The following is a 71,571-nucleotide window of genomic DNA, read 5'->3' on the forward strand; positions in this document are numbered from 1 at the left end:
TTACTACCCGGTTCTTTCAAAGAGAGGAGTATTGTGTCCGATGTCACACAGCTGAGAATTTTAGAACCAGGCAGTCTGGTCCCAGAGTCTTTGAGTCTGACCACCATACTTAGTATCTGAAAACACACACACACACACACACACACACATCCCACAATGCATTTGGGGAAATGAGCTCGTGGTGCAGGATTCTGACTCAACTTGGTTTTACCCACAGGTTTGAATTCTCTTGTCCTCTTGATAAATATGGCCCAGCATAATGAGAAGGAGCCTGGGAAACTACCCAGCCAGGACAGTCTGTGCCCAGAGAGCATGAGGCTGTACATGACACACACAATGTTCTGGCTACCCTCTATCCTGTGAGACCTCAAACGAGTCACCTTCCTCCCCCAGCCTCCCTTTCTGCCTCCCTATAGTGGAGACAATGATGCCATTCGTGGGAACTCTCATGGGAGCTCCATGAGAATCTTCACAGTGTCCATCCATAATTTCTGTCTTCTTTATGTTAGTGGGGACCTGATCCACTACCATTCACTGAAGGAAACTCCTTCATGGTCTGGGATCACCATCTCAAGTATCTATTGATGACTGACTGACTGAACTCTGGGACATTCCTTGGCATCTCAGAGATGCTGGGAAAAGAGGGTAAGCACGAGGTTGAGGGGTGGGTCTTGACTGCTTTGCACCCCAACCTAACCACCATCACTAGGGAGATGCCAGGCCACAGAGATTTTCCACTGTCACAGACATAGGAGATAAAACCCCTGTTAGGACCTGTGCAGGGCTGGGCAGCCCCACCTTCCCCCTGCCAGTGTTCACACATCTCTTCCGTTTGTATCCAGGCCAGAAAGCAGCCGGATGCTGGGCTCAGCCCATCCTCTAGAAGTCTCGCTCTCACTGCCTCTAGCCCTGCAGGCCCCCGGAAAGACAGCAGGATAAGGGAAGCTTCCTCCAGGAAGGAGGTATGTTACAAAGCTGTCTCCTCCAGCGGAGCCCCTGCCTCCTCCCACAGCATCAGGTATCCATAGACACCTGCATCTCCTAGGGAAAGACATAGCAGACATCTGGGAGGAATGGAGAGACAGCAGCGTGGCATCCCCTGCCTCCGGCTAGTTATGCTTAGATTTATTTTTATAAATTTTCCCCCACTGGAAATGAACTGCTCTCAAATCACAAGAAAAGAAGCTCCTAACTTTATTTATTTGGGGGTTGTTTTTGTTCTTCTGTTTTGTTATATTGAGGTTGGATTTCACTTTGTAGCCCTGGCTGGCCAGGAACTCACTCACTAAGTAGACCAAGCTGGCCTTGAACTTAAAAGTCTTGCCTTCTTCTGCCTCCTGAGTGCTAGAATTAAAGGTGTGTATCCCAACACCTGACCTCAAAATACCTTAGTTTTCACATTGAAAAGCAAAAGTAATTACATAACTTTACGTGTGCACGTGATCTAGGTGGGACAGAACATGACTTGTGACTAAGAATCACACATGCGTGTGCAGCACCTATATTCAAATAAGAAATCATGAGTAAGCCAGAATGACACAGTCAAACTCCCTAGCTGTCCCTGATGCGTCCAAAGATAAGGTTCCGCTGATTCTTTCAGTGGACTGTCCTGGGACACTGTGAGCCCCTGTGTCCCTGTCTGAAGAGTTGGCATTTGGTAGAAGACACAAATGTTTCTGAACGGGTACATTAACAGTGCTTCTAAAGCTGAAGATGCCACTGCATCTGTGAGCAGAGAGCATGCTGGGAGTGGCTGAGGGACGTGCTCCACATCTGTGCCAACACACGCTGCATTCTCATACAGGCCCCCAGGGAGGCTCCGGCACCCATAGCACCCCGCCCTGAGCTGCAGGTGGCCCCGAGCTGCCCACCAGGTCAAGGTGGATAAAACAAATTTTTTCATCTCTGAACTCTGGGCTCTCAGCTCTAGAGACTTGGGCAGAACTCAGGAGGACTGTGGGACTATGGGAAGTAGATCAGAGAGAAAGGGCAGTGGACACAGGGCTTTTATTCTAGAAGTGAGTCCTCAATATATAAAAGAGGGGAGAAGGAAACCTTTAGGACAGGCCTTGAAGGGACCCTCGAGGTCCTCCTGCAGACACAATCTCTTCCCTCTTCTGTCCTGGGGATGAGCAGCAATCACATATGAGGTCTTCTGAGAGGAAAATGCCCAGGACAGGGGAAGGGACGTCATTGCTCCCTCCTGTGTCACAACGCAAGGGTTTTATGTCTGTTTTCCCCTCTAGCCTGAGTTCCTGGTATGTGGGGTGAGTGGTCCATCTGCGTCTGTGTCTAGGACAGCCAAACAGCATCCAAGAATCTGCAATAGACTACTGCACCTATTGGATGAGTGAGTGAGTGAGTGAGTGAGTGAGGGAGGGAGGGAGGGAGGGAGGGAGGGAATGAATGAATGAATGAATGAATGAATGAGTGAATGTGATTTGCTGTCACCACATTTCCACCCCTGTACCTTTTCAGTGAGGACACGAGAATGAGAAAGAATTTGGGCCTTTGTTCTCTGAACTTCTAGCATGTTCCAGGTCCAGCTGTTGTCGTCAAGGTCATGTGTTCAGGCATAACTATGTTGGCATGTTAATCCACTCTGCATGGTGCATACTTTGACTTGGGGGCTTCGGTTTTCCTTTTTAAAGAAATATGAATGTTGATTCTCCTCCTAAGGGTGCAGCCAAGAGAAACAAGAACACGAAACCACACGAAGTCTTGAGCATGAATGGTCACGGCAGCGTGAATCACCACAGCCCGAATGGAAACAACCCACGGGCGTCACCAGTCAGAGAATGAACAGAGAATGTGGCATAGCCATGTAGCCATGAAATAGAATAGTATTTGGCTACGAAAGCGAATGCAGTCCTGGCACATGCTACACCATGTATGAACCTTGAACACACGTGTGAGATATGAGAAACCCGCCCCAAAGGCCACATACTATGAGATTCTGTTTCTGTGAAATGTCCAGGATAGGCAAGCCGCAGAGGTGGAGGGTAGCTTCCCACTGCCTAGGCCCAGGAGAGGGATGTGGGTAGGAGTCGGGTGGGGGAGTGCAGTGATCAGTAACAGACGGGTATGGACAGCTGTAAATATATGGAAAACCACTGAATCTTGCATTCTACAAGGGCAAGTCATGTGTCATGTGAATTTTTCAATGAAGCTGTTATAAAACCCAAAAAAACGAAATTAGAGAACTCCCCCTTTCAAGCAAGCACACTCAGAGAAGCCAGTTTCACAATCCTGTGGCGGCTCTGGTTTGCCAATGGCATTTCTATTTTTCAACAATCTTCAGCCCATTCTGCCAGGCGACTTTTCTCAAGACCTATATTGCCCCCACAAGCCCCATGTTGCTGGTTGCTGCCCGTCCCCAGTCTGGGTAACCCCATCTGTTGCCCTTGGCCCCCTTGCTCATGCCCACGATGCCCCTCCCTCCGTTTCTCTCTGCTCAGGAAAGCCAGTTCCCAATGCCAGGGCTGCCTCAGGAACCTGGTGACGCGGCCTGTTGTGGTGTGTTTGGGCACAGAGGCCTTTGCTGCCAGCGTTGCCAGGCACAGAGGGTGACTAAGCCATCCACGCTCAGGTTTCAGTGCCGACCAGGAGCAGGGGGGAGCTGAGGCCGTTCAGCTGCTTGGGGAGGGACATTCTCATTTCTGTCCAGTTATGCATGCTGTACTCCGGCTGCCCTTACACACGCTTGTGCCCAGCGAGCATCTTCAGCCACCTGCTGTGAGATGGACAACCAATGACAAAGAGATGCTAAGAAAGAATTCTTGGGGAGATAGAATTTTAAAAAATCAAACAAAAATTGTCAGGGCTCCAGACAGATAAACATGGAAGCGATTGCCACAGCCCACTGGCTGTGCCCATGGATTCCACACGCACAGGCCTAGCCAACAGCAGATCAAAAATAGAGCATTTTAAAATTGTGTCTGAGTCAAGCATGGTGGCACATGCCTGCACTACCAGCTCTGAGGAGCAGAGGCAGGTAGATGACAAGTTAGAGGCTAGCCTGGGCTACAAGAATAAGAGAGGCTGCCTCCAAAATTAATTGTGTCTATTCTGTCTATTCTATTCTGCACATGCGGTTTTCTAACCATCATTCCACAAGCAATACAGTATGGGAGCTGATCCACGTGTGTGCAGTGTGTGAGGTGTGAGGTGTCATGCAGAGCTGGTATTCAGGAGGGGGTGTGTACTCCAGCTCTGTGCAGACCTGTGCTGTATGGGTGGACTTGATCTCTGCAGCCCTGGAACGATTCTCCTGCTCCCATCCCAGGACATCTGAACTCAGAACTTCTGGCCTAGCTAGGGACTAGGGAGAGGGGCAGTTTCTGGGAAGGGCTTGGAAAATAACATTTGTCAGTAAGGCTGATCAGCTAGAAGCAAGGAGGACCACCAGAGCAGAGCAGGCTGGCCCTCAGCCTTGGGGAAGCATCTGCAGGACAGGCTGGGTCCTTGTGAACTTCTGGGTAACAGAAGCCTGTAACAGGGCTCACACTGGGGTAGCAGGATCTGGCCTAGCTTCTAGTTCTCAAAGACTGCTGGATGGGGAATGGACAAGTTGAGGGGACCAAGAAAGGCTGCTATCCTATTTCTGCAAGAGGCCATGGACTGGCAGCAAAGTCCATCTCATAGCATAGGACAGCCAACACAGTCGCTGTCGGCACTTGAAACGGGAATTTAAATCAAGCACTAATCATTTCGGTAAATTTTACCTATGTAATTTAAAGCTTAAGAAATGAAACCCAGGGGCTGGAGAGATGGTTCCGCTGTGACTTGCTTCTTCGTCTGGTGGATTGGGCACACTCCTCTAGCTCCTGTTGGCACCAGGCACCCAGGTGATGCATACACATGCTTGCAGACAAAACGTTCAAACACATCAAATCAAATAAATAAATCTTTTAAGTAAGAAAAGGAAGATGACCTCAGCCAAGGGCCACGGTTTCATTAACAATTCCTTAGTTCCTTTTGCTTTTTTTTTTTTAGTTTATATTAGTTAAAACATAACTAATGTAAAAAACTTGAGCCAGATTAGTGGTGCATGCCTTTAGTCTGGAGGCAGAGGCAGACAGATCTCTGAGTTTAAAGCCAGCCTGATCTACATAGAGAGTTCCAGGCCAGCCAGAACCACATAGTGAGACCTTGTCTCAAAACACCAAAAATAAATAAAATAATAATTGTAATAAAAGTTTTTTAAATGAATGAATGAACAGACTTAAGACTGAAGAGGAACAGTGGTGTACAAATTGTAAAAATTTACCAGGAACACATGGGCTTGTTGTGGCTTGGTTGTCTTTTGTTTTTTAGTAAGTACTCAATTTTTAAAGTATTACCGCCCCCCCCCACAAACCAGTTCAAACCCTCCAGAAAGCAGCCGTCCAGGTCACTGACCACACTGCCTGGCTGTGAACTTGGACAAGCTTTCACCTCTTCTCCTAGTTTGGTGTCTGTGGCTGTGACAAACTCCATGACCAAAAGCAGCTTTGGGGAGGAGGAGGTTTATTGCCTCCTACAGTCAATCAAGGCAGGAACCTGGAGCAGAAACTGAAGCAGAAGAGGCAGGGGGGCGCTCCCTTGCTGGCTTGCTCCTCCGGGTTTGCTCAGCCCGCTTTCTTATACAACCAGGACCAACTGCCCAGGAGTGGGAGCACCCACAGTGGGCTGGACCCTCCCACATCAATTATTAATCAAGAAAAAGCCCCCACAGACTTTTCTCCATCACGGTTTCATCTTCCCAGATGACCCTGGCTTGTGTCCAGTTGACAACACAGTAACCAACACACCTCTGAAAGTTTCAGTTGCTTTAGTGAGGTTGGAGTAAAGCCAGCACAGAAAACAAATACTTAAAGCAGCCTCCACAAGGGTCATGTAGCTATGCCAATCAAACAGCCTGGGGTTTAACTCCTCTAGGATCTGAGCACCTACTCTGTGCTGTATCTGAATAAAGGCTGCAGTTCCAGGGATAGACATAGACAGACGAGCTTCCACAAAACACAACTTGGTGTAAAGGGGCCCAATAGGAGATTGTGGCCCAGAGGGAGGGTGACTAGTTCTGCTTAGGGCAAAGTCATGAACAGCTTCTAGAGAAGGTGCTGTTGAATCTTGGTTTCAGTGGATGCATGAGTTTTCCAGGTAGACTGACAAAACTTAGAACGCCCAAGATGAAGGAACAGTATAGGCGGAAGCGTGGAGGCCTGGACTGGCAGCAGTCAGAACATCCAGTGCAAGGTCGACCAGAAGGAGCTTTCTCTAGGCATTGCCTTTACTTCAACCATAGAAGGTGCTTAAGCCAATGGGGCAGTAAGGCCGGGCCCCATCTCCTCATTCTCAGGAGCCGATTATAGATACTACAGAGAAAGAACACTGACTTCTGCAGTCAGTCCAGACAATTGAGCTTGCCTGAAAACTGGGCCCACCCTTCTCCTATCTGTAGCACATCCGCCGCAGGTAAAGGGGATAAGGGGATGTTGGCCAGATACAGACTAGCAAGAGGTACTCAATACCCACCTCCATGGCTCTGCCCCACCCAACTGGTCTGTGGGAAGGAGCAGACCAGCCAGGCCGGTGTGTCCGCACCCACCCGCTTCATGCCCCATGCACACCCAGCAAGCTCTTCTAGGCAGACTTGCTGAGCCTGACTTGCTCTGAGTGGAGGAGGTGTAGTGCCCAGGGTTCCGTGTTCGTCCTTGGCCTGGACCTTCTGTTAGCTCTTATCACTCAGCCAGTTGAGATACCCACAGGCAGGCCCCTAGACTCCCATCCTTCCTGCTGTCCACTGGGGTGTATTCTGTGGGTGTGTGCGTATTATGGGTTTGAGAGTCTCCAGTGTCCCCAACTTGCTAGCCACCAACCAACCCTCATATCCCCTAAACTTCTTATATCCCCCTTAGGGGACTCCTGCTGTTCCTGGAGACCTGGTCTATGTCACCCTCCTCTATGCTGGGAAGCCTCTCCTTAATATTCTTCCACCCACCTGACCCCTGTCCAGTAAACGCTTACTGAGTCGGTTACGCCCTGCCAAGCTGCCTCCTCTTCAGAGAAGGCTTCTCTGATTTTCAACCCAGCAGCCAGCCCTGAACCACAGGCCTCTAAGTCACAGTGACTGAGAACCACACAGACTCAACTCCGATGTCGCTAGGGCCTCTGGGTAAATAATACGTGAAAGAAGGAAAAATGGATCAACCAACCGCTTTACTGCCCTGCTCTAGAGAGCGGTGGGCAAGAGTGGAGAAGACTCTCGGCTGATACCACAGTAATCTCACACATTGCGTTGTCTAGAAGAGGGCACAGACCCATCTGGGCCCTCAGTGCAGGTGCTGGAGCTTGGGGACGCAGGCTTCGGCCTCCGACTCACTCCGCTCAAATGTTAGTTTTGCAACTACCAGCTATGTACCTTGAAGGAAGTAACTTAACCTCTCTGATCTTCTGTCCTGAGATGAGAACAAGTCCCCACCCCCTAGCACTGAGGCAATAGGAAATGCCTAGCATAGCACAGGCTTAAATAACTCCAGCCACTTCCCTGGACATCAGGAACCCTTGTTGCTCTCCCTAACATCCAGCTGTGTTCGCGTCGGCACTTCTACCAAGAGCCTAGGCCAAGGTCTCTCCCGACTGGCTGTGAACCCTTGTTGTCCTAGCTCCCAGGACCAGTGCCAACCAATTTACTGTGATACTGAGCCTGTAGAATCTCCCTCATGGGCACCTACAAACTCGTGTGAGAATCCGCACGGAAGCGAGGCAGGTGGAGCCAAGCCCATTAGAAGAAGCAGGGCAGGCACGGCTGAGCCCCAGCAGCACCCAGCCGCTCTAGATCAGGGACACACTCGGTGTCCCCACAGCAGGTGGGCGTTGTTTATGCCTGTTCCCAGGCAGCAGAATCCAGCAGCCTTGGCCAAGAGTTCTAATTTTAAACACTGGCTCTGGGCAGGCAGAATTAAAGGTCAGATTCTGGAAGGCTATCCAAATGATGCACACACTAAAAAAAGATGACCCTCCCTGCAAAAAGATGTCCTGCCTCAGTCCCACTGTCTACATTGCCTAACGTGACAAGGACAGACCTGTCAGGACCACCTGGGGGAGACTTCAGGAGGTATTATCATGACCGGTCCCCTCCTACCCCAAGCCGGTAGTCTCCAAACTGCTGGACTCCAAGAATTCCATCTGGAAACCCCAGGGACCCCCCCCCACAGGAGATTCTTGGGGCTCCGTCCAGGTGTCCTAATGTTTTTCGTTTATTGGGCTTGTTTCTATGAAAGTCCTAATCGCGACCCTTGCAGTGAATTCATAGCACACGCTAGCCCCTTGCAGTAGGCCCCCATCTGATATCTGGTCTGATGACAGCGGCACATCTTTATGGTGCCATTTACCAAGGTCCTTTGTCTGGTGGCTCTTGCCTAGTGTTGGGAAATGGAAGGGTCTGGCGGATTCAGGGATGATACGGTAAACCCCCACCTTGTGGGTAGTATCTTGGTCTTCCAGCCAAGGCTCAGGTGACCTGCTGCTGAAGTTTTTCCACATGAGATGCCATGGCCGCCCAATGTCCCCTTCAAGTCATGGGCTAGTAGAACAATGGGCCTTGCACTTACCGCCCTTTTATATTGCTAAGCAGGGTTAAGTCTAACAGAGCGCCCCGCGCTCGCCATCCAATCGCGTGCAAGTACAGTTTACACAATTGAAGAGGCACAATGACTTAGCATCCCCTTTATTTGGTGGCACACTCCTGTCCCTTGGCAGAGCTCCCTTGTGCCTAGGCACAAGCTTTCCAACTCACAGACCAGGGCCACAGATCTGTCTTGGACCCCGCCCTCGCCCGGGCCACAGTCCTTCAACACAGCCCCCACCTTCCGCGGTGACTCTATTGTTCAGCTGCTTCCTACCCCAAGGCTGGTGGGAACTGGAGGCGCCGGCTCTTCCTGCCCCAGGCAGGGCCCTCGGGAGGAGCCGCGTTCCAGCGCCAGGCTGCACATCCGGCTGCTGAGCCGCCACTGTATGAGGCCAATAGGGGGCTCTGGGCTCGGGGTACCGCCAGTCCCGATTTGCCCTCAGCAGCTCAGGAGTCTGAAAGCCACCTGATAGACTCACCTCAGCACAACTCCAGGGTCTGGATCTCACGGTCAAGTGCTCGCTGGCTATCCCCAAAGATGCAGGCATGACACCTTTTAGCGACAAGCTGGTCAAATGGTCACCTGACCTTGGTACAAAGTCATTGAATCCAGACTTCCCAAGGATGGAGAGCTTTATTTTTCCATAGAGCAAAATGTCGCCCAGTGCCAGAACAGCCCAGCAAACTGCAAGCTTGCCCACTGTACAGCCATGGGTAAGCTGCGGCTCCTTTCTTTGCCAGTTTCCTTGTTGTAAGAAGGCGATTATAACAGCACCCACTACAGCCATTGTTGTGAACACTGGAGAGATCACACACATCGTTCAGTCGTTGCTTTTCTAAAAGTAAAGAGAGCCAGGGTGACTAGCTATCCCTACCCCCTTCCTGGATGTGGATCTTTGGTGCTAAACTCAGGACAGCCCTGGCACATGGTGAGATGGTTTCCATCACCAAGCTGATCTGGTAAAGTCCAGACAGCTCTCAGCAGGGCGGGAGGAGGCCCCAATTTTATGCTAAGGGCAATGTTTCTTCCAGAAACCCTTGGGTCCTTGGTCCTGGTCTCTGCATCATGTCCTTGCTTAGCCACAGGAAGACCAGACGTTAACATTAAAAAATTTTCCACATCCTTCAGGGCAATCATTTGATGCCAGAAATAGTTGTCAGGATTTGGGAGTTAGCCCAGGCCACTAAAAGTAGCTCCATTGCCCCCTGGAAGGCCTGTCCATGTGGGCCCCGGATGCCCTAAACCTAATGAGGTGCCTGTCCCCAACCAGCACCTTAAATGAACAAGAGCACTGCTGGGCTGGCTAGCTGGCTGAATACACACGGGAGGTCATCTCCACTCAGCTTCCTCAGACCCTGGCACACCCTTCTCTCCACCCAGAAGAGCAGGGCACAGTCACTGGAGTTCTCGCCTGGACAGTCACAGGGCAGCCTTACCCTCCTTGCTTAGTCGCACCGCCACAGACCTTAACACAGTTCCAGACATACAGAACAGCACAGAGGCACACCCATGCTGAGTATCTGAGAGCCCAGCTTTCCTATCTCCATTCCCAAGGTGGTGTCTCTGCTTTGTTCTTCCCCAGTTTCCCTGGCCTTGGAGAAGATGGACTGTTATTAATTTTTTATGTGTATAAGTGAGAGCCTTGTGAGTTTATGTAGACCATATGCGTGTAGGTGTGCGCCCTCCGATTCCAGATGAAGGCATGTATCCTCTAGGCAAGTACAAGTAGTTGTGAGCTACCTAATGTGGGTGCTGGGAATCCATCCCAGGTCTTCCGCAAGAGCAGTAAATGCTCTTAACGGCTGAGTCATCTCTCCAGCCCCATAGTCTGTGCTGTGTGTGTGTATGTGTGTGTGTGTGTGTGTGTCTGTGTGTGTGTGTGTCTGTGTGTGTGTTTTCTGGCATCCAGGATTGAGCCTAGAACCTCAAGTGTGCTAACCAAGCACTTTACTACCAACCTATGTCCTCAACCCTTTCTTTACAGTTTATTTGGAGACAGAGTCTCACTGATTTACCCCAGACTGCCCAGAGCTGCGACTGTGGGGCTCTGGGTCACTCTGTGCTCTCCCTGGTCACGAGGGACTCTGTCACTGGAGGGGCGAAAGATAAGCAGCTCTCCCTGTGGCCGCCCTTTAGAGCTGGAGTCAGAGTCCTCCCAGGGCAGCCTGGTCTTTGAGAAGGAAAAGGGGCTAGCTCTGGAAAGAAGCCAGCTAGGAACCAGGACAGAGGACGTGTGTCTGTTGTACATTTGTCTCAGTTCACAGAGTTGGCCACTAACATGAACTGTGGCCATTGCCTCTCAGCCCCCAGCAGATTCTCGGCTCTGCCAGATGCTGAGGGTGGAAGGCTCTTTGGGCTTGGGACAGAGGGAAACCCTCCGCACACTCTTTAGTTTTGGTCTGAACCTAAAAACACTTTAAAAATTAACTCCATGAAATTGATTTTAGAGATCTATTAATACAAAGTAGATCAATCAAAACAGTTGCATTGACTAAAAGAGTCAACCATGGTAGGAAGAATGCTGCATGATTGCCTTAACAGAAAACTCTAGAAAACACTGGTTAGCTAAGATGGGAAGGAAGGGTACAGAGAAAAAATATATATGGTCTGTATTTAAAACATGTTGGCAGGAATAATACATTCTATTTTTTTCAAACTTTAAAAATTTGTAAAACTAATGACTGGAAAGATGGCTCAGTGGTTAAGAGCACTTACTGCTCTTGCAGAGGTATTCTGCATTCTGCTCCCACATCCTCGGGACTCCTGTGACTCCAGATCCAGTGAGATATGACATCTGTGAACACCTGCATTTTCATATACACATGCACATACAAACACACACACAGCTATGAGTCGTTTTTATTAAAAAGTAATAAAGGCATGTGTGGAGGCGCACACCTTTAATCCCAGCACTCAGGAGGCAGAGGCAGGTGGATCTCTGAGTTAGAGGCCAGCCTGGTCTACAAAGTGAGTTCCAAGACAGCCAGGGCTACACAGAGAAATCCTGTCTCAAAAAAAAAAAAACCCAAAAAAACAAAAAAAACTAAAACCAAAAATATCCAAAATAAAATAATAAAAAGCTATGTTAAACTGTATAAATTTGTCAACACTCATTAAACTGCAAAACTAACACTAGATGTGTTTGTTGAGATCAATTTTATTTCTCTAGGTTACAGAGGGGCTCACCAGGACTAATGACAGGACTCTACTTCATGGGGTCCTTGTCAGAAACATGGCCGCTAACATGCTTTTCCCTCCTTGCAAACTGGCCCCTGAGCCTGCCTTGGTTCCCTGCTCTGGTAGAAGACACAGTGCCCAGAAAGCAAACGACTTGATCATGCACCAATTTTGTACAGGCCCTCTAGAAACCAGTCTCCATGGGGCCAGTGCAGACAGCCAGATGGATGCGGCTTAGTCTGTGCTGGAGCCAAGGTAGAGACCCCTCATCTGCGGCTGCATCAGTCCAGGGCATCCCCACTGGCTATAGCATCCACCCGCTAGTTATTTTGTAGCTGTCGTGGCTGCGAATGCCATTCTTGGAGGACAGCCATGCTAAGTGACTGCAGTGTCGGGACAGACAGACTGCGGGCAGGTGGAGCCTGGGGTTGCCTCTGAGCCGTTATCTCATCTAAGCGTTAACCATAACAAGCCCCAGCTGTGACCTTAGCGTGCCGTGGTCCTGCCGCAGAGTTCCACATTTCAGTGAGCAGACCGAACCAGCCGTCATATCCTCCCTACGTAGCCGGTCCCAAGGAGAAACAACTCACATTTCAAAACTTAGTCCTCAAGAAAGTGACGTGGTATCAGTGAGCTACTTTGAAAAAGCTTGTCTGCCTTCCTGCTGGTAGCCTGCGCCCTTATCTGGGTGGTTCTTAACCTCTGCTTTCTAATTCTTAGTAAACTCTTTTGAACCTCCCACTTTCCAGTTTTTCACGTGCTTTCTTGCATGGTTCAGGCCGGCGGCTGTGGTGGCCCCGGACTTGAGTTAAGAACATCCCGATCTGAGCTCAGCAATGCTGCCAGTTCACACATGTCAGCGACACTGTCATGGGTTTCTTGTAAGTGGAAAGGTGGACACTTAAAGGTCATAAGAAAGAGACAGTTCAGAGCCAGAGAGATGATTCTGTGGTTAAGGGCACTTGCTGCTCAATCATGAGGCTTGGAGTTTAGACCCCAGAACCCACATCAAGAGGCTCATAGAGGCCAGGCTGTGGTGGCGCACACCTTTAATCCCAGCACTCAGGAGGCAGAGGCAGGCGGATCTCTGTGAGTTCGAGGCCAGCCTGGTCTACAAGAGCTAGTTCCAGGACAGGCTCCAAAGCTACAATGAAGCCCACTCTTGAAAAAAGAAAGAAAACCAACAACAACAACAACAACAACAACAACAAAAAGAGGCTTATAGCAGATCCAGCACCTTCCTCTGGCCTCCACAGGCACCCACAAACTCTCACACGTAGACACCCACACATACACACACACTCATAGGATAATTTTTTATATTTAGTTCTTATAGTACTTATATACTCCACAGCTTCATATCCCACGATGGGGAGGGCATAGAATACGACATTTGTAGATAAAGATGTGACTACTCTATTCAAACTCAGCCCCTGCATATGAGGGGCTCTTCTACTGGGCCATGGACACTCTTCATTTAGGAGGCAAATCTATCCTAATTTAGACTGGAGAAATCCAGATTTTGTTTTGTTTCTGGATAGAATCTTGCTAGGTAGCCCAGGTTGCCTTACAACCTTGGCCAAATTCTGGGCTTAAAGAGAAAGGCATTATCTTTATCTTCCTGCTCCAGAAACAGATCTGCCTCTGTCCCAGGCTAGACACCTGCAAACATCCTTGAAGAGATGATTTTGTAAAGGGTCATACCATAGAGGCAGCTGTGGAGACTCACCCTTCCTGTAGTCTACCATGACCCTCCCAGAGTCCTTCTGTCTCCGTTCCCTGTTGTCATCCCCAGGGTTTCTTCACGAGTCACCATGGTCGCCCCAGCTCCAGGCATTATCTGTTGGGGAAGAAAAGCACGAACCCTCTTTATGGAGCCTGCTTGCTAGTGAGACACATTGTTAGCTTGACTCATGCAAAGGGCTATCTTGGGCTACAGGACCGACTGGGGAATACAGGACATATCCTTGACTAAAAGCTGTGACTAAGAACAGATGTAGAGAGAGCTCAGACACTAAGAGCTTACTGCTCTTGCTGAGGACCTAGGTTCAGTACCCAGTACCTTCACCAAGCAGTCACAACCACCCCTAGCTCCAGGACTAACCTCCACGGGCGTCTACACATGAGCGGTGCACATAAGCTCATACAAGAACACATAAGTACACACCGATAAAGTCACTGGGCATGGTGGTGCACACTTTTAATCCCCGCTCTCAGGAGACAGAGGTCAGTAGGTCTCTATGCATTCAAGGCCAGCCTGGTCTACCAGAGTGAGATCCAAGACAGCCAAGGCTGTATACAGAGATCTTGGAGTGGGGTGGGTGGGTGAGGGATAGTGGGGGATTTCTGAACATATGATTGGTTTAACGAGGGTCTGTGCACCTACTGAGCACCAAGGACACATAGTAGGGCTCTGCAGAGTCGGAGCATTTGCCAGCTAGACTGAAAAGAGGAAAACTGAGCATGTGACTTCCCGTGTTGTTGGGACAAACACCTGACAGAAGCGGTTTAAAGAAGGCCACTTCCGGCTCACAGGAGCAGACAAATCATGACCAGGAAGTCATAGGAGCAAGAAAGAGGCTGCTGATTGTATTTATCCAGTCAGAAAAGAGAGAGAAGATGCTGGGGCTCAGCTCACTGCCTCCTTGTCGTGCAGTCTGGCAGCTCGGCTGGGTCCTCCCATCTCAGTTAACTTAACCCAGGAAATCCTTCAGACACCCACCAAGATTTGTTTCTGACATGACTCTAGATGCCGTCAAGCTGTCAGTCAAACCAATCCTTGGCTAAGGGTAGGACTCATCCTTGACTGGTGTATGGTTGGGAGACCCTAATAGACCAAAGCCGGGAATTTCAGGCTGTGCCCAGCATACATGAACATGTCTTCCACTCTCCAGGTGTCAGAATTGTATTCCTGGAGACCTAGGTATGATCACAAGGTCAGACAGACTGAAGGGAGCATTGTGTCAGGCCAACAGCAGCAGGAGTAACAGACTCGAGTTTCTCTTCCACTCTGTTAGACACAGCGTCTGACTAGCACACTGGAAATGAAGTCCCAGGTCTTGGGGGTACTATGCTAGACCAATGATATCACTAATGGGCTCCCAGGTCCTGTATGGTTGAGACTATGGGCACCTCTCTTCACAAAGGCCACATAGGAAGAATAAGCAGAGCCAATTCCTGGAGCAACCAGGCAGCGTCAGGTCACAGTCAATGTATGAGTGAGGACCCTCATGGTTTTCTTTGGGCTGGGGACAAGATCACTTTAATTTTATTGCACATTTTTCAGCCTCTGAAGATTTCATGTCCATGATGGACCTATCCTCTCAATGTTTAAGGAGTAAGGACCTGAAGCTCAGAGAAGTCAAGTGATTGGCTGAGTGTCACACAACAAGAAAACGGTGCACTTGGGGCTAGAACACAAGTTTCCTGGCTCCTCAGAAAGTGTTAATTGGTGAGGATGTATGTTTGTTGAGGGATATTTTGATTGCACTCTGACACTCCCAAGACCCCCAATAAAGTTAAACCTTAAATCAAGGGGAGGAGCCAATGAGCCAATGGCTAGAGAGAAGCCAGGAATCTGGATGGAGAAGGAGGAAAGGGTGGGGACTAAAGTTTGAGCTTGCTATGTGTCTCTTGTAGAGTCTCCAGTCAAAACACAAGGTCAGCTAGTTGCTACTCAACCTCTCAGAGCTATCAGATTTTCACCCCAACTTTTGACTCCGAAGTCTTATTGATAAATAGAATGACAGAGAAGACCTAATTTAAACCTACATATCATGATAGCAGAGTTGGTAGCTGAACTGGAAACACTGCTGGGCTGCAGCCTAAGTGGCTGATGGGGCACTGGTCGAGAGGCCATGGGATGACAGATAATTAAAATATCAGTAGATTCATGTGCAACTACTGCTAAGCTGAAAAAAAACCATCACTTTGTGTTCCAACATGTGACATGACCACACGGATGGAGAAGTCATGCCGGGGTCTTTCTAAAAGTCACTTGTGGGACTCCAGAAAGTGGGCTCCATGCTTGGAAATCTCAGAAGCTCAAGCCCTCAGCTGATGGCACTGCTGCTGCAGACAAACTGAGAAGTCAGCAGAGTTGGTGAGCTAATTGGGAAGTTCTTAAGGAGAAAGTTAAATAATATTTAAAAAAATCTTTCCCATGTGAAGAATCAGAAATATAACAACACAGGGAATTAGGACTCTGTATAGTGTGGATGGCTTGAAAATGGAAGAAATAAAAGAGGAGATAAACCACTTAACTGGGATTGACATAATGCTGATTACAATTACTATAAGTTTGATAATTCATTTTTTATCCTTAAAAAGTGGTTTAAGAACTATGCCAAAAAATGAAAATTTGACTAATATAATACAAGGCTTACTAATAAAAGTAATAAAAATCTGACTGATAAGATACAAGCCCTAGAAAGACTTACTAATAAAGTAATAAAAGTTTGACTAAGAGACAAGTCTTACAAGGGCTGACTATTGATAAGATATAAGCTTTAGAAAGAGATTCTACTGATAAGATGCAAGCCTTAGAAAGACTAATGAAAATAAGAAAAATTGAATGATAAGATACAAACCTTAGAAGGACGTGTACTATTGACAAGATACAAGTTTTAGAAAAACCTACTAATGAAAATAAGAAAAATACATGCAGACAGAGGAATTTAGAGCAGAACCTACCACACTATTGTGTTATAAAATGGAGGAGGAACAGCCTAAGATTATTAGAAAAACAATCTTAATTTATCCAGTTACTATACAAGAATGACTGCCAAGTGATAGGCACCCCCCACAAGGCTATGCAAATGTTAATTGGGATCCTGTAGAAATGTTAGATTTGAAGAGATTTAAGAAAGCGGTTGTATCATATAGAATACATGTACCCTTTGTGAAGTAGATGTTAAATTCATGGGCAACTCAGACAAGATTATTCCACAAAACAGGAAAGATTTAGCTTCAGCAATATTGGAAACTGGTCCTCACTTACAGGGGAAAACATGGTGGAGAGAGAAAGCTAGGGTCATAGAACAATGAAGTAGGGCTAGAGGTATTGAAATTTCCCAAGACCAGCTTCTTGGTGAGGGCTAGTGTGGTGATCTGCAAAGACAGTCTATATTTGATGATCAAACTTTGGTTCTATGCCATAAAGCAGCTTTGAATGTTTGGTACAGGATTGAAGAATCAGGGAAGAGGACTGAGTCATTTACTAAAATTATACAAAGTTTACTTGAATCTTCAGCTTTTGAAAATGCTAATTCAAAATGTGAAAGGGTGGTAAGGCTTTTAAAGACAAGATCAATACCCATCGATGAATGTAGCTGAAATACAGTTGATATTGGATCTTATAACGATACTTGGATAGGAGAAGTGATTTCCAAAACTTTCAAGAAAAATCAAGGGGCTGGAGAGATGGCTCAGAGGTTAAGAGCATTGCCTGCTCTTCCAAAGGTCCTGAGTTCAATTCCCAGCAACCACATGGTGGCTCACAACCATCTGTAATGAGATCTGGTGCCCTCTTCTGACCTTCAGGCATAGACACAGACAGAACATTGTATATATAATAAATAAATATTAAAAAAAGAGAAATCAAAATGTCAGATGTTTTAATTGTGGTAAACAAGGTCATTTGAAAAGGGATAATAGGCAAGGTATTCCTAGAAACAATGTTTTTTCTAGGAAGAATCCAAACAGAAGACCCCAGCCTTCTAGAGTTTGCAAAAGGTATGGCAAAGATCAGCATTGGGTTAAAATGAATGCAGATCAACAAGGGACAGGCAAGGTAAACATTTGTCATTGGTAAATGCCCTGAGGGGCCTCCTGCAAGTTTCAATATCAAATCAAATCATAGAAACTCATCCACAGAACAAATAAAAGACTTAATATTTGGTTGTTAAAAATAACAATACTCTGAATGTGATCAAAGACAGAACAGCTTCAATAGACACAACAAAAAGTTTAGGAGCGACCAGAAAAGAAATATTTTGGCAAACTGCCAAAAACGATCAAAGATCAAAGCTAAATATACAAATAAATGGCACTGAAATTGAGGGTTTGGTAGACAGATGTAACAATCATTTCACCAAAATCTTGGTATCCAAATTGGCCCCTTCAGGATGTAAATATTCAGTTTCTAGAGACTGAAACTTTATCTCCAGTAAAACAAAGTGCAAGATGGGTTGAGTGTATAGGGCTAGAAGGACAAAGAGGAAAATCAAAACTATATGTGACTAACACAGCAATAAATTCATGGGGACATGATTTGTTGCAGCAATGGAAAACACAGATTAACATTCCTCCAATCCCAGAAAAAAACATAAAATAAAAAAATGCTTTTGAGCACCAACTGTTCAAGTTGTACATAAGTCTTTATGTACCAATGACCCTGCCTTTAAAATGGTTAACTGGTCGGGCAGTGGTGGTGCACACCTTTAATTCCAGCACTCGGGAGGCAGAGGTGGTAGATCTCTGTGAGTCTGAGGCTAGCCTTGTCTAAAAAAAAAAGTTAACTGAAAAACCTGTGTGTATGGAACAATGGCTTTTGGCATCAGAGAACTTACAGGTGCTAGAATAGTTAGCTCAGGAGCAGCTAAATGCTCAACATATTAAAGAATTAACCAGCCCTTGGAATTCTCCTATATTTGTCATTAAAAAGAAATATGGAAAGTGGAAAGTGTTAACAGACCTAAGAGCCATAAATAATGTGTTTTGTACCATGAGCTCATTACAGCCTGAAATTACTTTACCTTCTTTATTACCTAAGGGATGGCCTATAATAGTGATTGATTTAAAAGACTGATTTTTTTTTACTATACCTTTACAAGAACAGGATAGAGAAAAACTTGCCTTCACAGTGCCTACTTATAATTCTCAGCCTACTAAAAGGTACCAGTAGAAAGCTCTTCCATGAGGACTCTTAATCAGTCCCACCGTATGTCAATATTTTGTACAACAGCCATTAGAACTAATTTGTAAACAGTTTCTTCAATCTATAGTTTTACCATTATATGGATGGTATTTATCTTACTAGGGTTCAGATACTTTAGAAAAAAATGTTTGATGAAGTAAAGAGAACTTTGATTTGTAGAGAATTACAAATTACTCTCAAAAACTACAAAGAGGAGATTCTATTAATTATTTAGGATACAAGATAGGTCTACAGAAATATCAATTACAAACTCTTAATGATTTTCAAAAATTGCTGGGAAATATTAACTGGCTATGACCCACAAATGAATTAACAACTCAAAAGCTAAGAAATTTATTTTAAACCTTTCAAGGTGATAAAAACTTAAATAGTCCAAGAAAACTATCAGCTAAGGCTGAGAGACAATTGGTTCTGGTAGAGAAAAGAAATTACAGGATGCAAATTCTGGCCATTTTACCTTCTACTCATTCTTCTGTAGGAGTTTTTATGCTGAGAGAAGATAATATCTTATAATAGATATATTAGCAAATAGACTGAAAAAATGGAGACCTATATAGAAAAAGTTTCTGAACTGATTCTGAAAGGAAAATTGAGACTTCATAAATTAAAAGGAATAGACCCAGCAGAAACCATGGTATCTTTTACTAATGCCTTATTATGTGCAGAAAATGAACTTTGGCAAAGAGCTTGCTGTAATTTCTTGGGAGAGATTAACAACAAACATCCCAAAAACAAGAGACTTCAGTTTATAAGAACAATTAATTGGAACATTTTTCATATAATAAAGGGAACAACAATTTTTGGAGCCCTTACATTTTTACTCATACAAATAAATCAGGAAAGACAAGTTATAAGTCTCAAGACAGGTTTTAAGACAGGAAAACTAAGTAAAGTGGCTCAAAGCCCTTATGATTCTATTCAGAAATCAAAATTATATGCTATTCTCATGGTATTATTAGATTTTTGAGAACCTCTTAATATTTTAACTGACTCTCAATATGCAGAAAGAGTTGCTTTACATATTGAAACTGTTGAACTTATTCCAGATAATTTAGAATTAACTTCGTTATTTATTCAACTACAAGTAAGAATCAGAAATAGAAATCATTCCTTGTATGTAACATACATCAGATCCCATACAGGTCTACTGTATCCTCTAGCACAAGGCAGTGTTAAACTGATAAGCTTTTGGTAGGGAAGCCTCAGAGTTTCATAAGAAACACCATGCGAACAGCAAAGATTTGAAGAAACATTTTTCTATCACTTGGCAACAAGCCAAGGAAATTATAAGGAAATGTTCTACTTGTTTTTTGTATAGTCAAATTCCATTACCTGCAGGAAGTAACCTAAAAGTTACTCAAAGAAAAAATTGGCAAATGAATGAGTTTCATTTTTCAGAGATTGGAAAATTAAAATATGTACATCATACCACAGAAACATACTCAGGGTTTCAATGGACACCTGCTTTATGTTCTGAAAAGGCTGATTCTGTAATTATACATTTATTAGAAGTTATGGTCATCACGGGGATACCTATACAAATAAAATGACAATGCTCCAGAATATGTCTGTAGTAAAATGGAACTGCTTTTTTATATTACAATATAAAGCATATTACAGGTATAACACACAATCCTACAGGACAAGAAGTTATAGAAAGATCTAATTGTAATTTAAAAGACACGCCCCATAAACAGAAAGAGGCAATAGAGACCTCTAGAAATAGGTTACACAATTCTTTATTGACTTTAAATTTTTAAATGCTAATGAAAAGAACAATGGCCATGGAGAGACATTGGATAGTAGAAAAAACTGTTGAGTTAAATCAGCCTATATATTTTTAAAATGTGTTGACCTCAGCATGGAAACCAGGATATGTGTTATGTTGGGGAAGAGGTTTTACTTTTATTTCCACAGGAGAAGGAAAGCTATGGATACATACCATCAATATTGATAAAGATTAGATTTGAACAGAGGAGACCTCTTGGTTAGAAAATGTGATAGTTCATCAAACAGCTTGGTCATTCAATTCAAGCTAACTTATAAGACTAACAAATGCCTTTTATCTGATCATGTATGAAAAAATTAAATTTTTATTATTAAAAGATAATATTTTTCTGTTGATGAAAACCATTTTGAATTAACAAAAATATAACCTGCAAAAAGAAAGAAAAAAAAGGGAACTCCACAAAGTTAGGATTGGGGCAGGGTTTTGTTTTTGTCTTTCCAGGAGAATAAAAGCATCCAACTAAGAAATCTGAAGATTACTGGACAAATGAAACATCTGAAGAGGAACAAATCATCAAGAGAAAATGTCCCAAGAAGAAGAGTAAAATTGGGCCTAAATCTATGGCACATTTCTAAGAAGATAAAATTTTATAAATCTTCTCAAATATTTTTTTTCTGTTCATCTCTACAAACATAAAAGGCAAATGGTCTTTTGTGGTCCCAATCCAATTAAAAATCAAAGCTGTGTAGCTCTCTTCCTCACTAAACCCAAGCAAATTTGTTAAAAGAAAATCCAAAATCTCTGTCTCATGTCAGAAAAGTCACCTGATATGGGACAGAAAAAAAAACTAAGGGACTATTCTATTGTCACTAATCTCATAATCCTTTGGTTTTATTTTGACTCTCTAAAACTTCTCTTGAAATAAAAATATCATCTCTAAATTTATAAGATTTTGTAAACTGTCTGTCATGATATTATTGATCACATAGAGTACTAACTGATTCTAGAAATGGGCTTCATCTAGTTTCCTGTGTGTAATTTCAGGCGTAAGTCTAAAGCAGGTAACTATGAATTAAGTTTGTGTACCTTGGATATACTTAATAGACTGTGGTCCTTTAACCTTTCTGAGATCTGCTGCATAGGATGTTTAAAATGTTTAAATTTTCGGCAGTAAACTATGACCATTCCTTTCAGTGACCTTTGAAGTCTCAAAACAAAAAGCATGATGGGGCCCCACAATGACGATTTCAACTGGGTTGTGGTTACAGTATTAAGCTAACAACCACCACCAAAATATCAGTTTTGGGCTATGGACTACTCAGGACAGTGGCAAATCTGTTTACTGAGAAGGTCCAAACAGATAGAGCACTCTAGCCAGGACATCAGATAAGCACTGCACTCCCCAGTACACCAAGACTGGACACCAAATGCTAAAGCTAATGTTCCCAGGATTTGAATTAGCTCAATTTTCTCAGGGTCTCCTAAAGATGCTGTCACCCCCAAATAGCAGGAACTAATTTAAAAAATATTATGTCCAAATTCCCAAGCGGTGGTTTGGGTAGCTTTTTGCTGTTTGGTGGGTTATGAATGTTTGTCATCATTTGGGGAGGTTGCAGATTATTACTGGTCATGGTAAGGGAGGAAAATAAGAAAGGGAACTTAGATTCAATGATCTCTTTCTGAAAAGAGAAAAGAGATATAGGAATGTTAGGATAAAAGGGTAGACTATTAAATCTACTTTAAACTAAAAAGCAACTATTAATCTCAAATATTTTACATTGGTATGGACTTTTGTATATTGATACAAATTTAAGGTTATTTTTGTTATACTGTGTGTGTGTGTGTGTGTGTGTGTGTGTGTGTGTGTGTATTTCTACTTTTGTTTAAGGGATTGTAGTTATGAAGCTCATCTAAATAGGATTTAGGGTAACAAAGAAACAATGATTAATAGTCATCAACCAAACTTATAGTCCTATTAGGTATGTTTTCAAGATCAAACAGATATATATTTTAAATAGATAGATGGTCTTCAAACACTTCAAAGACCTACAGAATATGCCCTTAAGATGTTTTAATAACATAAGACTTTTCATGACAGTGAGATACATCTGCTCCTGACAGCACGAATCTACTTCAATAAAAGAAGACAGACATCAAAGAACCGCCATATGAAGTTTGCTTTCTTTGTTGTAAAGTTAGCAACTGGACAAAAAACTGCCCTTGCCTTGACTGCTAATAGTATTCTGTGCAAGTTGAACAAGCCGGACACAAAAGAAAACAACTGCTGAACTTTGTCAAGACAAGGTAGAACAGTCCTTTAAAATTCCTACTTCACAGAAAAGTCTGTCAGATATTCTAGGCCTGTAGGACAAAGATGGGTGCCCAAACTGATAAGTTTTGAATCATTGGTTATTGGAACTTCACTGCCACCAACATAATAAACCAATCAACTGAATTATTAAATCCAGGTTTAATGAACAGAGCAAAGCAACTCTTGGGTGACCCTTAGGCAAGCAGGAGAAGAATCATGTGCAAATATGGTTTCCAGGTCTTTTATAGTCTGTCAGCATGGTCTCAGGCAGCCCCAGGGAGTGGCTGACTTTTGGTGGGCTTTCTCAGGGGTGAGATCTAGAATGGGAGGAGTGAGACCAGAATGTGGAATGGGGCTCCTGGCTGGGGATCCCCAATATCCAACCTTTTTAGATATATATGGATGCTGGTAGGGTTTCCACCTAAACACCAACACTGCAGAGGAACATTAGGGTGACTGTCCAGGCAGTCAGATGTTTCTGTCATTTCCTAGTTTTGGAAACTGATTGCTCTGCACTTCCTGTTTAATCGGGTAATATCATATCTTTCTCAGGTATAACTAGATAGTTATAGTTGTAGTTTTCCTTAGTTATGATAGAAAGTAAATTAGGTCCAAAACTTTTGACTCATCAAGATAGGCTAGATAATGGAGTGTTTTCTCTGCATTTGCCAAATACTAATGGAATGGACGTTGTGAATACATTTCTTACTTGATAATTGTTCTTATTGCCTTTCCTTTTTATTTAGACAAAATGGGGAACTATGGGATATTTGTAACTATGTGAAGTTATATTGTTGTTATTTGTTTTAAAAGATCTAAATGGCCAGTATCTAGGTAGGCGAGGTATGTAGGACTTCTAGGCAGAGAGAAACAACTCAAGATGAATCTAGGTCCAAGAGGAGACACTACCAAGACACAGAGGGAACTGGACATACAGAATGAAAGAAAGGTAAAAAGTCATGAGGCAAAACATTGATTAATACAAATGGGTTAATTTTTAGAGCTAATGGGACAAGCCTAAGCTAAGGCCAAGTTTCATAATTAATAATGTTTCTGTGTCATTATTTGGGCGCTGACAGGTAGGACAGAGAAAGACTTGTTACATGTGTTATGTAGCTATTTCCTCAGAATTCATGACATTTTAAAATGTGTGTGTGTGTATGTGTGTGTGTGTGTGTGTGTGTGTATGAGAGAGAGAGAGAGAGAGAGAGAGAGAGAGAGAGAGAGAGATGTGTGTGTTAGACTGAACCCTATTTTTCAGAATTCAAATTTTTCCTTCCTGGATAGAGGAAACATACATCTAAGGCACAGGAAACACATCTTACAAGGCTTAGGAACCTCCTGAAACTTGTGAGCATCTCAAAGCTTCTTCCCAAGGTTATATAAGCAGTGACAATTGTCGGGGAGCGGGAGACTTTCTGATCTTCCAGCTGTGTGTCAGTGCCACGGATGTAGCTTTCCAGTGGTGCGGCTGCTGCAGAGTCACTGTGTGCTGTAATAACCCTAAGCAACCTCACAGTTTCACTTAGTTACCTGCGTGTGAAGTCATTTCTTTGGTCAGTCATTGGTACCCTGTCCAAGGTGAACAGATATTAGTTTATGTCTCCCCAGGAAAGGTCATGCAATGCTAAATGCTAAAGGAGGCTGGGCAGCAAAGCTGGATGCAAACCAACCCCACCCCCCCCCACTTAAGGACAAAGTGGCATAAACGTCCAACAGCAGTACTGAGAGGGAGCAGAAACCACAATCCTAGCCAGCACTCAGCTTTCTCCCCTCTCCTCAGGACACCAGGTGCCCACTCTGTGAAGTGTCCGGAGTTGGAAACAAAGGGCTCTGATCCACCCTTCCTGAGGGCTGGACAGATGCATGAGCCTCTTGGGATGGAGTTCCAGGAAACGACAGGCACGCTTAGTCCTTACATAAAACCAAGCTTTCTGGGAGCAGAAAGCTCTTCCCATGCTGTGTTTCCAGACTTCTAGAATGAAGGGTCCCTTTCTCCTCAAGGTCACCTTCTGACCGTTCTCAAGCAGCTCCCTGATTCTAGCCCCCCCATCTCCTCTCCACACTCCTGAAGCACTGTGTTCTGGACCGTGCGCCAGTCCACCAATGGCAGAGAAAACCGCAGTCAGGGCCACGATGGATCTCCATCTTTGTGTGTCTAGCATCCAGGAGAGAACGTGGCACTTCTTGCTTAGGAAGGGCTGCTGGGAGCCGAAATGAAGTCCTTGTCTTGACCAATTAATTACCTGCCTCGGTATCTCCAGCCATAGTCACCGCAGGCCACTTTCACCTGCCCCCCACTGCACAGGCGTGGGGTTTTCTCACTTTAGACCAAGGTGCCTCTAGCCTCTGCCAAGCATTTTGTCATCCCTCAGCCGTAGTGCCATGCTGGTGTTCAGGCGGTGGCTAGAGACGTGGTCATTCTCACTACTTTTCCTCTGTTGCCCACACGGATCAACTCCCTTCCTTATTGAGCAACTGACATAGAGCAACGCAGACTCTAAGTGCCAGGAAGGTTAACTGAGAGCTGTGTAGGAGGCCAGAGGAGAATCCCCAACGGCCTCTAGACTTAGGACATTTCCAAGTCGTGGGACATTAAGTTTTCCTACCAGCTGAGAAGCTATGAGTCAAAGCCAGGAACAGCCCTACTGACTTCCCCGTGAATCAATGACTGCCCTCCACCTCAGCAGTGGCCCAGAAGGGGAAATTCTCTCCTGAACAAGAGGGAGGAAATATGGAGAAGTGGTGGGAGGCAGGGTCTCTGAGTGGAGTCCTTAAGTCCAATTTCTCAGTGCAGCCCTTCCCTATCCCAGTCCTGATCCCTGTAGGAGCCCACCAGCATGGCCAGGTCCTGGATGGCCAAGAAGCTGCCTGTTTCCTGCTCTCCGGGGCTTTAGGATGCTTTGTTTGCACGCCACTGGGGGTTGTGGGAAGCTCTCCAAGGGAAATTGCCTCATGTGGAAGGGAAAGAGATGGCTGAGCAGAAAGCAGTCACTTCCTCTTTGCTGGGGCCCAGGGCTCACCCAGAGGGGAGGGAACATGTTTGAGTTCCTCACTTCACAGTGTGTGAGGAACACCCTTGGAATGCCAGGCTGTAGTCTAAGACCAGCTGTCAGGCAGTAAGAAAGACTGATGAGGCCACTGTCCTCACAGACACCTGAACCATTGAACAAATGTCAGGTGACTGGTACCATGCGAAAAGGCAGAGACAAGGAAGGGACAGGGCTGCCAGGGCTGGGAAGCAGCCTGGTTTAAACAGTGACAGTCAAGGAAGAGCCAGTGTTTCCACGGAGAGCTGAGGAGACAGGGGACTGGCAGGAAGTCCAGGTGTGGGTCCCTGAGGTAGAAGCACCAGGAGAGGTCAAGTCCTTGAACATGGGTGAGATAGAAGTTCCAGTGTGTACGGAAGAGACAATGATCTGTTATGCTGGAAGTTTCTCTTTAGACTTGTATGCTTCTAATTTCTTTTAATTAATACATAAAATATTGAAATTATGTGTTGATGGGTACCATTTGGTTTTTTATATATGTGCACAGTAGTGTTTAAGTCAGATTAAATATGTCTGTCACCTCATTAAAAATAATTAAAAATAATCTGCTTATTTTTTATGCACATTGGTGTTTCGCCTGCATATATGTCTATATGAAGGTGTCAGATCCTCTGGAACTGGAGTTACAGACAGTTGTGAGTTGCCATGTGGGTGCTGGGAATTGATCCCATGTCCACTGGAAGAACAGCCAGTGCTCTTAACTACTGAGCCATCTCTCAGGCTCTAAAACCACCCCAGAGTTACTCAGGTCCTGTCAAGCTCTGATTGGATTATAGTTACCCAGGTGCCTAGAGCCCCTAGGAGACAAAGCCATCTGTCTTTTGAGGCTCACCTAAGGCCCAAAGGATTGCCGATATTTTTTTTTTAACACACCATGTCCCATACTCAGCCAGAACCAGCCAGACATACGAGAAATGATGCATGACCAGACCTCAAGGGTAGGGACGGAGAGGTGGTTCAATGGAACGAGGGGCAGGGAGAAGGGTTTGCTGTTCAAGCCTGAAGACCCAAGTTCACTCGCCAGAAGCCATATAAAGGTAAAAGAGAACCAGCTCTACGAAGTTGTCTTTTGACCTCCACAAATGTGCACCCCTCTCTCTGTCTCTGTCTCCCTATCTCTCCTCACACACACCCCAATAATATTATTTTAAAAATCAGGTAAACGTGGTAACACACACCTTTAATCCCAGCACAGAAGAATACAAGCCTGAGGCCAGCCTGGAAATTTAGTGGGACTTTATCTCAAAAATAATAATTAATTTTAAAAAGTAAAAAAAGAGGACTGGAGGGCTGGAGAGATGGCTCAGTGGTTAGGAGCATTGCCTGCTCTTCCAAAGGTCCTGAGTTCAGTTCCCGGCAACCACGTGGTGGCTCACAACCATCTGTAATGAGGTCTGGTGCCTTCTTCTGGCCTGCAGACATACACACAGACAGAATATTGTATGCATAATAAAAATAAATAAATATTTTTTTTTAAAAAAAAAAGAGGACTGGGGACCTAGCTCCGTGGTAGAGCCCTCGCCTATCACGTACAAGACCCTGGGTTAATTTCCAGGGACAGAAACTCAGTAAGATTCAGAGAGTTACTGGTTACCTAGTAAAATAAAACAATGTTGTTAGTATTTAAAGAATATAGAAAAACAGTAGCAAGAATTCCCCAGACTGACAAACAGCATCAAGTTGCAGATCCCAAACCTCCACAAAAGCACAAGTGATATGCATAGGAAAAAACCTGCAGAGACACACTATGTCACACACTTCTGACAACGACAAATCCCTAAACCGAAGAGAGGAAACAAAACAAGCTACCCTCAGAGGGACAACAGTGTGGTCATTAGGCTATGTCCCAACGACGACAACAAAAGCCTGAAGACAGTGGCCTACATCTTCAATGTGACTAAAGAAATAAAGAAAAGATACATAAATAAAATAAAAAATAAGAAACCCCTGAAATCCTTTGCTCAGGGAAATGTTCTTCAGTAACGAGTACAGAGAAATATTTTCAGGTAAGCTACAGCTGGGAGGTGCAGTCCTCAGATCAGCGCTGAAGGCAAGGTCAGCTTTGCTTCCATCCCAGTGTCCGCAGTCCCACTGAACAGCCCAGGAGTCAGCTCAGGCTACTGCAGGTAGGAAGGTGGGCAGGTGGCTGGGCCACATGGGCCATTTTAGAAACAGCTTATTTGGGAAATGCATATGTTTTGAAGACAGCCCCGTCTCAGTTTGCTGTGGAATTCACTGTGCTGTGGAACACCGTTAACAGGTGGAGCGCACTGCAGCAGGAGGCTGGGATGGGGCAAATTGCTAGACATGGGCACCTATCAGACACATGACTATGTCTAGGGAGCTACTGTGTAGCACAATTTCAAATTGGTCTTAATAATAATAAAAATCCAGAGTCAGATATGGGGTAAATGCTGAAAGATCAGAGACGTAAAGGAGCCAGCCACTAGAGAGACTTTTTACCTCTACAGAATCCTTACCCAAGGGGACAAGACCCTGTCTCTGTGAATCCTCAGACTGAAGCACACTGAGCTCCTGTCTCCTCCTGCCTTATATTCCTCTCTCCTCCCAGCCATATCCCTTTCTGTCTCCACCTCTTTGGTGCTAAGATTAAAGACACGTGGCTCTCCAGTACTGGAATTAAAGGTGTGAGCCACCACCTTCTGGCTGTTTCTCTTTGAGACTGGATCAGTCTAGTGTAGCCCAGGGTGGCCTTGAACTCAGAGAAATCTGTCTGCCTCTGCCCCACCCCCGACCATTGCCTGTTCCCTTTGGCTAACTAGGGGCTCACTCCACACTCTGATCCTCAGGCAAGCTTTATTTGTTATAGTACAAACAAAATACCACCACACTCCTGGGTACTTCAGTCTGCGTCTAGACCAACACCTCAAACAGAGTTGAAAATCAGAGACTGTCAGCATGTATCCCTATATTCTTCTTGTCTGCTTTTTCTTTTGAGTCATCAACGACGGGAAAGGTCAAAGGAGCTCTGCGTGTTCTTATCAAGTGGCGAGTGCCTTGTACATGCGTGTTTCCCTTTGACACCTACCAGAGGCAAATCCTTGATTGCTGTCATATAGAGTGTGGGGACTGAGACTTTGAGGTGAGACTTACTCCATGGACAGTCAGATACCGGCTGGTAGGGCAATCCCAGAATTCCAAGCCATCGGTACTTACTACAGACTTGCTGAGGGATGGATGAATGGCTGATGTCATTGTGGGGAAGATGTATGATCCCATCTTTGTGGTGTGGTCCAGGGCGTGGAGAGGACAGGTCTGGAACTTGGGAGTATGCAGTGCCGTCTACAGACCCTTTCGGAGAGCCCATTCTCAGGAGGACCAGTCACATATCCATCATACTAACCCACTTTCCAAAGGTCCTCTCGCTGTACTTTCTCAGGAAGCATCCCACTTCCCACTTCCTAGCCTGGGTTTTCCGTGGACAACCTGAACAAAGCCCAGGACTGCCGATTTCCTGGCCTTCAGGATGGAGGGGGCTTAGCACTCAGAGCAGAACAGGAAAGAAAGCTGGATGACACTTCAGGTGCCTCCTATGAATGAGGAAACTGAGGCTCTGAAAGGGAGGTTCCCTGGCCCAGGTCAGTGGGGTAGGGCAACGTGATCTCAGAGCAAGGCCACCTCTGCTGGCGAGGCCTAGAGACAGGCATTACGTGAATGCAGGCTGGCGTCATGACAAAGGCAGCACAGCTCACCCCTGTTTCCCTCTGTTAGGGCATTGTGCTCAGGGAGGGGCATCAATGCTCAGTGACAGAATGGGGACCAGCTGACTCACCCTAGCAAGCCTTGCTAATGTGCCTTTCGTTAGATCAAAGAGCCTTTAGAAGTGAGGGGCCATTGGACCATGTTGCAGATGAAGAAAGCAAGACTTCAAGAGTTTTACAAGCATGGGGCAGTGGTGGCACACGCCTTTAATCCCAGCACTAGGGAGGCAGAGGCAGGTGGATCTCGGTGAGTTCAAGGCCAGCCTGATCTACGGAGCTAGTTCCAGGACAGCTAGGGTTGTTATACAGAGAAACCCTGTCTTGAAAAAAACAAACAAACAACAACAACAAAAAGTCTGGCAAGCTTCTGTCAAAATCTGGGACTCAAACATGGGTCTGACTCAAGTGTTCCATCCCACCCACGGAGCATCTATTCAAATCTCCAGTTCTGCTGCCCTCTGGGCTCAGACCCTTTTCCCCAGCTCACCACTCAGTGGCTGCAGACTCCTCTGAGAAGCCGGCACCTCAACAACCACAGTCTGGCTTCACAGCGTCATCTATATGCCATGTCTTACTTCCCTGCCATCCCCGTCCTTGCTCCTTATCAGCTATCTACTTGTTTTGCACCAAATAGAGGCCGTGCAGAGTCTGTGGAGACGTCTTGGTTGGCTGATCATTGAATGAGTGGGACGGCTCTTAGCTTTCAATCACTAGAAGAAGGGGTTTTTTTTAGGTGCTTTCCTTAGCAGAACGTCTCTGCAAGTCAGCACTGTGAGGCCAGTACCCAAAGGACCCTTTGTTCTCCCCAGAACAAAACCTAGTCCTGAGCTGACACAGGAGAACCTAGGCTGGGCTAAACCGAGCTGTTCTTGAACAAACTTGCCCAGCACAACCTCAGGGAAAAAAAAAAAAGTTCCCAGAGGTGGGCAGCCTTCCTACCTGCTCCCCAGAATGCAAGCTTTAGAGATAAACAGCCCCAGGTGACCAGGATCCGCCTGCTAGGAGGTATGGGAACTCCAGCTCCAGCATGGCAGGCGGGGCCAGCAAGCTGACATTGTTTGCCTCTGTATACAGCAACAGAAACCACGCAGCCAGCACTTCTCAGAGGCACCCCGCCCCCCTTCGTTTTAATCTCCCAAACTGACTTGTCAGCAGCAGGAAGTGACATGACAGCTTTCCTCACAAAAGGGAAACTCCTCCGCGTTACCATGGGGATGGAGGCCACTGCGGGATCACAGATTTATATAATCTTAAAGGTGTAGGCACCATGATGTCATCCTGGATAAACTGAGAAGGGGGAAAATGGATGCCTGAGGCTGCTGGTGCCTAACAAGGGAGCATCAGTTTTCAAAGTTCCCCGGAAAGGAAAGGAGAGGATGCTGTGGAGGTGGTGGGGGCTGAAGTCTCATCTCATGGATGCCTGGAAACCGCAGAAAAGCACAGAGCAGGCACCCATGCCTTTTCCACAGCCTGGAATTAAAGAGCTGGGATAAAACCAGTCCTTCAGATCCAGGGCAAACTGGTCATTTCACAGGGTGGGAAAACCAGACGTCATTGGGGACAAGGGGGTCTAATTGTTGCTCCATAGCTCTCACTCAACATGCTAGTCACTGAAGCAGCTTCTAATTGTCTTTGTTGCACAGAGGAGGAAACGGAGGCCATGAGGGGCATTGCTTTTCCACCCAAAAATTCAGAGGTAAAACCATGGGGAACACAATGGCTCCAACTCATGTTGAACAACTTGGGTCGGTCCTCACTCAGACGCCAGTCTCTGCAAGACCACCTACTTACTGCAGGGCACTGAGTCTGCTGCCTTTCCTTTTTCTTTGAAAAATGGATGTAATGTTACAGACTGTGAACACAAGCAAAACACTTAGTGGACCCTGGAACTCAGTGGCAGCCCCCCCAAACTGATAGCTGTCACTATCACACGAGCCTTAAATAATTCAGAAGTGTCTGTGTCAACTCTCTCTGGGGAACTAATATTTTAACGATTTCTTTTCATCCTGAGATACTGATTTGTGTCCCAAGCGTGATGTTTTCTAGAGGACCTGAGCAAAGGTGACCTGTGAGAGGGGTAGCTTCTAGTCTGGGCTGTGAGGTGAGCAGCAAGAACGGGGAGAAGTGAGTGAATTGTTTTCCCTGGCAGCTCCCTGAGGCAGCCTCTGTATTTTTCCATTGACTGGATCACACTGGAGATTAATTTAGGTTCAGCCAGTGGCTGCCAAGTTGAAAGCAGAGGCCCTGGCCCACGGGAAAAGCAGTCCCTGCATCCGCCACGGGATGGCCATTGCTGGTACATTTCCACGAAGGGAACGGCTCACAGTAGAGAAAATATCTAGGGCTTGATAAGAACTCTGCATCTGATCTGTGTTGAAGGCATGGAATACTCTCACCCCAAACCCAGCCAAGGATTTGAGCTTGCCAGCCCAGGATAAGTTCTTCTGTCTTAGGACGCATGGATCTTCAGACCCAGATGCCCAGTGGCAGGTGGGGAGAGGTCAAAGGCAAGCTCTGGGCCAAGGCTTAAACAATGGGGCTGTGTGAGCATCCTGGCACCAGTCAATCCTTGAACTTCACACAGCACTTAGTCTACAAACAAGTGGCAGAAAAGTGGGCACCCTGGGGCCAGGAACCCAGGGGACCTGCTGTTATTTCATTTGACATTGCAGAAGGGATTATGGCTTGGTAGTCGATTATACCCTCTCAGCCTTAGCCTGCTTGGCAGGAGTGAAAACCCAGAGTCCTGCCCTGCAGCAAGGCTGATGCAATTCCCTATGTCTTCAACACAGTTACGTAGAGAGGCAAGTGACCTGAAGGTGACAGTTGGGAAAAAATGCTGTTTCTGTGCAGAGGTTGGTGGGCACACCCTGCAAAAACTAGCAGGGGAAGTGCGTGTGACTTCTTCCCTACACATGCATATAGTACTTGAATTCTTTTTTTTTTCCACTTGATGCAGTATTTTTAAAGACATAAAAGCCTTGCCCAAGGCAAGCTGACTATATGATACAGAGAAATGGCAAAGTTCAAAGGTCATAGGATTAGAAAACAAAACGCAGTATCTAATCCCCTGCTCCAGCTGCTCAGCTACTCGAAGCCTCATGTCTTCATCAGCACAGCACCGGGCGTCTCTCTGAGGGAGGCTAATCCCATGCTTTGCAATAGAGCTTCTGCGAATTGCTCAGGGGGGGAGATCTTGTCCGTGAATCCCAGAGAGGACGTTAATGGCAAAAGGTAATTCAGGCAAATAGTTCTGGAGACACTGGAGCTCCCCGGGTGACATGGTAGCTGGTGCTAACTGTCAAAGGACACAGGCATGCACCTTGATAACAGCCCCCCTATTAATCCATACGCTTCACCTGCATGCCTCCCTGGCAACCTCGCCATTTCGTGGAAGCCATGGGTCACCCAAGAGGTACAGGATCAGACTCCATACAGCCTGGCAGTGCTGACCCAATGCATCCCTACGACACTCGCTCAGAGTGGGGTTGCCAAAGAAAGAAAGCGTCAAGAGCTCAATAGAAACGTCATAATTTATTCTGTTGTATAAAAAAAGGTCATCCTAGTAACAAAACGTCTTCTTAGAAGAAGAAATATATTACTTCAGGTCATAAATAATCAGCAAACATACAACTGTTGACAACCAAAAACTACAAACCAACCCTGGCTTTGTTCACCAGCGCTGAAACCAAACCTACCCTGGTCTATTTACAAGATAGCACAGTACGCAAACACAAAAATTGAGGTATTTGGTTCTCCTATGAGTAGACACTGACATTTGTGAAGGCAGACCACCTACACAAAAAATAAATAAGGTAAAATTCTCATACATGTATGTCGTCGGGAATGGTTAATACTGGTAGGTATGTCAAGCATGAAGTTTCTAGAAAAAAACGGGGCAAGTGAAGAAACTGGCCTTGGAGTCCTTTCTCTTCCGCCCTGCTTTGTCTGAGGGACTTGATGTACCCACAATATAATGGTCCCGAACGTGCTGAGTTCAGCAAATAAATGTCTTGAGGTCAAGTCATTATTATGACTGCTTAGGAACTCAGTGGAACTCGGGAGGGCAAGGGGTGGGGGGAGCAAATAAATAAGGGCCAGCTCGCGTGAGCCTCTCCCAGAGTTATTGCATCGCTCCTCCCAGGGGAGGAGTGGCGTCCCGGTGGCACTTGAATGTCCACATCTCCCCCCGGCCCTTCAGCAACTGGGAGAGGTCGTGATGGGGCTCTGAAGGTAGCTCAGGGCACTGTTCGTGGGGTGCACGGGGATGGAGACAGGGAAGTTGAAGACAGTGGTGGTGGAGGTGCCCCGGTCAAGGACAGCCATGGCAGGACTCCCGGCTTCAGCTGAGCAGTGTGGGGCCAGCACCTGGGACTCAAACTGCAGCAGCTGGCCCATGAAGCTGAAGTTGGGAGAGATGATACTCCGCCTCTGCTTCACAAACTCAAAGGCCTCGTCCAGCTTCACTCGGTTAGTCCTCATGAGGTAAGCAAGGCAGATGGTGGCTGACCGGGAGATTCCGGCCTGGCAATGGACAAATACTCTGCCCCCGGCGTCCTTGACGGAGTCTGGAAAATAAAGTATGGGTTACTCAAAAAACTCAGGAGACCAGCCCAAGCCCATCAGAAATGTCACGTGGGACCTGTCCAGAGATGGCTAGGGTCAGCCTCATGCTAGCATGTGAACTCCAGGTGTGCACTCTGCAAAGCAGGGCAAGGAATTTAAACCCAGACCGGGTATTTCCACTTATAATCCTGGGCAAGTCAGTCAGGTCAGCTATCTGAGCCTCACTTGGCTGCTATGTGAGGAAGACGGCTGAGGTGAGAACCATTCAAGCCATCAGCAGGAGGCTGGACTCAGTGGCCACAGTGGGGACACAAGGCAGAAGGTCCCAGACACCTTCATTTACCTATGAAGTCGATTGCCTCGTTGAACCAGGAGCTGATGTCCGCTTTGTGGTTGTCCTCCACAGGAATGCTCTTGTACTGGTAGTGACCCTCAAAGTGGTTAGGACAGTTGGCCGAGACGTTGATCAAGGCAGTGATGCCCAAGGCATCAAGCATATCCTTCCGGGAAGCATGATAGGCACTGCCCAGGTACAGGAAGGACAGGATCTCCACTGGGCCCCCCTGGAATGCAAAACAGTCCAGCATTCATCAAGCTTGTTCAGAATTAACACCAGTTCCCACGCCCACAAAAACTCCCTACTGAAAAAGGGAGTTTCAGACCCTGGTGACCTCAGCACTGTTGACGAAATATTAAAATAATAATAAAGAATAAAGTCCATTGGCTTGGACAAAGTCAACAAGCTCTTATATGCCAGCAGCTGGGAGACGCAGCTCCATCCAATCGCTTTACTGTGTAATAAAGATTCCCTGTGTCCCCTCAAGTATAAATAGAGCTCCAGCCGCTCTCTGTATTCTCCCTGGCACAGCCCTTCCAGACATCTGCCAGCTCCGCCACCCCTTGCAACTCCCCGCATAGACCCCGGACTCTTACTAACCTGATCGTAGAGAGGGGTGCTACAGGAGCTACATCCGGATTCTGCGCTGTCAGGGACACTAGTACTCAGGGGGAGGCTGAGCCCCGTGGGGGTGGGCTGTTTGCTGCACAGCTCCGGGCAAGAAGCCGAAAACGCTTCATATCCTCCTGAGAATACAAAAACACACATTTTCCCATTAGCATCACCGACACAGTACCTGGAGACAAGTCACCCACCCACCAAGGGCTGCGAGTTTACAGGAAAGCTCAGGGAAGTCTTTGTTCCTGGAGCCAAACAAAGCCAGTGGAGACTGAACACAGGCACTCCAGGTAGGACGTCCCTTTCCTAGCTGATGGCAGAGGTCCTGCCAGAGCGAGCGCGTACCTTGGAGGAAGAAGACTTGAGTGGTGCGCGCTTCTCGACAGAGCGCGCCAGCAGCCAGGGCCAGAGTGCTGTCGCGCTTGGCGCCGTCCAGGGCGACGCTGCGCTCATCCAGCAGCACAACTGCGTTGTAGGCGCCGGCCAGCAGGCGGCCGCGCAGCTCGGCGTTGGGCACTATATGCTCCAGGCCCATGGCGCCTTTGGCGCGGCGCCGCACGATGGTACTGAAGCGCACGTTCACCGATCCCGCGATGTGGCCGGCGTTGAAGGCGAAGAAGGAGCGGCAGTCCAGAAGCAGGCACTGCGCGGCGCGCTCTCGTAGCAGCGCGCGCAGCCCCCCGGCGTCCAGGATGCCCACCTCCATCACCATTGTCAGCCCTAGCGACCCCAGCGTGCCCGTCTCGCGGTCCTCCAAAAACAGTTTGTCGATCAGGCGCGGTATACTGCGACCCTAAGTCCCTAAGTGCTCGCTGCTCTTAGTCTAGTTTCACTGCGCGTCCCGCCCGCCAGTCCTTCGCTGCGCGCTCAGCCCTGGGAGCGCGGTTTTATCTGGCTTCTCGGGGGCGGTCCTGGGCGCGGCGCGGGAGGTGGTGGGGGAACGGTTTGTTTGTTTGAATGGCGGTCACGTGACATGTTGGTGACGTCACCCGCCCTGCCGGGCTTGGCGCCGCCGAAGCCAAAGGCAAAGACGTCATCCGCCTGGGAGCGGGTCGGCTTTGAGCGCTGGCTCACGGCCCGGCCCCCACCCTGCTGTCCACCGAGGCCGCAGGCAGGACCCCGGCGCGTTGCCAGCCCGGGTGGCCAGGACGCGCGGCATGAGGACGTGGCCGGGGACACCTGCCCGGCTCCCCTCCTGGAGTCTCCGCCGAGAGCGTAGGGGCACTGTTGGGACCACGGTCTCAACTGGTCCTGTTCCCCGCTGTTGGGGTAGTGGCCCCGGCGAGCGGAGCGGGAAAGGGGAGTGGGTGGAGAGAGATGACCAACTCGGTAAACCCTGTGGCTTTACCGAGGACAAATGGCGAGAGTCGAGACATCCTTCTCTAGTGTCACTTTAAAATGTTTTACGCCAAACAAGGGAAAGTACTTTCAGTCTGTCCCCTACCAGAATGTTATCCCTGCCGCGGTGATCACTAGAGGACTTGGAGCCAAGGAAGGAGGGTCGCAAAATCGGGTGTGGAGCCCAGGTTTGGCTTTTTGGAGGGACCTAGGCAGGGCTCGACAGCGCCACCCAGTAACCTCCAAGCACTTTGTTGCGTGGCACCAGAGGTTGGGCTCCCCCACCCCTTCCACACACGCACGCGCGAGCGTGTACACACACACACACACACCCCACTTTTGTTTTTACTTTGTTTTGTTTGTTTTCAGACAGGGCCTTGCTGTGTAGCCCTGGCTGGCGTTGAACTCACAGAGATCCTTCTGCCCCCTGCCTTGCCAGTGCTGAGATGAACAACATGCACCACCATGCCTGGCTCTTCATTTCTGTTGAACAGAAGCTGGGCGCGCTAGCGATCCAGGGCTGGGGGCCTGGAATCCAATACGCGGGCCAAACTCTACCCGTCACACCCAGGTCCTGGTACTCCAGAGAGGCTGAATTCCTATTCCAATCCCAAGGCTCCTTAGGAGCATTGCCAAAACCTGTACCTTGGCACCTGGGAAGACCCCAATGATGTCTGTGTCCTTCCTCCAAACTTGGGCTGCAAGCCCCAACCACGACACCACGGAGTTAGATACATAAACATAAACATTGCACCACTCTGCAGGGGTGCTGGGTCAGGAACATTCTGCGGTTTCTTCCTCTCTATTAGGGGAGGTGTTTTACCGGCCACCAAGTGTCGTTGCCCTGCAATGTCTGTTTTGGCTTCTTCCCCTAGCTCTTGCTAGATTCTTTGTAGATTCGGGGTACTTCGTTTTTGAAGGGCGGTTTACCTTCCTTTGAGCATTGATCTAAAAGGATAGCAAAGAAGGCTTTGGATAACACCACCCTCCCTGCATCTCAGCGACAGAAAGAAAAAAAAATGATTTGTTTATTCTACTTATTCAGCTGAGGACCTCAACATATTTTTTGTGTTGAATCATAAAATGTTACAGCTGCTGCCTTTTCAAACTGCATACCAACTTCATTTTTTCCCTTTTATTTATTTATTTATTTATTGCAAGGCCATTCATTATATCTTTCTCTTCCCAAACTTTTCAAAAAGAGCTTTTTATACAAATCCAGTGGCATGGTCTGGCACTGAAGTCAAATATCTGATGGTCTCTGTGGAGTTCCGCTCTCTTCTCTCCCTGAGCATAAAGAGCAGGCTGGAACCCAGCCGCCAGCTGACTGATAGTGAGCCGGCCGTTCTCTTTTCTGCCGAGTCTTCAAGGCAGTATCTGTACAATGGGTACCATGCAACATGACTTGGTGACATTCCCTTGTGAAGCGGGAGGAGCAGGACACCCAGGCCTTTCCCCTCCTCTGAGTCACCAACTCTCAGTTTTTCCCCTTCCCAGCAGTGATCCTTGTATCATGAGGCCCCTGGACTGTGTGTTTCAGAATCTGGCATCAGAACCTCAGCGGGTCACACCAGGTGGGCCTTGAGAGACACCTAGAAGCATTGATTGGTTGGAGCTCCAGCTGAGAGAAAGTGCTCTCCTGGACTGCAAGGGACTTCGCCTATGGTCCACTTGTTCAGAAAGAGCGAAGGTACAGCCACCCAAGGTCTCAGTCCAGGCGGTGAGAATAAACACCCTGGTGACAGGGGTAGAGCCAGAGAGGCTTCTGCTGAGTTGGAAGGGTGAGCGGCTGGCACTGTGGGCTCAGCTGCTCTGAGCCCAGAGCAGGATGAGTCAGTAGGTGTGAACAGTCGATGTGAACTCCGGGAAAGGCTGGCCTCCACTGGCCTGAGCACTTCCCAGTTCCAGGTGTGCTTAGGAACAACTCTAGAGGTGGTGTGGGGTGGTAGGGAGCAGGGAAGCAGCCAAAAGACTCAGCCTGCCCCCCCCCCATCTTCTGAGTGCCAACAGTCACTTAACCTCCCTGGGACTGTGGAGAAAAGCCTCGGTTTCTATCTGGGCCCTGTGCAGACGAACACTTAGCACAGGGTCGGCCCCGGCCTATGAACCTGTCAGTGCCTTTCAGAGTTCATTTTGGATCTGTCTTGGGGGTCAGAGGAGGAAAAGGGGAGAAGTTTCCACTATGGACGAACAGGGTTCCCTGCTCACTGTCTCCTTTGTAACGTGGGCAGGTGGCTTACTATTAGTGAGCCTCGGTTTCCATATTTATAAACTGGGAATACTGTCCATCCAGAACTAAATTAAATGAGAGAAAGACCTGGCAGGACCCTGTAGAATTGTTCCCAGGGGAGGGGCGATATCCCACAATGCCCTTCCCTCTTTCCCTTTGTCTCTCGTGTCAGTCTGTCAGTCCTGTCCTTGTAACATATTGCCTGAGATGAACAACTTAGAGAGAGGGATGCAGGGGCAGCCCATGGTTGCTGGGCACCATCACAGTGGGCCTGTGGTGAGGAAGAATGCTGAGTTCAAAGCAGAGTGGAGAGGTTTAGAAGCAAAGAAGACAAAAGGCACCACAAGGACCCACTCCCTTTGGCGGGACCCCTCTTCTAGTTCCCCCCTCTGCCTCTAGGCCTTCACACTCTGAGCACACCATCACATCCATTGAAGAGATGGGTGTTGCTTCCCCAAAGTTTCTCCCTGAGCACTGTTGCAGCGGGGACCAAGCCTTCAACGCATGAGCTTTTGGGGGGACATTCCAAATCTAAGCGACAAGATTCTTCTTGCTCATAACCTTCCGTGACTCCCATTTTCCCCCCCAAAAGCCCTCCAGCATGGGTCTCCCCCCATTTCTTTGGCCTTCTGATTGGCTCCCACTTGATTTGATTTTGCTCTTGGGTTCTCAGAAAACTCAGTGAGCTTGTGTTCCTCAGATGTTCTAGGCCTTTCCCACCTCCACAGCCTTGGTCACCCTGCTCTGTCTGTCCTTGTCTTCTGAGCTCCCCAATACTCTTCTCTCCCAGCAAATGGGCTGTCTGAGCAGATGGAGACTCCTCACTTACCCCGTCCCTCTCCCCCTCCTCCTCCCAGGCTCTGGAATACTCCTGATGAGGAAGCCAATTCACCCCTGTCTTAGGCCGCTGGAGTGCGCACTTGCTGACTGCAGGACTGGGCCATGCTTTTCTCCTCTGTGGTAATTGATGCCCAGCACATAGTAGGTCCTCAGTCTGTGACGTAGCAGAGCGTCGTTAAGAACACTGGTGACGGCTAAGCTTTCTTCGGTGCCAGGTGATAAACAGGTGTCGCCTCCTGGTCTCAGCCACAGTCCCGTAAAGGGGAGGTCGCTAAGCTCAGAGGAGGGACATACCCAGGGTCACACAGCTGGGAGTTGTCAATGCAGATCTGGCATGTGGCGGTGTCCACCTCCCTCTCCTGAGGCCGCAGTTTCTGCAAGCTCCACATCGGCCATGCTGACTGAGGCCCCTGGCTCCCAGATGGCCTGGAGCTTTCCTCAGAGATCCCTGCAGCAGCCCTGGATAGAGTCTGAACCCGCCTAGCTCTTTTGACGCAGTGCCTCCTGTCCCTGGTACCTTTCTGCATTGGCCCACCCTATGGATTGGCAAGGGTAATCCGTCACCCTGCGCACCCAGCCTCTATTGTGCAATCACTGCACACAGCTCTCTGATCAGGCCTGGTGTGCTGTGTCATTCAGTCCCCTCACTTAAGAGAAATGAAGCTCAGAGAGGTTAAGCAACTTGTCCAAAGTCACACCGTGTTCAGAACATCCTCACTGAAGTCAGCATGGTGCCAACTATGTGTTCGGCTTAACACTGCTTATCTCAAGAGACTGGCTGGCTCCCCTTGCGTCTTCTCCCTTAGAAATAAAGACAGAATGGTGGCTTTTTACTCAAATGGGTCACGTTCGAAAGCAAGAAAACAAAATGAAAGTCAAAAGCATTAAAAGGAAATTGTATGGAGGGCGGTGGCGTTATTGTTACCACCAAGTTCAAGTCTGACAGCCTGGGCCAGGAGCCCAGTTCTCTGGCTTTGTGTTGAACAAATTGTATTACTTTCTGACGCTGCCCATCAAATGGGAGCAGTTAGTGTTCTGTAGGGAGATGCAACAGCAGAGAGACAGCGGATGACACAGGCCAGCCCCGGAACCAGCCCTAGCCCTGCCTCTCTCTGGAGAACCTGGCTGGCTCACAAAACACTCCATCAAGGGAAAAGTCGGCCAGCCCCTGACACGGGCTTGTGGCCGGAAGGCCCAGGAACGTTTTTAGTTGACTTGGACTTTTGTTCTTCTGTGGCTATTTATAAGCTCTCCCCTGGGATGCCTCAGAGAGCGACGTTTGCTTTCATCCTGTTTCAGTGTGTGGAGATTCACTTTTCATATCTGAGCAGTTCTCAGAGTGTGACTTAGGCAGAGCCTGGCCTAGTTAATGGGCATGGTAACAACTGCCAGCAACTTCCTTTCTGATCTGCGTGTGACTTAGCCAGGTGGCTGTTAGGGTCTGAAACATTCAGGTCCAATAAAACAAATAATAAGGCTTACCATGGAAAAGAATTAAAGTGTGTCATCACTCAGCCACAGATATCAGAGAAGGATATGGACTCGTTAACACACGGGTGAACTTCGGGGACTCATTGCCTGTGGCAACTGAGGAGCCTTGCGGTGGGGCCTCAGCCTGGAAGGAAGTCAGAGGAGAGGATCGTATCAGCTCGAAAAGCTCTTTATGAATGTAGGATGGAAACACACTTGGCAGGTGGCACCACTAACCGCCATGTTCTCCTGGGAGCCTCCTCTTTTCCTCCCCTGTAATCTGGGAGCAGTCATAACCCATGGGACCACTGCCTAGAGATGTGCTTGTCTCTGGAATAGTAACCCCTACAGCTTTGCCGTGGGAGCACTCCCCTCCGAGCACCATCTGCCCCTCCTCCCACCTGCATGCTTGGCCATGGGTCCTGACTCTTCCTGGTCCCCAGTCAAAAGCTCAAAGCACAGTTTGTTGAGCAAACACACGGAGCAGCCCAGCACCAGTAGAGGGGCAGAGGTAGCGGGACCTTACCCTGACCCAAAGACATAGCCTGTCAACCACAGCCGGCAGTCACACCCTGCTATACGCTGGCTGAGGGAATGGATGCTGCGGAAGAGGTGACAGCTCTCTCCTGTTTTCCCTTTCTTTTAACAGAGTGTAAGTGGAGATATAATTTCCTCTTCATAATCAGGAAACAGTAATTAACATCACTGGGGGCAAAGGAGGTCACACTTTGCCTATTCCAAAGTCTCCCCGGGGAAGGAAGACTTGTCTGTCGTGCAAGGTATGCAAAGAATCATCCCTGAAAACGTGGGAATAGTGAGTCCCAGTGTCCACTTTTCCCTTTGTGGGGAACTTATTTGGAAGCAGCTCTTATTAATAACTACCTGTCTGCCCTGGGGCGTTGCTGGGAACCTGGCCCTCTGCCCGGAACTTATATCCACACCCTGCTATGGCCGTGACACGAACCCACAAGGTAAGGACCCTAGAAGAGGGAGTCGCGGCCAAGAGAGACCAGTGAGCGTTCCCAAAGATGCACCCCATGTGCTCGCTCTGCCTGCTAAGACTTCTGTCCTTATCTTCTGGACCACACAGAAGGTGTGGCACAAGGGTGGGGTGTTGGCGCCATTTTGCTGTTCATTTGTCAGGGATGATAACTTGCAGAGGCTGCTTCTAGACGCTTCTGGGTTCCAGGAGAAAGGGGGAAGCGAATGTGATGGCACCCCGGGCCTTGAGCAGGCCCTGCCTGACTCACTGACCGCACTGGACAGATGACTCATTCACTAGCTTTGACCTCAACGGGTTTGGCCACCCATCGAGAGTGAAGTCACACCTCCAGTACCCTGGCATCCACGCCTCTTCTCAGCCAGCTCCAGAGGCAGGCAAGCAACAGGCTTGGGTGGGCCTGTCTGGGGTCAGAGACAAGAAGGCACACACATGCCGCCGTTGATCTTGACTGGGTTGCTCGCATGAGCCTGAGTCTCCCCTCCAGGGGCCTATTTAGTTGGCTTCGGCCACAGTAAGGAACACCACAAACCAAGTGCTTTCAAGAAGCAAGCCTGGCCAGCCATCAGCTTTGAAGGCCAGAAGTCTGGTCATAAGGTAATCACAGGGGTGTCCTCACGGGAGAGTGCAGTCCTCACCTCTCGGCAAGTAATTGCTGATGTTTGCAGATGGTCACCCATCCCTGCCTTCATCTTTACATGAGGTTCTCAATGTACACATGACCCTGTTCAAAATTCCCTTCTCCATAAGTACACTGTTCTTGTTGGATCAGGACCACTCTGCCTCCCTCATTTTGACTTGCTCATTTGTTTCCAAAGGTCACAGTCTGAAATACTTGGGGGAGATGGAGGTGTCAATACTTTATGTTGCCTTTTACCCTCTCAAGGAGACTCCTCCCTGAAGACATGTGCACTTGAACGGTAGGATATCCATTTAACGTGACCCACATGAAAAGAACAATGGTAGCCAGGCGGTGGTGGCGCACACCCTTAATCCCAGCACTTGGGAGGCAGAGGCAGGCGGATCTCTGTGAGTTCGAGGCCAGCCTGGTCTACAAGGGCTAGTTCCAGGACAGGCTTTAAAGCTACAGAGAAACTCTGTCTCAAAAAAACCAAAAGAAAGAAAGAAGGAAGGAAGGAAAGAAGGAAGGAAGGAAGGAAGGAAGGAAAGAAAAAGAAAAAAAACAGACCAATGGTGAGTAGTTTTATTTGGTTTCATTTTCCCCCTGGAATTAAGTACATTGATATGAAATAATCAGAAAATATCCAGGCAAAAGAGAAAAGGGAGGCAGTAGCATGGGACGTACACCCTACCCGATACTGCAGTGTGCCACCAAACCACTGTGAGAGGCTGAGCTTGAAACCACCCAGAGGCAACAGAGCCATAGACACCAGAGCCCAGAAATGCAAGCAGGGCATCTCAGACATTAAAACACGGAGCTGGGAAGATCCGCAGGCTGAGAACGGAGCTGAGCAGAGCTCAAGCCTAGCATACCAGGCTTCAAATACCAGGACAGAAACAATGGAGCAAAAAGTGAATCCATGCCTCACACTCAACACTGGGGTCCACTTGTAAAACAAAACCTTACAAGACCTACGGCAAAGCATGGAAAGACTCCTCTGTAATCTCAAAGATAAGAAATTCTGAGTCAGTTTAGGGCTCAATGATCAAAAAAGCCAGGCGGTGGTGGCACTGACCTTTTAAACCCAGCACTGGAATGTGAGGCAGGAGGATCAATGTGAGTTCAAGGCCAGCCTGGTCTGCAGAGCTAGTGCCAGGACAGCTAGGGCTGTTCCACAGAGAAACTCTGTCTCAAAGAAAAAAAAAACCACACACAAAAAGCCAAAATTCAGAAACAATCGTTGAAAACAATATAAAAGCTATATAAAAGTTAAAGCAAGATCTTCATTCAGTGAAGCTTTGTAGGCCAAATGGGTAAATGGAGGAAAGATTTCTAACTTGAAGACAAATGCTGATCTCACCAATAAAAAATTCTCTCTCTCTCTCTCTCTCTCTCTCTCTCTCTCTCTCTCTCTCTCTCTCTCTCTCTCTCTGAGACAGGGTCTTTACACAGCTCTGGCTGTCCTGAAACTCACTAAGTAGACCATGCTGACATTGAACTCACAGAGATCTGCTTGCCTCTGCCTCCCGAGTGCTGGGACTAAAGGCATGAACCACCACCGCCCGGCTAAATTAATTCTTTTTTAAAAATGGTAAAATCTATGACTGGGTGGTTTATGGACAGTTAGCTGTAGTCTTTGTGAGCATGTAGAAAGATGACCCTTGTCTTAAGAGACAATAAGACATGACACCACTGGAGACTCTTTCTCCCATCCCATGGGCAAGAGTACAGGAGCTTAGGGGTACGCTCTGGGATGGATGAGTTGACTCTGAGTGAAGACTGGGCCTTGGTGTTGTAGAACCAGTGACTTTAGTGATTGCTTAGATAATGTCTTGTTCTTGACATATATATGCATGCTGAGCCAGGCAATGATTGCACACGCCTTTAATCCCACCACTTGGGAGGCAGAGGCAGGAGGATCTCTGTGAGTTCGAGACCAGCCTGGTCTACAGAGCTAGTTCCAGGACAGGCTCCAAAACTACACAGAGAAACCCTATCTCGAAAAAGAAAACAAAACAAAAGATATGTATGCTGGAATATTTAACAATGAAGAGCAATGAAACACCATGGCCAAAGCAACTTGGGAGGAAAGGGTTTATTTGGCTTACACTTCCACATTGCTGTTCATCATCAAAGGAAGTCAGGACAGGAACTCAAACAGGACAGGAACCTGAAGGCAGGAGCTGATGCAGAGGCCATGGAGGGGTGCTGATTACTGGCTTGCTCCTTTATTGCTTGCTCAACCTGCTTTCTTATAGAACCCAGGACTACCAGTCCAGGGGTGCACCACCCACAAGGAGCTGGGCCCTCCCACATCAATCCCTAATTAAGAAAATGCCCCACAGGTCTGCCCGAAGTCCAATCTTATGGAGCCATTTTTTCAACTGAGGTTCCCTCCTCTTGGATGAGTCTAGCCTGCGACAAGCTGACGTAAAACTAGCCATCACAGAGACCATGTTTTGACAGCTTGCTCTCAAATGATTCAGTCATAGGCTTGGGAAAGAGTCCTGGTCTCTTTAGCCACTTACACTGGGAAATGAGTGGGATTGGGGTGCATGATGTGAAATTTCCAAAGAATCAATGAAAAAAATATGTTAATAGTTTTTTTTAATTAAAAAAATAAAGAAAGCCACTTATGCGGTGGAGGCAAGGAGATCAGAAATTTAAGGTCATCCTCCGCCACAAACTAACTCTGAGGCCAGTTTGGCCAGTTTGGGTCATGTGAGACCGTTCCAGGGGATCAGAGGAGGAAATGGATGTGAATATAGGTCAGTGGTAGAGTGCTTGCTTAGCATGTGCCGAGTCCCAGGTTTCATCCATCATATACACAAACACACACACACACTCTCTCTCTCTCTCTCTCTCTCTCTCTCTCTCTCTCTCTCTCTCTCTCTCTCTCTCTCTCACACACACACACACACACACACACACACACACACACGAGTTCATTTTCTTGATAAACTGCCCAAAGATTTAGCGCATCTTCCTGGTGAGTCTTAATGTCCCGAACAACTGGCAAGGATTAATAATATTCTATTCCCTTAGGCTCAGTGCTTTCAGATACTAATTAAGGATGGAAAATAACAAACAGATTGTAATAAAGCAACTATGGACTCCGCCCCAGGAATCACCTAGCAACCCACCTGCAGTCAACGGGTCAGTTTGAGAGTACAGATGAGGGTATAGAAAAGACCAGCTCCAGTTCTCACAGGCAACTCTCAAAATACACTCCCACTACAAGATTGGCAGGTGGTAACGGATGTGGGGATCCCACACTAAGCACATAGTGAACTCTGCAGAAACTCCCAGTCAGTGTCTTCTAATCCCGATGCTCAACCTTCCCAATGCTGCAACCATTTAATACAATTCCTCATGTTGTGGTGATCCCCGACTAAAGATACGGCACAAGAGAGCTTAGCAGGTCCCATAGCGGGTAAGGAACTCAGGAAGGAAACAGAATACGCCATGCAAAGAAAGTTTGAGTATGGAGAGTTTTATTTAGCGGTATTGGGAGGGTAGGGGGTGGGGGAAGAGAGAGGGCGAAGAGAGGGGCAGAGAGCTCCCTCTTCAGGAGAGAGAGACTTGGAGTGGCGGAGCTTCTCTAAAGGGGTCTTTGCATCTAGGATCCTTGATGGAGGAAGGTCATTGGCTAATAAAGAAACTGCCTCGGCCCATTTGATAGGCCAGCCTTTAGGTGGGTGGAGTAAACAGAACAGAATGCTGGGAGGAAGAGGAAGTGAGCTCAGACGCCATTTCCTCTCCTCTCTGGAGCAGATGCCATGAAGCTCTGACCCAGGATGGACGTAGGCTAGAATCTTCCCGGTAAGAGCACCTCGGTGCTACACACATTAATAGAAATGGGCCAGGCAGTGTTTAAATGAATACAATTTGTGTGTTGTTATTTCGGGGCATAAGCTAGCCAGGCGGCCAGGAGCCGGGGCAGCAGGAACATAGCCCGCAGCTCCCACAACACCTGGACTAACCAGGGCACTGCCTGGACACATCCTGCCAGATGACAGGGCAGGCTAACTCAATGCCTAGATCCTAACACCAACCATAAAATTATTTTGTAGCTACTTCATAACTATAATTCTGTTAATGTTATGAATCATAATGTAAATATCTGATATGCAGGATAGCCAGTATGTGACCCCAGAAGGGTCATGGCCCACAGGTTGAGAGACACTGTAAATCCAATTCAGTCTGGCGATCTCTGCCTGAACTAAGCATCACAGTCCATAGGTCAAGGGCTCCATGCTCAGAGCTGCCCTTCTCTCATTGTAGTTACTGATTGCAAACCCCGGGTGGTCCTGCCCATGCTTGTGACTGTCATAGAAGCTGGTGTTCACACAGATTTTCCAGCGGCCCAGGGAGTTCACTTGAGCCAGCTCACAGGACTCAGGAAACACATTTTCCTATTTACTGTAGATGACGTTAGAAAGGATACAGATGAGGCGAACAGCTCAGTGAGGGGCAGGAGGGGGAGGGAGAAGCCACACCCACTTGAGGACTCTTTGAGTCCACATTCTACCCAGGACACCTCCACCCCCCACCTTCCCATCCACCCCCACCTACACACACACACACACACACACACACACACACACACACACACACACACACACACACACCGTCTCCGGCTCTCAGAATAGCTCCCCAGATCCTGTTCTGGGTTTCCATGAAGACTTCACTGCATGAGTATGAAGCACGGACCAAGTAGAAATGCGATCTAGAAATGCGATCTAGAAATGCGATCGGATCAAAAGGTCTGATCGGATTATAGGCTAGATGGAGAAGCCAGCAAGGTTTATCTTCATGGCCGCTCTGGGCTGCCATACTCTCCCATTTGGTACAGGATCCCCTCTGAAATGGGAGTCTTCAGACTACCCGAGGAACAAGAACTTCTCTGGCCTGCCTTTGGGGTAGAGGCAGGAACATCAGGGATCACAGATAAAACTCAAAATGAATGTACCATCAGGTCACATCTGACAGCCTGTAAGTTGGAAGGTGGAAATAGAAAAAGAACTCGCATCTGAAGCAAAAGTCATTTCCAACCCGAATTTAAGTGTAAGGTGTTTTGACAGATCAGAATGCAAACAAACCATTCCCAGTTAGAAAGAAGGAGTGTGGCCCTGCCCCACACCCTCAAACCTCTCCTTTGTGAGCGCCCTGAAAGGATGGCACCCGAGGAACCAGTCTCACTCATCTCTGAAATGGGTACCACCGCGGCATCTTCCTCCCAGGACTCACCGACGGGTGAAGAGAGCAACTCAATGCAAGTCACAGAGGGTTGGAGATGTGGGGACTCGCCAGGGCCACAGCTCAGCCTCCTGCCATCCCAGTGAATGCTTTTGTCTGGTGTAGAGAGGAGCACACGGGAAACGCTCCGCGCTCAAGGATCTGAGCACAGGAAGAGGTGGTCCAGCTCAGGTGAGGAAGAAAGCAGAGAGAAGCTGCAGAAAGGATACCTTTGAAGGGTACTGCCTCCCAGCACCCAACCCAGCCTGGGCTTTGGGCTCACCCGTGGGCCACCCTTATCCATCCCTAGTTCTGGAACAAGATATTCTTCCTCTAGAGAGGAAGGACAGAGAGACTCTACGTCTCAATTCTGCCAAGAGCCAGCGCTTACTACTGAGCAGTAAGAGACTAGATAATCGATGAAACTGTGTAAATACACACAGCAAAGTGTATATAATGATACAATATTATGTACATCATGGCATATCTATGGAGGTTCAGTTCTATGTTCTCACACAGACACCAGAATCTGCAGATGCTCGGGTCATCTATAAATTGGTATTATGTGTGCAGAGAGCCCACATACATTCTTGTGAAGACTGGATCGATCCTGGGTTACTTATTCTACCCAGTACAACAAGGAACTACTACTGGTTTTATACTGGTGATCAGGGAATAATGGTAAGAAACAATCCAGCGTGTGTGGGGGGGTGGGGGGGTTCCATAAAGTAAAAAAAGAGGACTAAAGAGAACAGGCGATGGCCAGGCAGTGGTGGTGCACACCTTTAATCCTAGCACTTGGGAGGCAGAGGTTGGCCAATCTCTGACTTTGAGGCTAGCCTGGTCTACAGAATGAGTTCCAGGGCTGCCAGGGCTATACAGAGACCTTATCTCAGGAAAGGAGAGAGAGAACAGGAGGCAGGGGGTGATTCAGCTTTAATGAGGATGTTCCAGGAAGGCCATAGTGAGAAGCTGACATTTAAGTAGCCATCTAAAAGAGGGGAGGAAGTGAGCAATGGGTTCTCAACCGGTGGGTCACTACTCCCTTGGAATCAAATGATCACAGGGACTGAATATCAGCTATCCTGTATATCAAATATTTACGTTAAAACAGCAGTAGCAAAATTACAGTTATGAAGTAGCAATGTAACTGTAATTTCGCTACTGCTGTGAGTTTTAACATAAATATCGGATATACAGGATGTAATGGTTTGTGACGATGTCCTCTCTCCTCAAATTGGCGATGGATCCACAAAAGTCCTCTCAAAGTCCCACGAACTTCTTTCCTGAATTTGACTAGCTTAATTCTAAAATTATAAAAAAATAAAAAAAAAAAACACCTACAATGAGCAAAACAGTTTAGGAAAGGAACAAAATTATGGACCTTTCACTTCCTGGCTTCAGAGGTTACCATACACTCACATTGGCCAGGGCAGCGTCAGTGGCCAGGGCAGCAGCAGTGGCCAGGGCAGCATCAGTGGCCAGGGCAGCATCAGTGGCCAGGGCAGCATCAGTGGCCAGGGCAGCATCAGTGGCCAGGGCAGCATCAGTGGCCAGGGCAGCATCAGTGGCCAGGGCAGCAGCAGTGGCCAGGGCAGTGTCAGTGGCCAGGGCAGCAGCAGTGGCCAGGGCAGTGTCAGTGGCCAGGGCAGCAGCAGTGGCCAGGGCAGTGTCAGTGGCCAGGGCAGCAGCAGTGGCCAGGGCAGTGTCAGTGGCCAGGGCAGCATCAGTGGCCAGGGCAGCATCAGTGGCCAGGGCAGCATGGTGCTGACAAGGGCAGTGTCAGTGGCCAGGGCAGCAGCAGTGGCCAGGGCAGCATGGTGCTGACAAGGGCTGGCAGACGGGCCACTGGGACAGGCTCAGTCACCAAAATAATGAGCCCTTAGCTGTGTCCAGTTGATTTTTGAGGAAGGTGTCAAGACAGTTTGCTAAGGGGAAGATATTCTGCCAAGGTCAATATTCCACCAATCTCCTCTACCTGGTAAAGATTTCATGCAGAACTTTTATTCTCCTCTCCAGTTAAAACTCTTATTTATGGAAGCCCCTCTACCCCCCAACATCCCTGGCCTAAAGGGAACCCCTTCCCCCTTTCTTCATTTCCTTTGTGCCAGTTCTTTTTAAACTAGTTAATCGAAGCCAGGCAGTGGTGCTGCACGCCTTTAATCCCAGCACTCAGAAGGCAGAGGCAGGTGGATCTCTGTGAGTTCGAGACCAGCTTGATCTAAAAAAAATGAGTTCCAAGACAGAGTTGTTACACAGAAAAGCCCTGTCTCGAAAAACCGAGAGAGAGAGAGAGAGAGAGAGAGAGAGAGAGAGAGAGAGAGAGAGAGAATCAAAAAAAAAACTGTTAAGTCAGACCCCAGCCACTGGGGCGAGACACAGTCACCACCTGCATTAGAATAGAAGTGAGTGAGCATCCTGCCCCTGCTTGGTTTGGGTCATGGCAGGGAAGTTTGGGTCAGGGTGTTCCCTTATTGCCTTATTGAATTACTTTCCGTTTATTTGTATTTTTCTTTGTGGGACAACAAGAATATTTGTTTCCAATACCACAAAGTCTGATGACCCTAGTTAAATCCTGTCTTAGCGTTTCTAAGTCTGTGAGAAAATACTGAACCCTAATCAATCTGGGAGGAAAGAGTTTATTCTGCTTATACTTCCACATCACAGTCCATCACCGAGAAAGGCAGGACAGGAACCTGGAGACAGGAACTGAAACAGAGACCATGGCTCACTGGCTTGCTCACCATGGCTTGCTCAGCCTGCTTTCTCACAGAACCCAGGTCCACCTGCCCAAGGTTGGCACCACCCATAATGGGCCGGACCCTCCCCCAGCATTCACTAATCAAGAAAATGATCTATAGGCTCGCCTACAGCCCGATTTTATGGAGGAGTTTTTCGACCGAGGGTCCCTCCTCTCTCATGACTGCAACTTGTGTCAAGTTGACATAAAAACCAGCCAGCACAGATCCCAGCACCCACAGTGTGGGAGAGACCTGGTTCCTCAGTTGTCCTCTGACCTCCATGCATGCGTGGTGGTACGCATGCACACAGACATACACTCAAGATGAATCCACAATTTAAAAAGAATTGGAAGAACTGAGACCCCTGCGTGTACACACACACACACACCTCACACCATAACAAAAGTTGACTCAAAGGGATCACTAATAAGTGTAAGGGCTAAGACAATAAAACTTCTAAAAGAAAAGGGCCGGGAAGGCAGCTCACGTGTAGGCACACCTGTGCACATGGATACACACATAAGCATTTAGAATATGTGGAGGGGGAGCTTCAAAATTCAAAGCCATGGCTAGGCAGATGTCTTAGATGCAACACCGAAAACATGATTTATAAAGGTAAAAAAGATTAAAAAATCACCGTTCCATAGGTATGCCATCTACTTTGATTGTGGCCATCTGTGTATAATTTATACATACACCAAATCATCACATCATACACATTAGATTTATATAATTTTATGGCACTTACAACTCGTGGACCTAGGACTAGTACAGCCACCGTTAAGCTACTACGCACATGTATGCACGCCCCTCCCATGTCATTAAAAACAATAAAAAGTATGAGAACAGTTTTCAAGGAAGAAAATAAAAATAGCTGGGGCAGGAGTGCTCTCTCTGTGATCCTAGCGCTCTGCATGTTGAAACAGGAAGAGCGTCACAGATTTCAGACCAACCTGGGCAGTGTCGTAAGACTATGTCAAACAAAAAACAAAACAAAACAAAACAGAGAGGTAGAGACGGAGACAGAAAAGATAAGAGGCAGAGGAGGAAGGACTGGTGAGATGGTCAGGGTGTCAGAGCGCTTGCCCACAAAACCACAGAACCCCCCATTAGAACAACTGCAATGACAAAGGCAGACAAGAACACGTGATGGCTGGGATCCAGAGAAGCAGTAGCCTCTTGTAGGGCAGGCAAATGTGTGAAATGGTCCAGCCTCTTTGGAAAATGGTTTGGAGGTTTCCTAGAAAGTTAAGTATATGTTTAAGATAAATTTGTAAAATTAGGATTAGCCTATGAGCCAGCAATCCTCCTAGGTACCCCTAAGAGAAGTGAAACTATATCCATGGAGAGACTTTCAAGTCAAGGCTGGTCAAGGCATTGCTCAGAGTGACCCCAAATTGGAAGGGTCCTATTCCCCATCAACTGACGCAATAATTTCACAATCATAAAGCTATCAGACCCAGGAGACTATGTAACAATATATCACATTCCAGCTTACACATCCAGAAAAGGCAAATTTAGAGAGACAGAAAACAGATGACCAGTTGCCTCGGGCTGGGCTGGGAACTCTGAATTGTACACCTGCACAGTGTGAAATATACAATATTTAAAATGTATGAGGGGCCGGACATGGGGGTGCACAACTTTAATCCCAAGCAGAGGCAGGTGAATTGTAAATTTGAGGACAGCCTGGCCTACATAGCGAGTTTCAGACCCAGCCAGAGATACATAGTGAAACTGCGTCTCAAAATAAATAAATAAATGCATACTACAATGTACCTTTTTATCTTTTTTAAAAAGAGAGAGAGAGAGAGAGAGAGAGAGAGAGATATGCTGGGTCTCAACCCCCCAGGGCCTGTTTGCTGAGTAAGCCCTAAGTGATACAAGTCTATTAGCTACAAGTCTATTTTTTTCAAATGTGTTCAGCTTACAGTTGTTCTTCATAGTAGAATAGTATTTTATATCCTGTCCGCTAATAGCTACTATTCGAGGACATTTACCTTCTAGTAGAGCTTTAAGAAGAACTCAATTTAGAGGTTTTTTTTTTAAATCCGTTTTTCTTTCTTTTTTTTCCTTTTGGCATCTCAGTACTGATTGTTAAGAAAAAGTATACTAAAGGAAAAAAAACAATTGATCAAAATTACTGTGGAAAATTTACAAATACATGCTTGATACTACTATGTCACAGGCTGGCTTCAAAAGAGTCGGAGCTTATCTCGGTCATGAGCAACTCTCTGCCTGGTTCAGCTGTGAACATCTCCCACTTAGCTCTGTTGTGAGCATTGCTGCGTCTCGACCTCTTTGTCTTTCTCCCACTGCTGTGTTGAGTACTGTCTCCTATGATTGTTCGGATGAAGGTGAGGGGGCAGCTAAGTGCTTAACCCGTCACTAATGACGTGGACACAAGTCTGTGAGGACAATAGGTAACGTCCAAGGAATGTAGCAGATGGTTGGCGATAAAAAATCTGTAGGAGATTCCAGTGGGGGGGGGGGGGGGGAATTGGTAGCTTAAAAAAAAGCAGAACCATTAATGACTCTTTTTCTACCTTCCCAGTGATTTTAGATAAAGTTGATGTGGAATTCTCTGCATGGCCACGGACCAGGGAATTGGCAGCCGTGGGGTGAGAGTCCAAGGTTCTGTTTGGAGTTCAGCTTACACCTGAGCCACACCTCCAGCCTTTCCTTGTTTGTGATAGGCTGGGAGAGTTGCCACCTTTCTACTATTGATGGCTCATGAAATGTCATAACAGCAAATCTGCCCCGAGGCACTGGTGTGTGCACAGGTCTCTTCATGTCCTAGTGGACTTGATTTTTCAGAATTCCAGAACAAAGTCCAGATGCATGGGACCTCACAAGGGCCGGCGAGTCAATGAGAAGTGTGGTTGAAAGGCCAGAGGCGAGAGCACAGGCATGCCACTCCTGGGTTACATTTCTTTGAGATTTACATCCACATAAAAAGAAAAGAGAAAAGAGTTTAACAAAGGATATGGATACATAAAATGTGGCTATCCTACATGTGTGAACGCAGGCAAGAGAAGACGTGCCTGCTAACCCAGGTGCGGGTAGCTAGCTAACCACTCTTTCTCCAGAAAGGATGGCCTAGGAGAGCTATAAGAAGAAAGAAGTAACTGGAAACATTGTTTTCATTTAAGAGAGAAGTAGATGGGAGGGAGGGAGGGAGGGAGGGAGGGAGGGAGGGAGGGAGGGAGGGAGGGAGGGAGGGAGAGAGGAAGGGGAGGCTACTATGGCCAGGCAGGATGCAGAGTAGGGGCCTCCAGGACAACAGCAAGCCTGGGGCTTCTCCAGGGAGTAAGGTCAGAACCTGGAGGCTTAGAACAGAACGGTGACCTGAGCCAACTCAGTGAGGTGTGAGGAACACAGTTCACAGAGCAGGGTGGAGACACACAAGAAGCACTGAGCCAGCTAATTGATGGCCTGGTCAATGATTTATCCTGTCATACCTGGGGTTCTGAGGGCAAGGTCACAGCTGCTTGTTTAGGGGCCTACGGGGAGCCAGGCTAAGCTCCTGGCCAACAGAGGAGTTAGAAGAAAGGGCATTCAAAGTTGGGGTTATAAGTCACCCCCACCCCCTACACCTCAGCTTCCTTGGCTCTGAATCTGTTCCTTTCTTGGCATGGGGGGAAGTGGCGATGGTACATCCTTCCTGCATCACTGAGGCATCCAAAGAAGGCAGAAGCTGAAAAATTGTAGTGAGGCACCCAAATCTATGAGCCTCAAGTCCTATAGTGAGCGGGTGTTTATTGACACTTGTCTTAGCCACAACTGGGCTAGACAATAAAGGTATAAACTGGAGAAACATATTTCCCCAGAAGCAGACACAAACACATACAGAGACAGAGATACGCTGACACACAGAAACACACTCCAACACAGACACAAATACACACACACAGACAAACACACTCAGAAACACAGACACATATACACATACAGACATACACATAAATACAGGCACACCCCCTATACACACACAAACACACCCACAGGCATACGCGCACATACACGGACACGTAGAGACACACACCCAGATACACAGACGCACACACAGTATATTCCTGAGCTACCCACTTGTCAAAACACTCCATTCCAGACAGGGGTGAGTGTTTATAGAATTCTTTCTGTAGAGATGCACAGAGGTGTGTCTTGGGCTGGCTTTTCCAGGGGATGTGGTAGGCTATCACAGGGCAAGCCATTCTGTGGCACCTTCCAGTCCCCATTGACAGCTTCCGTGACTAACAATGGGACCGTGACAATGGCATTATGAAGAAAGCACAGAGCCCGTGGCCCTGGTTTTCACCCATGTCTCCAGGCAGAAAGTAGGGCTGTGAAGCTCGATCTCAACTCCTGGTCATGTTAGCTTCTCTCCAGTGCTTCACATACCTGGCCTTGGGGGCTCTGAACTCTTCTCAGGGGTCTCAAGGTGCGTACAGCACTGGAGACTCTTTACCACCAAGATTCTAATCAGTGCCCAGCACTTAGTGAAAGAGAGGGGATTTGTTCGGGGCTGGTATGTAATGGGTCTTCAATATGGTGTCATTAAAACATTAGCATGCATAGTGGGGCTTGCTTCCTTTACTTTTAAAATTTCCCCCCCAAGCCTGTTCACTATTAATCTTTGGTGTTTACATACGGGTGCTTAGAGAGCTGCTTCCATCTGAAGGAACATCCCCCTCTACAACTTGTTCTTCCTCTCGTAGGCTGGCAGAGGACAGTGGGGCAGCCGGTGTACAAGACTGCCACTTGTGCATGGATAAAGACTGTGGGGATTTTATAGCATCCTGAACATTTCACATCCCATAAAGCAGGAATTGGGGCTCCACACCAAGTGCTTCCTCTTAGGTTTCCTCTCTCCTCTTTTGGGGAGGGGCGAAGGAGTTCCTTTGCAATTGGCATGCTCTTGTCGGGAGGTGTTCGCCACCAGGAAGCCTTCCCAGACCTATAATCCCAGATATGCCTGATCCTCCCGAGCACAGCTTCCTAAGCAGCGAGTCCTGTAGCTAGAAGTGGTACTTGCCAAAACCTTGGCAGTATGTAAAGGTTTCTGAGCATGCAGTGAGTCTGAGGTGTCTCTGGCCGCGCTCACCATTAAGTCGTGGGATTTCTCTGCAGCCATGGTTCTGAACACAGACGTGCACACTTTGGACAACATGTGCAAGCTGACCTTGCAATGCCATGAACACAGACTAAAACACCTCAACTGGGTATCAAGACTCCTGAGCACCAAGAATCCATGTTTTCTGTTGTGTGTTTGTTTTCATTTTGTACATGCAAAGCTCTTGCTCTTACAGAAAAACTGGTTTCATTAGGGAAAACAAGTAACTTTAATATTTCCCTACTGCTATCTCTCAGTGCATAAGCACCAAATTAGTACATTTGAGGATTAGATTTTGAAAATTGCTCTTTGAGTTGCTGACTCCAGTCATTAAAATTATTAGATGAATTTTATCTTAGGATCAAGACAGAATCCCCACCAATTTCTGAAACGACATTTTTTTGACATTTTATACAAGGTATTTGTATGAAGTATCAAGCAGTATTCTAAGCATTGATATTAATAAAAATCAATTAATTTTAATTAATTATGATATTGATAGCTCTGAAAAATGTTAAAGATGGTCTATATTCTACAATATCAGATATTCAGCCATGGTTTAATTTTTCTTTTGTCTTTTTATTTTTACTTTTATTGTTGGTTTTTCAAGACAGGGTTTCTATGGGTAGCCTTGGCTATCCTGGAACTCACTCTGTAGACCACGGTCCCATGTAATTATTTCTTAGACAGAGCTGGGTATGGTAGCACACATCTTTATTTGTTTATTTGTTTGTTTAATTTTGTGCGTGGTGTCTGGAATGAGAATAGCCCCCACAGGCTTGTGTATTTGAATGCTTGATCCTCAGTTGATGGGACTACTTGGAAAGGATTAGGAGGTGTGGTCTTGTAAGAGGAAGCATCACTGACAGCAGACGTTGAGGTCTTAAAAACCCCGTGCCATTCCCAGTTCTCTCTCTCTCTCTCTCTCTCTCTCTCCCTCTCTCTCTCTCTCTCTCTGTTTCCTATTTGTGGATCAGAGGTGACAGTTGTGAGCCACCACGCGGGTGCTAGGAATCAAACCCAGGTCCCCTGCAAGAACATCAAGGGCTCTGATCCACTGAGCCATCTCCCCAACCTTCAATAATTCTTTTTCTTAAAAAAATTATTTATTTATTTATTTATTTGAATTTTATGTGCGTTGGTATTTTGCATGCATATTGGTCTGTGTGAAGGTGTCAGATGCTCTGGAACCAGAATTACAGACAGTTGTGAGCTGCCATGTGGGTACTGGGAATTGAATCCAGGTCCCCTAGAAGAACAGTCAGTGCTCTCAACCACTGAGCCATCTTTCCAGCCCCAAGGCTTAATTCTTTGTGTAAAAATAAATAAACACACCATTTCATTAGTACACAGATTCACTTTTATCCTTAATAAATGGGAAAATGGTATGTATGCCAAAGAATGGTTTTGAAATATTTTATGATTTATTATCATCAAATGTTTGGTGTGAACATCTACTTTAAATACCTATGTAAAGACTATAAAGGTGTCTCAGGCCAAGGGCCCGTGAAGGAGAAAGTTTAATAGGCTCTTTGATAGAAGGTGAGGGCTGGTTTCACACTTCCCTGCCACCATTGTCTCAGCACTGGTCCTATCTAACCAGGATGTACTGTTTTTAAAATTAGTAATAATTAAAACAATTAGCTGGCTACTCCAGAACCATGACAGCATCCTTCCCTCTCCTTTCTTCACCTGTTCCAGGGAAAGGAAATGCCCAGCATTGCCTAGGGATGGAAAGGCCAATGTGAGCCTAAGGAGGAAGCCAAAATGCCAAACCCCATCTACAAGTCCCAGGGTCCCTCTGGGTCCAGCTAATAAGAACCTCAAATGGCCTGGGGTAACTGAGAATTGGGGTGTTAGCAGAGCCAGCCTCTTCAGGGACCCAGTGAGGAGATTCCAGCTTTCCAGGACACCTGGCCTGGCTGTTTGTTTGGGTCATGGTGGTTAGGAAGGAGTCATCTGGTGACCTCAACCTGAACAACCTTCAGGCCCATTTCAGAGCGCAGACAGCTCACCAGGAAGGTGTTGTCAAGTGCTGAGGCCAGTGGAGCTTTGTGAAGATCCTGGCAGGATTCACCTGGCTGCCCCGACAATAAAGAGACTCAAGAGGCCCTGAGGGCTGGCCCTAAACCACATAAACACCAAATTTTAGTACTTCATGAGACCCAGGGACTCGACCCCCAACCTACACTGTCTCTTGGACTCTGTCTCTGGGATCTTAGGCAGCAGGAGGGTAGGCAATGACTATGATTTAGGTGAGGCCTGGGAAACACAAGCCGAGTCCAGGGACACTGGGACCCCACTATTCCTGGGGAATTATCTCTTGTTATACACTAACTCAGATGATCAGAGTTCCCACAAAGGGGCTATGCTAAGCCTCCTGGCCTGAAATGCAGGCCCCACTGAGCTGACAGCATACTTGATGGGTAAAAAAGACCCCAGAACTTTCCCCAAATCCTGGCCACTGACCCTGTGCCTCAACCTCCTCCACCCACCTTTATAGGAAGGTCAAGAGAGATTAACCAAAGATTATCTAGAAGGAAGAACACAGCAGAGCTTTAGTGACCTCATGCCTTGGCTGAGCCAAGTTGGGCCAGAGACCAAGTGCAGGGCCAGCCTCTAGAGAACCGGGAGCCAAGATGACCCTTGACCCTCTGGCCCTGAAGTCACAACACATACAGCCCTAACTGCCTCCTTTTTTCTTAGAAGTCTTTTCAACCCCGTACTTCCTGGGTCTCTTCCAAGAGTCCAGCAGCCTCCTTAACCCCTCATCTCCCATTCCTCACTAGGTGATGTGGGCCCAAGAAGGAAAGGGTCACAGAAATGTAGAACCACGGTTCAAGAGGAAGAGATGACACACCTGGGTACTCACGGTGTTTGTGTCAACCCCACACCTTGTCCTTGGAGTCTCCGTTACCTCCACTGTCACACAGAATTGACAACAATTTGGAAAGCCTTAATCCTATCTCCAGCCACTCTTTCTGTGGCTTTTCAGTCAACTGAGGTCCTGGCAGGGCTCAAACTGCCTGTTGAAAAAGCTAAACGCTATGAACATAGTTGAGCAGATACTTTTGTTGTATGATAGGGCCTCTCTTGGGTATATTCCCAAGAGTGGTATTGCTGGATCCAGGGGTAGGTTGATCCCGAATTTCCTGAGAAACCGAAACACTGCTTTCCAGAGTGGTTGCACAAGTTTGCATTCCCACCAGCAATGGGTGAGTGTACCCCTTTCTCCACAACCTCTCCAGCAAAGGATATCATTGGTGTTTTTTATTTTAGCCATTCTGACAGGTGTAAGATAGTATCTTAAAGTTGTCTTGATTTGCATTTCCCTGATCGCTAAGGAAGTTGAGCATGACCTTAAGTGTCTTTTGGCCATTTGAACTTCTTCTGTTGAGAATTCTCTGTTCAGCTCAGTGCCCCATTTTATAATTGGGTTGATTAGCCTTTTACGGTCTAGTTTCTTGATTTCTTTATATATTTTGGAGATCAGACCTTTGTCAGTTGCGGGGTTGGTGAAAATCTTCTCCCAGTAAGTGGGTTGCCTTTATAGCAGCATTGTTTGTAATAGCCAGAACCTGGAAACAACATAGATGCCCTTCAACAGAAGAATGGATGAAAAAAGTATGGAATATATACATATTAGAGTATTACTCAGCAGTAAAAAACAAGGACTTCTTGAATTTTGCATACAAATGGATGGAAATAGAAAACACTATCCTGAGTGAGGTAAGCCAGACCCAAAAAGAGGAACATGGGATGTACTCACTCATATTTGGTTTCTAGCCATAAATAAAGGATATTGAGCTTATAATTCATGTTCCTAGAGAAGCTAAATAAGAAGGTGAATCCAAAGACAAACACATAGGCATCCTCCTGAATATTAACCTTCATCAGGCGATGAAAGGAGACAGAGACAGATACCCACATTGGAGCACCGGACAGAAATCTCAAGGTCCAAATCAGGAGCAGAAGGAGACGAAGCACGAGCAAGGAACTCAGGACCGCGAGGGGTGCATCCATACACTGAGACAATGGGGATGTTCTATCGGGAGCTCACCAAGGCCAGCTGGCCTGGGTCTGAAAAAGCATGGGATAAATTTGGACTAGCTGAACATAGTGGACAATGAGGAAGAATGGGAACTCAAGAACAATCGCAGTGGGTTTTTGATCCTACTGCACGTACTGGCTTTTTGGGAGCCTAGGCAGTTTGGATGCTCACCTTATGAGACCTGGATAGAGGTGGGCGGTCCTTGGGCTTCCCACAGGTCAGGGAACCCTGATTGCTCTTCGAGCAGATGAGGGAGGGGGACTTGATCGGGGGAGGGGGAGGGAAATAGGAGGCGGTGGCGGGGAGGAGGCAGAAATCCTTAATAAATAAATAAATTAAAAAAAAAGAAAAAGCTAAACGCTAGGTGTATGGCAAAGACCCATTGAGCCTCACAGGGCTGTGTATCCAAGGACTATGATGTCACAGAAGTGAAGCTGTGTGGATCGGTGAGGAGGATGACCGGAGCAGAAGGAATCTGGGTGGCAAGCTGGCATGGAAGGTCGCAGGTTCTGCACCATGCCCTTTAGATTTAAGTTATAGCCCCACTAGGGACTGTGGGCCTTGAGAAAGTCCCTCAGCTTCTCAGAGCTTCTGTTGCCAGGAGGCACGAAGCACCCACCCACAGGGTTATTGTGTAGGCTAGGGAGACACAGAGCCTGGCACAGTGCTTGGCATGTGATCAAGTGCTTACCAGACAAGAGCCCTCTCTATTGTCTAATATGGTTGTCTCTGAGCCATGTGCTTACACACACAACACTGTGTGTGTGTAAGATAACTGGATATTCCCACCACAGAGCTGTCACCTTGACTCATGGGGCAAAGCTTACAGGAAGGAATTGGTATTTCCCTGCTGCTGCTGTGAATCTCTCTAGATCTTTCCGGGTGATCCATGCCTGCTTGTATCCAAACATTTCTGCGCTGGGTAGTCACAGCTGCCGTGATTTCTAGAGGGAAAATGAGGCTGGCATGTCTCCTAGTCCACAGGGTGAAGAACCTGCTTGGGGAAATGGAAGCCTCTGTCTCCCCTTCAGCTTGTCCATAACCTCCATTCGGCTGGGCATCCACACTCCCCTTAGAGAGGTAAGGAAATGAGCTATAATAAGAACCTGCTGCTCTCTCTTTGATGGTTAAGACCACGGCCCTATTTTTACATCAGTAGCATCACCACCCTCCTGAAAGTCTATAGAACACCTGCTAACCACCAGAGATAGGCATCTGTGTCACTGAATGCCACCATCCCCCAGCCATCACCAGGTTGTCCCATTGACCCTTGATGGCCACCTAATAGAATGACCTCATTCTCCTGATCAGTGACTGACGTGACCCAGGACGCCGTTCCTGACACTAAGTAGAGTCCATGTTACTAAGCCTTGTGAGGTAAGAGTTACTATCGCCATTTTATGGATTAAGAAACCTATAGCCAGGAAAGAAGGGAGTTAGCTCAGGTAAGGTTCCCTGTTTGAGATGATGGCCCCCAAGGATGCTCTTCATCCTTCCTTTATCCCCATATATCAGGGGAGGCTTCAGGGAAACATGCTTTAAGCTCATGACTCTGATTCATGGCTCAGCACCCCCTAACTGAGGCTGGTCTTCCGGAGACGCCAAGGCCTCTTGTACATGCAAACCAATCCCAGAGCTCCTTCTTCATGGAGATTCAGAAGGGGAGAAGGGGAGGGCGTTTATCTCACCAAGGCCATGAGCCCTCCCCTTGTTATCCTCTGCCCAGGGTGAGTTTGCCAAACCTCTGGGATGACTCTCATTTTGCGGCTGAGGAAATTGAGGTCATATGGTTTATCCACACTTTTTAAAATTCCTACACAATGTGGAATTAGAGAATGTTTTTCCACTTTTGGCTGAGGAATTTGGACACAGGCTACAGGCCCCGCCTGGCCAGGCGGAGAAGAAGGCCATGAGGAGGGGTGTTGCATGATCTCCAGAAACCTTCATTGCAGAGCCTGCCCCCCTTTTCTGCCTACCCTGCTCCTGGATGCTGACTGGTTACCCCTCCTAAACTAACCTGGCTCCACCAGGAACAGAGTAAAGAAAGCTGCCGTTTGCTTCAGGGGAGGCCCATGCAACTCCAAAATCAGAGCCCCAGAGAGAAGACCAACGTGACTCATTCCTAGCCCAGGGGACAAGCCAGCTAGAGCACGGGCTGCCTTGGGAAGGCCTGGGCTTTTGTTCCTTCAAGGACCAAAATGAATCATCTATGCTACTAAGTCACCCTGGCCAGTCCCAAATTTTCCTGGGTAGAACCAATACATGTGCAAACCTGAGATGGGTCATGGGTCGGTAGGAAGGAGAGCAAGGTAGAAGCTGCAGCCTGAGGAGAAAGGTCTAGTGAGATGGCCATCCGGAAGCAACCAGTCACCCGTACCCCACAAGAAGCGCGTGTCTTCTCAGTACTCTGTTGCTTCAGGCAGCTGGGTTCACAAGCATGACTGGCATTCTCTGGGCACTGAGCACACTGTCCCTTCCCCGACCCTACCACAGAGCAGATGAGGAAGTCACTTATCAGGGACCCCGAGCAGGACACAAGCTACCATCATTCTGACCTCACGGACCTGTCTTCCCCAGCAGGATCCAAGGCCCATTTTGAGTCAGCACTAGGTCCAGGCCGAGACAAAACAACTGGGTCATTTCAGGGGGTTAAGTCAACTACAAGAAGCAGCAGACGCCGGGGACCCATCTTGGGGCCCAGCATTCCTGAGGCCAGATGTGCAAGCCTGACATCCCCAGCATGGCCCCAGCCAGGCTGCATTCACTGACTCAGATGCGGCTGCCCCTTTGGCCCCTCTCCCCCATTCCTCAGGATGAAAAAGACTCGGGGGTGCTGGCAGCTGCTCCCCAGCATCTGGCGGAACATTCTGCCCTAAAGCTGGGCTTTCCTCCCTCCCCAGGGATAGCTGGTGATTCATGTTTCCATTTTCATTGCAGAGCCAGGCACTGGATCTTTCCATGACCCCAACGACTGCTGTGTGGTGTTGGGCCATGGGTTGTGATGTCAGACATATCTGAGTTCAAATCCCTTCCTTGACGCTTGTTAAACATCTGCGTTTTTAAGCAGCTAGTTTGCCCTCTCTGACTCCCAGTGGTAAATGAAGACTGTAACTGTCAACTATGGTATTGTTTTGTTTTAGACAAAGTCTCCCCGTGTAGCCAGGACTCGCTTCCAACTCTCTCTCTATATATAGTGTATGCCTGTATGCATGTGTGTCGGGGGGTATCCCCATGAGCACACCTGTGGAGGCCAGAGGAAGACATCCAGTACCTTACTCTACTGTTCTCTGACTTAGGCCCTTACGGGACTGTCACTGAACTTATCACCTTACTTTGACTAGGGTGGCTGGCTGGCCAACAAGAGTCCCTCTCCTAGGAATATGGGTGCACGGGAACACACACGCTAGGGCTTCTGTACAGGTACTGGGGATCTGAACTCAAGTGTGTGTTTATGAACCCGTGCATCCATCTACCCAGCACTTTCCAACTCTTAACCTCTCACCTCAACCTCCCAAGTGCTAAGTAAGCTGTTAGACATACGCCTTCACGGTGACACCTTCTATAGGAAAAGTCCCTTCTCTTCCACTCCCAGCTCTGAAAGTGAGCTGTTCCCTTCGCCAGTTTTCTCTTTTGTCCATCTAATTTTCATAATCCAAGCAAAGAGGAAGTTGAGAGTTTTCTGAGGTTCCTGGTCCCTGGGTTATAATGATCCCACTTAGAGTAGTGGTGGGAAGCACCTCCAGATAGCCACACTGCCGCACTGATCACTTCCAGTGTCCGACAGACTCCGTGAACCGTTCCTCATCCTGTGACAGCATCTGCTTGGTATGTGTGCATCCGAACAGGTTCAAAGAGGCTGGGCTGGGCTGTGATGCTCCATAGGTTAAGGGTATCAAATGCATTTTGACTTAATGATACTTTCCATCACATTGTAAGTTGGGGGACACCCATGTACAGTTTACTACTGCTATAATGCTAACATCAAATGTTATCACAGTCTATAGGCAGAAACAACAAAAACCAAAAAAAAACCCCACGAGGCCCAGGGAGGTAAAATTACTTGTTCCAAGGTCATACAGCCAGAAAGTGGCAGAGCCAAGATTCACACCTGGGATGTCTGACCTCACAGACCAGTATTTTGTGGTTCTGCTTAGGAGATGAGAGAGATGGAGGGGCGAAGCCTGGCGTGAGTCTGGAGCGGATGCTGTGCTGGAGTTTGCTGCTGTCACTCCCATTTGCCACCTCAACAGCTTCTGGTTACCAGGCCAGGTCTCCACTTTGCCCATGAGGAAGAGGCAGAGAGGACACTTGTCCTTCAGGCCAGAGCCAGCAGTCAAGAGCCCTGAGGTGGACAGTCAGGTGGTCTAACCTAAGCGTATTGCTTCCCACATGCTGGTGAATGCTCCTTCCTAAGGTCGTGGGATACCACTGTCTTTCCACCTCTGGGCCTCAGTCACTAGTCTGCCAGGTGAGGGTGTTTGCTCTCAGTCCTAGGGCGGGAACCGGCAGGGGAGGTGTTGGATAAGGCTGGGCCTGGGAAGCCTTAGGGCCCTGATGGACACCTGCCCTGGGCCCCAGTCCCACGAGTCACTAGCTGCTGTGGCAGAGACACGTGTGAGACCAAGCCAGGCTGGGAGGCTCCAGAAGCGCCACGCAGGCTTATCAGGAATCACAAACAAAATGCAGATGGAGCTAGCAATATCGACAGACACAAAAACACAATAAAACTGGCTGGAGCAGCTCACGCCAACGATCCTAGCAATTGGGAGGCTGAGGCAGGAGGATCACAGAAAGCTTGAGGCCAGCCTGAGCTACACAGAGTGAGAGACTATTTCTAAAACAAAACAAAACACACAAAAAAGCAGAAGTCAGAGCCAAAGCTAAAGGGAGTTGTGGCCACAGCAGCGTCTCCACGTGCCACCCACGGCTAGTTTCCTGTCACCTCCGTCAGACCTTCTTATCTCACCTAACTCTGCTGTCCGTCTGCTCCAAGGCCTGTCCTCATCCCACTCCATAGATGAGCCAGCCTCATCCATGGCCAGACTTCCTTGCTCTGGGGGCCACTACCCTCTCCCCACCTCTGTTTCCCCAGAGACTCCGACCGTCCTGCCCTCAGAACTCAGGAGCTTGCCTCCCAGAGGATGCTTGCTAACCTGCTCCAGAGCGAGTCTTGAGTGCACACCTGTCCCCATGGATACCCACGAAATGTGTGTGGAGCCCTTTGTCTGAAGGTCCGACCACTGGAGCCCAGAAAACGTCACGAGGAGTCTTCTGTGGCAGCGCTAATCTGGAGCAACAGGGAATGTCTGAGCTGAATCTGAGAACTTCCCTTATCGATTTCCCACTAGGACATGTGCCCACGGGTCCTCTGGGCCATGCCAGGGACGGCTCCACTAAGTGTGCAGCGGATGAGAGAACAGGAAACAAAGCTGGGGAGCCCCAAGTGCTGTAGGAAATGCGAGAAAGGCCGGTTGAGTCAGTGTTTGCAGGACTGAAGCTACTTCCAGATACAGCGCTGGAGGTGACAGTGTGGGAATTACAGCCTTTGGTGCCCAACCAGTGCCACAACCCACCTCACAGCCAGAACACCCATGAACCAGGTTCTTCCAGGTTCTGGCTGTGGAGCCTGGAGGTAGGCTCAGCTTCTGACCCTCGCCTTTTCCCTTGTGTGACTGCAGCTAGGCTCAGTTTCACAGTCTGTAAAATGGACACGATACGGTCTTCCTAGAGTCCTGGTGGAAGCAAAGTGGACTGACTCAGTGCCTGCATGGAATTTGTATCATTTTTCCTCTGATGAGCACATATTAAACATTAGGGCAATGGTTCAGGCTCCAGGGTGCTGTGGGCGTAGCTGACCTGTGGGGAAGCTGGTGATGGGGCTGAGCCCTGAAGGAGGCTGAGTTTCTAAAGAAGGAAATGCAAAAAGTGAATCAATTCAAAAGCAAAAACGGAATGATTCAGAAGGCCATTCCAGTACAACAAATAAAGAATCCAAACCAAATGACTGGGTTCCTCAAAAAGAGGACGTTTCTCTGCCAAGCTAGAGTGTTAGTCAGGCGGGGGAGGTGGTTACTGGGAAATTTCGCTCTGTTCAGCACTATTGAGAAGTTGTGGGTTCCTGGAGCCTCAGTGGTGTTGCACAGCCCTGCAGGGTTACGATTACCCAAACCTTGGGCCGGGGAGCGACAAGGAAGTGTTTAGACAGAATCTATGGTAGAAGAAACAAACAGAACATTGTTCCTTAAAAGGCAGAATGACCTCAAGGGAAAGTAGTTAGATGTGTTGGAGCACCTGGGGCAGCTGCGCAGGCCAGCCAACATCTGCCAGGACTTGGCACATCTGAGAAGCAGACAAAGGGTTCTCCCAGGGTCTGGGTCTGATGTCGTCTTTCTCTCCGTTTGGAAAAACCTCTCCTAATTCTTCCCACGCTCAAACTGTGGGGACATTCCTCCTGTCCAGCTGCTAGAACAAGGAGAAGGGGCTGTACCCCAACTCTGCCACTTTCTTGCTGTGTGATCTTGGACACATCGCCTCATCTCTCTGTGATTTTACCTGTCACCCACAATATAGGCACAGTGGTACCCCCTTCGTCACTGTGCTTGCTGTCAGCCAATATCTGGTCCCATTTGCTCCTCTGATGACTTCTTGTTGGGGTGACTAGCGATTCTAGAGTTGAATAACTGATGTCCCATTTGGTGTCCTGCTGGAAGGCAGTATGTCACTACATCCCCGCTTACACATGATCTACAACACGACAATCCCTGTTCTCAGAAAAGACAGAAAACATGATATCAGGAAAAACAGGTGAGCACGGGCACACAAAGTCTCAAAAATAGAAATGGAGAAGCTCTCCCCTACAGGGTCACTTCTGTGTGCTGCGTGTGAAGGTGGCCTCCCCTCCCCCAAGTCCGGACGTAGACAGATAGCAGCCCAGGGTTTTGCAGGGAACCAGGGCTCAGAGAGGCACTGCCACCCGAGATCGGCTCTGTTGCATTGTCTCAGGAAAGTTGGGGAGGACACTCTAGAGGTGGGTTTGAGGGAAGGACCTGTGAGGCTGGGGGACAACTGCTGCCTCTGTGAGGTGACCGAAATGTAGTCTTCCCTCCACAGGCACCAAGTAATAGCTCAGTTTGGCCCTCTTGTACGTCTTTGACAGGTGATTTCCTTGACTGTCCCTAAGCTTTCTCCTCTTGCCCCAACTGTGAGCAGCCTCACAGTTCAAGGTCAGAAGAAGGGCAGAGCTGAGCGTCAAACAGAAAGAGACTGCGGCCTGGCTCCTGCTCTGAGCTCACTTCCTGTTTCGTGAGGCGAGTGGGTCCCTCTCCTAGGGTTTGAACGTCCTGTTCCCTTTCTCCGCACAGAACGTTGAGGTCTAGCCTGCTGACCCGTGCTCATCTAATGGGAAAGTGGCCCCAGCTGTACCCCAAGATGTCATCTCACCCCGAGTTGCCTTGGGGATTCCACCAAGGGTTTAGAGAAGTAGAGACTGTCCTGAGTCACAGGCTCTGTGTGTTCAATGCCTGTCAGAACTCTGAGGGGCAGCTGGAGGGGGAAGAAGTGGATTGCGGCACCAAAAAGTAGAAGCTGGGGTTGGGACGAAGCTGTCTTCCCTGAGTTGTTACCAGAAGAAGCCTATGTCATCGTCTCCCTGGTGCCGCCAGCACCGTGGAGTGCCTGTATGTCAGTCGGTGTTGCTCAGTGCTGGGGACACTGAGAGACAGAGGAAGGACAGGAGATAGATAATCCACATTGATACGGTCTTCCTGCTTTAACTGAGTGATTCCTGTGTGCTGCCGAGTTCAGCCTGTGCCCTGGGCCCGCACCAGCTTACAACGCCCATCCATCCATCACAGCCTGCCTGCTGCTACCCCCTTTCACGGACATAGTGTCCTGGCAGGCTTCCCTCTCCTCCTTCAGGTTATGACCTCTAAAGAGACAATGAGTCAAGGTAGGGTTCACATGGTGACACCTCACCCAGCTCTGGGAGCCAAGTGACCTAACAAGTAAGGAATGAGGGGCTGTCATCTTCCGATAAGGCCAGTCCCCGCCTCCTACACACCCTCCCCAACTTGAGAGGTCTCCCGCCTGGAGCCTCTAGCAGAGCCCTTTCCCAACATTCCTTACTCATCCTTACTCGGAGGCAGGCATGCCTTTGCTCATCGGCTTCTCCATTCTCTCACGAGGAGAGAATTTGACTCTTTCTAGGCAAGAACAGCCTTTAGATATGTTGTAGTGTAGGTGAGTATCCTTTCTACCTCGGAATTGTCTTCTTGCTTCAATCCTGCAAGACAAGATGTCTGTCCCATGAACAGAGGAAAAAAAACAGCTTTCCGTCTGTTTAGCAGATAACTGTCAAACCATATGCTGGTCATGAGGACGGCTAGACACTGGTGACATTGTGTGGAGGGGAAAGCCAAGCAGTGCGGCTGCATCCTGGCGGGAAGAGTCCGAGCCTGGTGACATCGGCACTGAAAATGTATTTTTCACAATGCTTATCTGCTTTGTGTCGTGTTGGCAGATTAAGACCTGCTACGGTGGGATATTTACACCACAGATGTTGGCAAACACTATCAAGCATCCTTGACCCCACCATCATCCTACACCCCAAGGCTGGTCACTAAATACTTGCTGTACATTGCTGGAGGAAGACGAGCTATCCTGGCAACCACAAAAGAGTAGAAGGAAAAGCCAGCATCAGGGGTAGGGATGACTGCCGCCCCTACCCCAGTTCTTTCTGTTGGAGCTCTGCATTGCCATCCCTCAGTATGGGACTGTTATGGGCTCGAAAAGGCCGCTGAGCAGGACCCTAACCCAACCTGATCACTGTCCTTACAAGAAGAGGAAGTTAAGAATACATACATTAGCAAATAAGGATTATTTATTATTAATATTGAGTAACTAGTGGTTTTTTAAATTTTCTGTTTATTATGTGTGTATCTGTATTAGCATATGCACACACATGTGTGTGGGGTGCCTGAGGGAGACGGCTACCCATCTCCTGAAGATGCAGTCCCAGACAGTTGTGAGCTGCCTGCTGTGGATGTTGGGAACCAAACTCAAGCTCTATGTAGGTATATGCACTTAACATTTGAGCCAGCTCTCCAGCCCCATCAACAAGAATGCTTTTTTGCAACGATTTTTTTTTAGTTGAGATACAACATATGATATTTTCACAAACATCAGTATCTGCTCATATTTGCCCTAATGCCCTGGCTCTTTGCTGATCCCTTTCCTACACCCAAGTAAGTCCCCTTCTTTTTTTTATAGTGTGTGTGTGTGTGTGTGTGTGTGTGTGTGTGTGTATAAGTCTCAATTATTCAAGAGAAAACATCAATGTTTTTGTTTCCCCCTCTTATTTCTCCTCCATATCCCTTTAGATCCCTCACGGCCAGGCTTTGTTCCAGGTTTCTGGCTAACAGACTTTAAGCAGCAAGGAAAAGTCCCAGGAATGCCATGGATGGCCACGGGCTGACACACTGTCCCTAGGATAGCAGTGAGTCCCAGAGATGCTGTGGACGGCCACAGGCTAACGCACTGTCCCTAGGATGGCAGTGAGTCCCAGGGATGTTGTGGATGGCCACGGGCTGATGCACTGTCCCTAGGATGGCAGTGAGTCCCAGGGATGCCGTGGACGGCCACGGGCTGACGTGCTGTCCCAGGATGGTAGTGAGTCCCACGGATGCTGTGGATGGCCACGGGCTGATGTGCTATCCCAGGATGGCAGTGAGTCCCAGGGATGCCGTGGTCGGCCACGGGCTGACGTGCTGTCCCTAGGATGACAGTGAATCTGAAAATGCAGCTGCCGAGCAGCAAGGTCCATCTGCCCAAAGAGGAAGAAGATCCTAGGCCTGAAGAGACAAAAAAGAGAGGAGGGGGGACAGAGGAGGGAGAAGGTGAGCAGGGAAGGAGGGAAAGGTCGTACCAGCCCCTCCTCTGCCCTCCTTCAGAACTGAAGTTAGTCTTGCTGTGTTAACCTCCCAATCACAAACCCAGCTCTGAAGTCTGACCGAATCTATGGCGCTGATTTGTAATTTTCTTCATGGTGAGATATACAAAGACCGTAGTGACTGAGCCTGCCATGTGGCATGACACAGAAGTCTCGGTGAGGTGGATTTTACTGGGAGGTTCCTGTAGAACCAGAGGCAGGTGTGACACACACTGGGCTTTTAAAGTCTTCTGGGAACTCCATTTAACACCCTTGGTATTTTCTTAATCTTCCTTTCCTCCCGCACAGCCCTCCAACCCCCATCCTGTGACTACAGTTAAGAGTTTGAACATTTGACCCCCAAACAGTGGACGGGACTACAGCACCAACTCCTCCCCGCCTCACCCCAGGCTTTCTTCACATCCAGAGAGTGTGAGACATACTTGCTAGGGTTTGGGTCAGGACTTCTGCTCATCTCCCAGAGTGGCATTATTTGAATGTGACAGAACCTTCAGAGGTAGGACATTGTGAGAGGTCTTCCGGCCATGGGGGGTATGTATGCTCTTGCAGGTGATGCTGGGGCCTCGGCCATTTCCTTCCCCTGCTTTGGTTTCCCACTGCCATGAGGTGAGCAGCTGTGTTCCATCTCTCTCTTCAGCCACAATGTGTTGTGTTGCCACAGGGCCAAAGGCAGCAGGCCCAACCGGGCGTGGACTGGGACTCCAAAAGTTGTTATCAAAGCAAACCTTTCCCATACCCTCCACATACACTGCCGTCCTTCCTGGCCCCAAGTCACACTGAACAGTTTAAACAGAGACAGGAGACTGCAAGTCTGGCCACTAGGGCAGATGGGAGATTTACACAACAAATACACAGCCAGAATTATTTCTCAAGCATATCGGTGTCGTTTCTTCTGAATGGTTGTTCACCAGGTTGATCTTGCCAACCCGGCTTCTCCGCATGAGACAATTGCTTTCAACCTGTGGATCGTAACCCCTCTGTGTGTGTGGGGGTCACCTAAGTCCATCAGAAAACACAGATATTTACATTACGATTCATAACAATAGCTAAACTATAGTTATGAAGTAGCAACAAAAATAATTTTAGTTTTCCACAAGATGAAGAACTCTATTTAAGGGTCGCAGCAATACACAGGTTGAGAACCCACCCTTCTAAGAGGACAGGGGACTTAGTGACAGACCAGGACTTCATGATGGTAGGGACCAGGTACTCTCCCCTTGAGCTGCTCCTCAGAGGCATGCTCTTGATATGGGGATGGGCCTAATAACTGATTCTAAGTCAGGGTTGTCTCATTTGGTTATGAGCATGCCACCCAGTTGGATGTCAATCTCAGTGAACAAACATTAGCATAAACTTTCTCAGAAAATTTCTCAGTCATATTAAAGGCAGCTCCTTTGGCTAAATTCTTTGTGTAACTCACTATTTCCTAAGCAAATAAGTAAATCCTTTATAGTATCAGTTTGGCTACTTCCAGTTTCCCCTATAGCAGTCCAAATAGTTTAAGACACACTCAGTAACAGTTCTCAGCGCTTATTTTCTGGTTGTAATCACTTCCTCCATCCAGTTAGGAGGCTACGTCATCCCGTCATCCTCTCTGCTTACCTCACTACGTGCCCCACCCTGCCCCTCCTGTGAGCCACATCACCAGCTCCTAGTCCCAGGAGTTCAGCCTTAGGTGAAAAGAGCCGGCAAGCCACACTTTCTCCCCCTCAGGCTGCTCCCTTAACCTTTGACCTTTCCCTGCCCTATTTCCCTCTGGTTTGCTTCTGCGGAATGAGCAAACTGGAATCAGTGGGTCTACGTTCTCCACAGCTGCTTCACGTTAAGCTGAATCAGGTTTTATTCCTTGGTGGAGGGGGGCAAGGTGGTGGAGGATAAAGCGCTGTGTTTCCTGGCTGGAGGGGGGAGGTTTGCTGATGAGTC

The 71,571-nt window shown here is 47.7% G+C and overlaps 1 protein-coding gene and 1 long non-coding RNA gene across 2 annotated transcripts; both read right to left on the reverse strand.

Moving 5' to 3' along the window:
- Window positions 1-9,264: 9,264 nt before the first annotated feature.
- Window positions 9,265-30,560, reverse strand: LOC142859498 (uncharacterized). Its single transcript, XR_012912206.1, has 3 exons — window positions 30,478-30,560; window positions 13,519-13,629; window positions 9,265-9,447 (listed from the first exon to the last, which is right to left on the reverse strand). It is a non-coding gene; the product is annotated as an uncharacterized LOC142859498 (long non-coding RNA).
- Window positions 30,561-33,053: 2,493 nt separating this feature from the next.
- Window positions 33,054-35,978, reverse strand: Dusp1 (dual specificity phosphatase 1). The gene is made up of 4 exons (XM_075941375.1): window positions 35,405-35,978; window positions 35,042-35,187; window positions 34,448-34,667; window positions 33,054-34,106 (listed from the first exon to the last, which is right to left on the reverse strand). Exons 1-4 carry the CDS (start codon window positions 35,769-35,771, stop codon window positions 33,736-33,738), a joined length of 1,104 nt encoding a protein of 367 aa, XP_075797490.1. The 5' UTR covers window positions 35,772-35,978; the 3' UTR covers window positions 33,054-33,735.
- Window positions 35,979-71,571: the final 35,593 nt, after the last annotated feature.

The sequence above is a fragment of the Microtus pennsylvanicus genome, chromosome 11 (assembly GCF_037038515.1).
Source record: "Microtus pennsylvanicus isolate mMicPen1 chromosome 11, mMicPen1.hap1, whole genome shotgun sequence".
Lineage (NCBI taxonomy): Eukaryota > Metazoa > Chordata > Mammalia > Rodentia > Cricetidae > Microtus > Microtus pennsylvanicus.

What these genes read in the sequence shown, in the direction of transcription:
- Dusp1 (XM_075941375.1), bottom strand. Translation starts at nt 35,771, where the DNA reads ATGGTGATGGAGGTGGGCATCCTGGACGCCGGGGGGCTGCGCGCGCTG. An exon ending in TCAAGTCTTCTTCCTCCAAG is followed by an intron (nt 35,188 to 35,404) that starts GTACGCGCTCGC and finishes TTGTATTCTCAG; the next exon opens with GAGGATATGAAGCGTTTTCG. An exon ending in CGAGGCAATCGACTTCATAG is followed by an intron (nt 34,107 to 34,447) that starts GTAAATGAAGGT and finishes TTTATTTTCCAG; the next exon opens with ACTCCGTCAAGGACGCCGGG.